This window comes from Meleagris gallopavo, chromosome 4 (genome assembly GCF_905368555.1).
Source record: "Meleagris gallopavo chromosome 4, MGAL_WU_HG_1.1, whole genome shotgun sequence".
Classification (NCBI taxonomy): domain Eukaryota; kingdom Metazoa; phylum Chordata; class Aves; order Galliformes; family Phasianidae; genus Meleagris; species Meleagris gallopavo.
The window spans coordinates 40,006,461-40,078,439 of NC_139407.1; the positions used below are offsets into that span (position 1 = coordinate 40,006,461).

Here is a 71,979-nt window from a genome sequence, read left to right on the forward strand (position 1 = left end):
TTCCAAACATTCGGTTTTGTATATGAAAAAGAGATGTAAACTTTACCGAAAAACAGTATGATTTTGGTTAATGCCCAAAGAGCCTTACATGCACATTCCTCCGCAAGTGTACGCACAGAAGTTTCCTCATGTTTGGTGCATACTACAAATCTTGCAGTTTTCAAGCTGATGTAGGAGAGCTTTGAGATCCTGTGGGGAATTAAGGAAAAAAAAAAAAAAAAAAAGAAGAGGTGAGAGATATAACTGTCCTGCAGAACAACTGAAACATTATTGCCTACAACCAGAAGGCTATTAAAATGTTTCATTTTACTTTAATTGTTCTTAAAATGAGGTGCTGGAAATTGGCCATGCATCATTAATGGATGGCAAAAGGAATAGAGAAATGAGAGATGAACAAGGCAGAATTTGACCCAAGAATGAAAAAACAAGATTATAAGGGGAGTGCTATTGTTCTGCCTATGAGCTTTCCCTCTGGGGAGGGAGCTGCCTCATCCTAGCCCCAGGAGGTATGTCTGACGCCTTCCACTATTGATGTTGTAAATCTTCCATGCATGCAGGCACATACCATTGCAATGTTATTGATGGAGATCCCCACTGCTGCAATTTCCAGCTGCTGTTATTGGGCATTTTGATTCAAAGAAGTCCTACAAGAGACACTGTGCCAAGTAATTGGAAAAAAAAAAAAAAAAAAAAGCATTCACTTAAGTTCACGTTACACAAGAGACAGCTTTTAAATATATTTGTTCATCTACTTGGATGTTTAATGAAGCTGCCCTCTTCTTAACATGGTTGCAGTGGAGACAGTTCTCCCTCTATGTGTTGCATATGATATCATGATGTCTTTTAGTATAGTCCTTTTCCATTCATTTTCTGCAGTGTGAGATACAGCATCATAAATGTAGTGCTTGGCTCCTAGTAAGACATTTTTGTCTAATTGCCTTGCAGGCAACACATATCTGAAAGTGACAACAGTTACATAAATCAGAATAAGCATGGTCAAAATGCATGAGCATCAGCTAAGCCAGTGCTGCGGAGTCTGGACTTGTGGGGGTAGAGAGCAAACAGGAGAAATGTTCCATCTGAGATGTGCCAGCTGAAGATAATTCCACATACAAAATAAGATGCATTTGGTGGAAAAGTCTCTGATTTTGTCCGTTTCCCTAAATTCTTAAAAATGTTCAAATTTTCCCAGAACATATTTTCTCTTTAAAAGTATGGGTTCTTTGGTAACTGGTTTTTTTTTAGTTTGCCTTTAGTCACCAAGAAGTCACACCATGACCAATTCTGGTAAATCCATTTGGATTTCCTCTCATCCTGAACATTTTTATTTTTCAAAAATTTTGGGCATAATGGGCAGAGGTTTAGTTAAGAAAATTCTTAAAGGAGATTTAATTTGTGATATAAAAGTGCTGAGATGCTGGAAGAAGACCAAATAGATGTTTAATATATTAATAACTAAGTACCTCATTCTCAACAGTCTCCAGGCACCGAACATGAGAAATAAAGGTATGAATGTGACAGCTAAAACATGACTTCGTTTCTGTTCCCAGACCTAGGGAAAAGAGAGAGTCAACTCCACCTGTCCTTAGATACTCAATTTGCCAGTTAACTAAGAGCAATGTTAATAATAATGGAGAAATTTGTGAGAAACTGTCCTCGCTCTGTAGAGTGGGAGCTGATAATATCCTCATGCTGAAGGCAAAGCAAGATGAATTCCCACCATCCTCCCCATATACCAATCCCCAGTGACTGCTGATTGTTCACCGGAGCTGGAAATGAGCACTAATTACAGTGAATTACATTAAAATATTTATTTATTATTATTTATATGTATTATATATTATTATTATTATAAATATTTATATATTATTATTATTAAAATATTTGATCTTTGTCATAGCGAACCAAGCCACTCTAGGTCACAAGTAGCCACATGAGGACTTTCACAATACTTCCTCCTGCCCTATACAATAACTATAACGTAACATCAGCCTGAACACACACATTCCTGGGTTGAGGGTCTTCGGTGACAATCTCTTATCCCATTTTTCTGATGTAGGGGTAAGAGTCACTTGCAGCTCTCTGGTGACAGGCTGTAGGATGGCTCATCCCCAGCACCAGCACCATTACCTACCTCTCCAGGTGAAAAAAAAAAAGGAATTATTTCCATAGCAAACAAAGAGCCAGCAGGAGCTTCGAGACCCAGGGTGCCATCGTGGTCTGGCCGCAATCTGTCCCATCAGTCACAGGAGGTACATGGGGCTTTGGGAGCAAATGCCAACTGCATTGACTGCTCCATATTTTTTGAAGGAAACGTGCTGAAAGAAGAGGTCTGATTGCCTGCAGGGCTAGGCGAGACCCACACTTTTCACAGGATCTGGTTTCACTGCCTGAGAACATCTCCATCTGCCAGCTGGCTGAGGTGCTTCATGCCTCAGGCGCTGTAGCCTCTGTATCTACTTCACGTTTTTTTTTGTTCTTCCATTAATTTTTTTCTGCTTCTTCAATAGGATTTTCATGTATTGGGGAGGTAATGGGAAAAAACAAAACAAAATAAAACATCAACAGAATGGTTCTTAGCTGTGTATTATGTGTGACTTAATACTCAAGAAATTAAGAAAATCTTTCATTAAGAAAATCTACCTGAATGAGAGTCCAGACCTGGAGAGCTGTGGGCTCACATGCAAGTTTGGGGCCAGATGCTGATGGGGAAGTGTTTTTCCCATGCAAATGTTAATAGGTCTTCCCTAAACACCACCACATTGAATACCTGGAATATCACTGACTACCTGGAATGCTCTCTCCAGTAATTACATCCATTAACTTTTCCTTATTTTGCCCTGTCAGATATATATTGTTTATAATCCTCATTAATCCCCACTACTTCCAACACACATGGGCAAAATAGCTAATTTTGTATGTCAGACACAGCTACAGATAATAATTTAAAAAACCCCATATCTGCCCAATGACTGAGGCTCAGCTACAGTTACAGTACTGCTTCAGCACTGCAGCAGAACCCTAATGACTGTATTCCTAAAACTGGCACAGGAAACCAGCTGGTTAGGTGCCCTCATTTAATTTAAAAAAATACATTTTTATCAAATATTTCTGATTCTAGAAATCACCGTCATTCTGCACTCCATGGTAAGCTTCAGAAAGTTGGAGTTTGGAGGACAATTTTTTTTGCAAGCGCAGGAAAACAGGGCCATTCCTTGCTTTCACCCCCCAGCTTGCTGTAGACTGAAGTAGCCCCCACCTGCACGGTGCCCACTTGAGATTGGCTGTAGGAGGCCCATGTGTTGCCTGTCACAATCAGCTCATCTCAGCCCACAGATTTCATGGGTGTTCCTGAGAGAGGCTGCCTTTCCCTCCTTGTGGCTCAATTCTTTTTTTCAGAAAGAGAAAGCAGACCACCAGAGGGAGCACAGGAAAACAACAGCTCTTAAAACAAGAGGAAGCAAGGACAGTGTAATAAAATCTGTTCCCTTCATTCTCTGTATTTTATGAGGTGCCCCATCAGCACGCTCCAAGTGCCAGGTGTCAGTCTGCAGCCCAGCCATGAGTGCCCAGGGCTGGCCCCAGCAGGCAAAACAGCATTAGGAACAGGTTAATTCAGACCTGCAGTGAACCTGAAGAGGATCCCTTGGAAGAGTAACAGATCCATCCACTGGCTGGAGAAACATTTCTAACCAGGGACCCCAGAGCTTTCTTTGCTCCCCTGGTCACATCCAGGCTTTGGGAGAATGGAAGAAACACCAAAATCTCCATCCTTTGTAAACAGCGGCACTTACTGCCACAAAGGAGTGTGCAAAATAACAGCAGCAAGAAACCTGCCTGGGAGTGCAGCCATGTGCCTGGTGGTGCCACCGTGGTGGCTTGTAAAGGACAGGCATGGAGTGTTGAGGGTCTGGAGTGGGGCAGCAGAACTCAGCTCTGTCTCCCATCATCTCCCAGCTAGATGGGCTGCACTCGGCACACTCCACCTCATCCTCTTCCCTTGCTTCACCAGCTGCAGCCAGACAGTGCACTTACATGAATGAAGTTCTTAGATGATCAACCTGCAGGTAGAGCAGTGAGAAGAGGCCTGAAGTGCAAAGCTGGCAGTCTTGAGGAGCCATGAGGACAATCCAGCCTTGGCGTTGCTGGGAACTGAGGCACATACAGAAGGCTCATTATTGCTCCTTAGAAAAGCTGAATTATCTCCTAGAGCTGGAGATAGACAGTTGCACGGGCTCCATGGCATTATGCATGGTTGGATTTTTGCTGGTTTGTTCTCTGCTGTGCTGCCGTGCTGCCTGTAATTATGTTTTGTTTTAGTTGTTTAACATCATCCAAACAGCAGCCCTGGGACAGCGGAGGCAGCAAAGGCTTAATGCTGCCAATGGAGCATGCAGATGGAAAGAGGAGAGGAGAAGGACAGAATGAGCCACTCTGGGGAGAAGAACGACGACTCCAGGCAGGGAGGTGTCCTGCTGGTTCATGAGGAAATCTTAAAGTTGAAAATAGTAATAAAGGGCAAAAGAATACAGCTGTTCTTCTACTGGAAAGAACCACACCTGGGGGAACTGAAAGTGCTGTGGAATAGAAGATGAAAAGCATCAGTATTCCTGTCCTCCCTCCTGGTTTTATGTAGTTATTGGGGGAGGATGTTTCTGAGTTGTCACTGCCTGGTGCTGCTCTGGTAGTGCTCTGATGAGGTCCCAGCAGTGGGTGTCTGCCCTGATGCCCGCAGTAGTGAGGAGGGCTTTGCCAGCCATGGGTTTGTTTTTGCCCTCAGCCAGCCTGAGATCTTGACCTTGAGTATGGGTGAACTTCTGCCGGTGAAAGAAATGGGATGTACTCTCTGTATGTGGCTTCTTGTCCTGAAGTGCATCTTGGTACTGTTCTGCTCTTCTTGGGGCTAATGAGCTTGCAGGGTGGGTGTGGGGGAACTCAGAGGACCTTTCAGCCATATTTCAAGAGTGCTGGTGTTTCATATCCGCTGCATTCATTGGGGTTAATTAAAGTCTATGCTTTATGGGTTGCCCTTGGCTGTAAACGGAAAAAAATCTAACTCAATTGAGAATTGACAGAGTAATCTTTAAGCTCACTTATTTTATTAGATATATCCTAATTTGAAGAAATTGAGGAGCCATAATTGATGGTGCTGGGGAGGCCCTGAGAGCTCTTTGCTCATGGCTGCAAGGTATTGGAGGGGACATGGGGCCAAACTTTGCCCGATGCTCAGCCTTCCTGGGTAGCACAGAGGTCCCTGGGTGATATTTGAGCACCTTTCTGAGTCGTGCCTAGCAGCCTGCAATTCGCTATGTCCACAGACATGGTGTGTCAAGTCCCACAGTGCAGTAAGTGGAATAGTGAGCAGAATGGCCAGCTGATGGCCAGCACACATTGTGGACATCTGCCCAATGTGCCAAAATGAGCTGCATGGGGGATTTTTAGAGTACCTAATGCCTACTGGAGCTCACAGACCTAGTGGATAGTGGTGAGGCTGGGAGCAGGAAGGCTGGAATTCTGCCTTCAAACTATTCCCACTGTTCCTATGTTCCCAGTGGAATAATCCATGATGAAACAGACAGCTCTGCTGATGTTTCACAAGGGTACTACATCCCCGTGCACATGTTTTTGGCCACATTGCTAGTGACTAGAAACTGTCGAGCAGGTGTTCTGGACAAGTACTACAGCTAATGATTTGCAGCAAGCCCTTTTCTCTCCCCTCACCATCTACAAGAAGGAGTAGTTTTCTGCACTCCTCAGCATGTCTGCAGGACCTGGTCCTCCCCTGCCTGCCATGCCTAGAGCACCTGATGCCTGAGCTCATAGCAATGTGCTCAGCTCACCCTGTGCCACAGCAGTGCACTGCAGTGGCCAACTCTGGTGCTAGGCACAGGTAATGAACTGCATTTCCGCAAAGAGAAAAAGTAGAGCCTTTTAATAAAGATAATAACTTTTAATAGGAAGTTGTTTTCTCTTCTTGACACATCATGGAGGTAATGAATAAATTTTACACATACATGTATTTTTTGTAATGTTTCTCTGGTCTTTTCTACTGTCCTCTCAGTAGAATGCAACATGCTACAAAAATATTTTAAAATCAACATGAAAATGCACAACTGACTTCTTTTTTCATTGGAAACTTCAGCAATCAGGTATCTGAGTAGGTGCAGATGCTATCTGGTATATTTTAGGCAACCTGACCTTTCTAAAGCAGGTACAAAACTTCTCTGCTCTGGAGCATCCCAAGTGACCCAGGAGCACCCAAACAGACCATAGAAGTTCAGCTGCAGCATGGAGCACCCTTGTTCATTTCTCAACTTTTACAAAACTTCATGAAAAATTTCTCTTGGTGCTGCTAAGACAGAGGGTTGGATCCATCACCAATGAAATAAGAGCAACAGTCAAAGGTAGGGAAATGAACACTTTATCTTTGTCATAAATATGAACTAACAAATCCATTTAATCTTTTGCCATACTGCTAATTAAGTTTTCTCAACTCACAGAGGGAAATTGGAGAGAGAAGTTTCCTCAAAAGCATTGTATCAATGGTATCACAACTCAAATTGCTGGCCTGGCTCTCAGCCCCACACTTACACCACCAACTGTCTCCTTTCCTTTCCCCAACACAACCATGGAGCTCCTCAGCACACTGCCAGAGCCAGTGGACTGAGGCTAAGCAGATGTTCACATTAATATAATTTTTGAATATTTACAGTTCTAGCAGAGTAGGATACGGGCAGGTAGAAGCACTACTTGATATTTTTGCAGCATCAGCTCTGTACAGATTAAGAGTCTGTAATATCACTTGAAACACTCCTTAAACTTCCAGAGTTATTCGGTAGTCAACAGGAATCTCATGCATTACTCCAAATACAGGGTTCAGCTGCACAATTGCTTTTCCTGCTGATCCCTACCGTGCACCTCAGCTCACAGAGGAGTCGTTCACAGCATGCATAATACAGCGGCTAGCCAAGGAACAGGAGAAAATTAACTGTGTTGCCTGCTACATCACAAGGACCATATTCAGCAATTTATAGAACTTCAAAAAACAAAAATGCAAACATCAGTGCAAAGCATATTCCCCCCCTTTACAGAAATAAAGCACGCACTTCAGTATTTCACCCAGGCATCCCATCCTGTAAACATTTATGACAAGTAAAGTGTGTGCTTCAGTGGGGAGTCTCCAGGAAATCACTGAATTAACTTCCATTGTGGCAGTTGGAAGTAATGTTTCAAGGGTCAGGCCATGTTTGTATTTTGCTACATACAATTAAAAGAACCCTAAATACCATAAGTTCAACAAAGTATGCTAACATATTCCTTCCTGTATGTGCAGAAGATTCTTGTAATAATGACTATGCAAACACGCTCTTCAACCTTCTTGAGAGTTTTTCTGCTTCTACTATATGAGAACATAATAAATACATACGATATACCAGTTATTAAGCCATCAAAAAAGCACGTCGTTCCAGAAAGGACAGGAGGCACTTGAGGCTTAGGAGTCAAGGGCTAGTCATTAGCACAAGTGTCCTGCCTGGCAAAAAGCTTCAGCTGCTCCACAGTTCCTGTGGCATTGCAACCTTGGTGGGATGTTCCTGCATGTTGTCTTAAACCAGGCTGCTTCACATCTGAAATAACAATGGTATCTCAAGATTATTGTTCCAGGTAAGATGGCTCAGGAATGTAATAGTAAGTGGAAGTGAGCAATACGGAGTAAATCCAACATGTAGCAGATAACAGGGACTAAGTCCTTTTCAACCCAGGCCATTCTATGATTCTGTGATTCTGTGAACCAGGAGATTGTCCTGCATCCAACAGAGTCAGCTCTGGGTTTTTAGAAATGTAGCGACATTACATTCTGATATTCTGATTCAAGGGACAGATTTCACTTATTTTATCCTTGCTGTTTGCATCAGGAAAGCTCAGTTTGGGCATTCCCTAGGGAAATGAGAACAAGCTGAAAAATTCAAAGATGTCTCTTTGAGTTTCCGATCAACACATCTGTCTCAGTGGAGGATGATAGCACATGTTCTGGGGGACTCCATCCTGCTGTGATGATGCAAGGCTGGGCTTCATCTGGACCGAGCACAGTTGCCTCTGTCCACTCCCCCCCATGATATGCTCTGACACCTATCTTCTCAGGACAACCTTCCCTTTTTCTTTCCCTTCAAGAGAAGCAACTCTTTGGGAAACAGACAGATTGTGGTGCTTGGGAAAGCTTCATGGATAAAGGAAAATGTAGGAGCCATATCTTAAACAGCAGATTTTATAGGTGCTCTAACAGTCCTTGCCCTTGTATGTGTAACAACTTTGTTCAGCACTTCCCAGTTCTGCATGTTGGCAGTCAAGAAGTTTAAGGCAATAAACTGCCTCAATAAGAGTACTTGCTTTTGCACAGTGTGGAACAGCTACAGCCTTGTCATAAAACCAAAGGTGCTGAATGTGTAAGTTCCTTTCTTGTGGGCAACAGCCTTAAAAAATCTACTTTTTTTTTTTTTTTTTTTGTAATTTCCTTTACAAAAAGGAAATTTTACTAGGAAATTACAACCAGGAAATGAGCAATTAAAGCCACATGCTAAGTCCATAAATGTCAACCTCTGTGTGATGGCAGCTTCTTCAGCTGCCATGGACTTCTGCAGCCTTGGTTTGCCCAGGACTCTTCTTCTGGGTGGACTGTGCAAACTGAGCTTTGTTTAAGTAATTGCTCACCTTGTTTTGTATTTTTAATCCTGTTTAGTTATATGGCACAATACCAAGACCAACAAGTGTTATCCAGACTAACAGGTACTAACATTACAGAACTTGAGACAAAAGTAAGAAACTTACGTATTTATTGCTGAAGTTTGAAGAGGAATCATCACACTGTCGAGCTTTATTCTTCCCCTGAGATGAATTCTCTCCTAAATAACAGAAAATATGTTTTGCATCAGTTAAACATACAGAGAGAGGACTAATGAGTCCAGCAGCAGCACATCACTGGCCACTGCACACACTAACCTGTCTCCTTGTTGTGCCTAGGCAGCAAAAATTGTCACATAGTAGATCCTCACTGCTCCCTGGGTGTCATAGAGTGTATTCTCCCTACAATTTGATCTCAATGGTGTGTTACTACCACAATAAACTTCACTGAGAAGCACTGAATATTGTTCAACAATAATGTGCTGGAATGTGCTCACTTCAATTTTGGATAAAATTATTTAAAAACACATTATAAAGTGCTGCTAAATTAGTGCTTCAGAAGTTCTGATGGTATTAAATTTCAGTTAAAAAGACCTTCAGCAATTACTTCAATAATTCATATGAAATTTTAAGAGAAATATAAATTTCCGGTAGAAAGAAAAAAGAAACGTTTCAACAAGATTGATATATTTTACCATGGGAAAGATAATATTCACTAGTTGTAGTAAATATAAATAACGTGCTATTGGTTGCACTCTCAGGTGGTTTCTTTGCTAGGCTTTGAGGCAGACTTTCATGGAAGGCACATACTTTGCACAGAGGGAAAGCAATGTGTCTAAGGACATCTCCCCGGATACATATCCCCATTGATGTCAATAGGTTTCAGATCAGAGCATAAAATGAGTGAGTCCCATGCTGCTGCAGAGTCTGTCTGGGTTTTCTGGTGCTAAACATATAAGCTCAAGGGCAGAGTGAGCTGCCATCAACTATTGCTGTGGTCAGCATTTTTCTGTACTGTCAGTGACTGTCTGATGGGAGGCTCTGGGACTAAAATGTGTCTGAAGGTATCTGCATTATAGTGTCTACAGTAATTAGTGCCAGTAAACTACCAGGTGATGAAGACAGAATTATGATGCACTGAGGAGGATATAATCACATAGACGTTCCCTGATCAGGAGTAACATGGGTAACAAACAGTTTTAGGTATGTGACTGCAGTATGCCTTGAGAACACACGGAGAGGCATCTAGGACAGGTTCGGAGTTTAATGGCTCAGTGCCTTAATGCTGTGCTAAATATCCAGCTGCGTCACAAAGAGCAAATTAAGAACAACATTCAGATTAGTTGCAAGTGGGAAGACATTTTATTGATCTCAAAATAGCTGTAAGTGACAGAAAAAAATTCCAAGACTGCTGAAAACCTAACTTGCCACCAAAACCATCACTCATTAAAGACAATGGATTACACCTTGTTTCCCATGAAGGAAATGAAAACCAAACATTTTGTTCAGTGTTTTCCTAGAACAGATGATATTTAAGGTGATCAAAGGAATAATTTCCCACTGAACTGTGTGGCCAAAGGAGAAAATATGTAGCATGATGGCAACTCTCAACAAGTGTAGCTAGATTACTTGCATGTTTTGAAGGCTGTGATGAGAAAGAAGGGAAGAAGGGGTGTACAAAAATCATCAGATACCAGAAACAGTGGAAAATTAGATTGTGTTAATTTTGGGTTATGCATCTAGTGAAGGGTGACACACACAAACTCTAGCACTGCAAACTAGATGGAAATTATGAAGAGAGACTTGAACCACCAGCTTTTCCCGGTATTGCTATACAGCATCTTGTATCTAGTGTCACTTGGTTCAATTTTATATGTATTATGGCAATAACTCATTTGTGGTAAGATACAGGAAGAACATGTTGACAAAAGAAGCTAGAGGTGTTCAGGACCAGGCTGGGTGGGGCCCTGGTCTAAGTGGGTGGTGTCCCTGCCCACAGAAGATGGGTTGGAACTCTTAGGTGGTCTACAGGGTCTCTTCCAAGCCAAACGACTCTATGATACTATGATAAGGGGTTGAAAGACCACTGCATATTTGTCTGTTCTGCTAAGTCAACAAGTAACTGGGAGATGAAGGGACCCAGCAGAGATTGGCCTGTACAGTGACCAAGCGGTGCTGGCTGGGGAGCTATGACTGCAACGCGACCCAAGTTACCTGCAGTCCTGCCTCGACTGTGGGGCTTCTCCTGCTGGAGGAGGAGCTGTGAGCTCAGAGAGGTTGGCAGAGGGCAGGGAGAAGCCAACCTCAAATATATCCCGCGCTTCTACAAAAACTGAAAGACATGATGCACAGGTTGAGAAAGAGATCTGACAGAACATTTGGAAAATGAAATTAGACTGATACCAACATGTAAGTTTTTGTGGGCAGGTAATCAATGAATCATTCTATCAAACATTTTACTCTCTCTCTCATCCTCCAGTATTGCATCTGCTTGTTGATTTTTGTCTGAAACTAGATTGTAAACACAAAGACATAGGCACTGTGCACATTAGTGTAATACAACAGACAGAACTGCAGTTAAACTGTCTAACTTATTGCCACAGGACGCTGTAGATGCCAAAGGGGATAGGACAAAGTAATGGAAGTAAAAACCACTGAGTACTATTAGACATACAACCTCTGGTTTAGAAGTGCTACAAGGATGAAACGGAGGATGCCTCTGCCCCGTTTCTCATCTTTCCTAGACATCTTGTGCCAGCTGTTGTCAAAAATGGGGATTGCATATGTACAGCCTCCTATGACAGCATCCACAGGATACTTCCCCTGGAGAGTGTAGATTCCCAAAGGAAGCTTCTGGGTTCAGCACTGGGCACAATAGGATGCACTCTGCACATGTCCTACTCCAAGAAGTCTCTCTTCAATAGAAGGAGGATGGGAAAGAGTGACTAGGGATTGTTTTGGTCTTTGTAGCTTTTGACTCTTCAATGTATTTGTTCTGGGTGCACGGGAAGTAGACAGCAAATGGATACTGAGCCTCTGTGAAGCTATAGATATTATCAGGAAAGTAAAAGCAGTCCAATGAAAATGCAAGGCTTTCTGATGGATTAAAATTTCACTTGTGCAGTATTTGGTGCTTTTTTTTTACTCTAACAAGCATACTCATTTCTGACTATGCTGCATCCTGATACTAGTATATGTGATTAATTAGCGAGCATATAGTCAGATGAAAGTACAGAGTGTATAAGATCAGTTTTGAAACTCTGAAACAAACATTTCTTTGTTTCACCTTTGCAGCAAGCTGTTATACTAGTTCCTCTATTTTTATTTTTTTTTTCTTATTCATTCATTATTTAGAATACACATACACTGTAGAACAGGGTGATGAATGAGAGTTAACAGGTCATATTGTCATGAGTATAGAAAGACTTTGACCTAGGCAAAGCCAACTCTGACTTTTGTGGGAAGGCTGGAAGAAAAAAAGGATATAAAAAATAGACTTCGATGTAAAAAATAAGTTGTACTGCATCTTAGATTACACTGTCTCTAAGAAAGGACTTGCACTGCTATTTCATTATAATATCTGCTGCGGAGAAATCTCTCATAAGTTGCAATCTGTTTCAAAGCAAAGAATTAAAGAAAGCATTCTGAAGAAAAGACAATTTAAGAGACTTTTTCATAAAATATGAAACTACTGCTGTAGATGCAGTAACAAAAATGTTTGTCTTGACCATGCAGAGACGCAACCAGTGATACAGGAGGGCAGTGTTGAATGGGACCCAGTGCTCAGCTGCACCCATGACCCCCAGCATCACCTGCAAACTCCCTCAGCAGGACTGAGGTACATCACAGAAAGCAGCGTGGAAGGCTAGCAATGCTCCACAGACACAAACATCATCAAGTCCTCAGCAGCCTCTGATTGTAAGGCTGCTTGGAAAACCCTTCCAAATTGCATAGCTCAGAAACTGAGTTAGAAGTACAACCACAGCTGGATTTCATGATATTTAATAGTTTTACTGTATTTTTTGTCCCAGATTCTCAGCTGGAATGTGTGCAACCAGAGCTTTGTAGTGCGAGTAAACATACACTGAATCAAGCCATGAGAAGTAAAAAGCTGGGAAAGTTTATTCTTCTGTTTCTATAATGAAAGATACTACAACTTCAGGTCATTATACAATACAAAGTTAAAAATGTCAAGTATGAGAAAACAAGAAAGAAGGAAAGGGAAGCAGGTACTTGCTCTAACTCTTTGATGGTGGACGACAGTTTTTCTATGAAGCAGCTTCTAGGTTTTCTACCTGCCAGAAAAAAAAAATAGGACACAGAATACCACTCACAAAAGATAAAATAAATACACAAAATAATATCCCCAAACTAGAAGGAATGTCAGCTCTTACCAATCACAAGCATGCAGCATATTGGCAGGCTGCTTTCTGCTGACCTGCTCTGCTTATCTGGCAAGGGAAAGGAGGTTGGAAAGGAAGCTTCAGTGACAGAGACGCAGCTGGATGCGTGCACCTGGACAAAATGAGAGAGACATGAAACAACCAGCAGATGTGAAGAAACCCCATGGTGGAGTCATGCTCTACACAGCCAACTCCATCTGACAGAAGCTAGCTTGCCTGGGTTGAGCCCCTAATGAGGCAAAAACAAAGATTCCTTACCTCCTTAAAAGCTGTGGTCCATGTTTGGATGTGCTCAGCGTAAGAGAAATCGAAGAGGAATAATCTGCAACAGCTCCAGATTTGTCCCATTATATAACAGTCAGATGAATTATTTGATGTATGAGACAGCATAATTAAACATTCTCAGCATTTGCAAATTTATGGAAAACAGTGATGAAGATGCCATCATTCAGCCTCATCATCTCAGAAGACCATAGGATTTTCCAGGTCCAAACCCTAACAACACAGTGGAATGTCTCATCACATGCTGAATTTCATGTGCATTTCCATGGCCAAAGCAATTTCTTGTGCTGAACAAGAAGAGGGCTTTTTAATTTGTTCTGTGATGATTTCAGCTCTCAGCCACCATCTGCTGCAATGGCAGGTTAGGAAGCAGTAGCTTTTGGAAGAGGTGCTGATCACATGGGAATGCTAGTTGATCTACATCCTCAGTTCATTCTATTTCGCACTGCACTTCCATCAGAGTGCACTTCTTCAGAATGATTGATTGCCTTCTCCAGAGTGATTACAATAAGCTAAAGGTCTTTTGCATGTGACAGGCCAGGCTTCTTTTCAAGTATCCATGGCTTCTTGGAATATTTTCTCAGCTTCGCTTATTAGCCATTCTTAAATTTTCATTTGTGTCCACAGTTGGTGTCTTGGGAAACCTTAATGCTTCTAAGTACAGTTCACCAAAATATAAGCCACATCAGCTTTGGCACACTGTTAATATCCTTCCAGAACATTCAACACAGAACAGACAACACCTCTGAAAACCAAGAAAGGCACGTCCTACCCTGCTATTGTAAACAGGCACACATGGATTAGAAACTGCCCTCGTGGATCATGTTATGCTTAGGCACCAGGACTACTCCTAACAACTTCAAAATATTGTTACCTGCCACATTCCTGTGAGACCAGATACTGAATAATGAACTTGTAAACTGCCCTTAATACATTTTAGAATGGATACTCCAAGCAAAGGCCAGAAAAGAAACTTGTCAAATCATTACTCAGGTATCAATATTTCAATCACACATCATTCATATATATGGAGTAGCCTTACTTCAATTTCTATTCCTCAGCCTTTCTGTTACTAAGGAACTTCTGTTTTTGTTTTTTTTTTTGTGATCAATATCTATGCTGGTTTTCAGTGAAATATGCAAAAACTATCACAGTGAAAGCAAGGAATGCTTTCATGATAGACATTTTATCACTAACACCATGTATGATGGTTTTGAGCTCTTAGTCATCACATAAAATCCTTCATCTTATATTCACAGCAATATTTCTACCATTTGCAGGTCTGTAGGCTATATTGAATTCCCAAATAATAAATACTTTTGCAGGTAGACTTTTTTGGAACTCTATATTGTGTAAGATCATTTATTTTCCCTAGGGAAAGCTGACCTAAATTTGCCTGTACACTCAACTAAGAATGACTATAGTAAGTCCTGTGCTTGCACATCAGTGCAAAACTTTCAAAACAATTCAGTATCCGAAGCATTTATATCCAATCTGAGTTTTCACATAAGTTGCATGTACAGTCACTTATCTTGCACCAAGTGCTACAGTTTACTGCCAAATACGCATGAAAAATTCAAAGTGTTTGATTTTGTCTCCTTGTTTTTTTTTTGCTTTAGATTGCTTCTTAATAAGTAGTACCTTAGAGCTCATAGCCATCAGGAAGTCATCTTTCTAACAGGAGTTTTTAAAAATAAGAGTGATAAAGCTCACTTTTACGTGGTGCCCCTGATGATATTGCTCCATTAAAATACATTACTTTGATCCAGTCTTAATTTAACACTGTTTTTTTCCTGTATTCTTTCACATTAATTGTAGATACTCGAAATAATATTCTTGATTAAATTTAATTTACCTACACTTCTGAAAAAGGAGCCCTTCTTTTTCTTTTAACATATGAAAAAAAGAAAATTAGGTTCTGACAGATTCCTAAGATAGGATTATTCAGTGATCAGTGGACTTCTGAAGATCAGCTAAGTCTAGAACAAGACACATGTCCAAGACAGGATAAATCGCCTTTTGGACATATATCTCTTTTAAGTGACTAGCTTTTAAGTGCAACTGGCTCAGTTGTTTAGATGTACAAAACAAGACAAGACTTAACTCATTACAAGCTTTGATCAGAACATGCCATGCACATCACCAGTACACGGTTTTTCTAGGTTACCTGTCTGAGAGGAGTTGCTGGTTGTATACTTACATGTTTTGTATATAAGATTTTTCTAAACATTTTTGTAACAATTGCACAGTCACAAAATCTTCTGTTTGGAAGAACAGAAGTAAAAATTAAAAAGTATAGATTAAAATAAAACCTCATTTGAATATATGTGAAAGCAGAACTTTGTTATATGCAAGCTCAGGTTCAGGTGACTGGACAGCCTATTGACAGCAGGAAGATGCTAAGGGCCTGATTATAAGCCTGGGGCTTTTTCTAAGAGATTTCTCCTATTAGTCAAAACATTCTATAATTTGGTTTGCACATGCAACCAGAGGCCGCTATAACATGCTTACTGAACAGTTGAATTCCCCCTTCAGTTGACCTGGCTTTTACATATCTAAAAATGAAAACGAACATGTAGAGAAGTGATTGTTTCAGAAGTTGTAAGAGAGACCAGATGAGTCAGGCATTTCCATGCTTTGTTGTGCCTGTACAAGAAGTGTTTGCCTTAACCCTGAGATTCTAACAAAGCAAGTAAGTCTTATTCATGAGGGCAGGCACCGCAAAATATTTGAAAATATCTGTTCGAGTGAGAAGTATTTCTGGAAGGAAACAGGCCTCTCTTTCTGAGTGTTTTTAAATTTAGAAGTTGAGCATTTCTCCAAAGCTGGGGAAAAACAGGACTCCAATTTCAGTGAATGCATGTTTAATTTTGAAACCTGTAAAGCTGTTAGAATTCAAGAGAAAGTGGTAGCTGTTTTAAATATGAATTGTATTAATGAGAAGAGAGCAAGAATCTTGTCTTGTAAGTGGCTATGAGTCATACCTTCCAATTATAACATGCATACATCACACTTCAGTAAAGAAGAAAATCAAGCATCCTCTGGATGGAAGAAATTCAGACGCTTGCTAAGTCAGCAGCTGATTAACAGCATCAGACCTCATCTTGTGAAGAACAGTGTGCCTGGGTCCTGCCTCATTTACACTCTGCAAAACATGATGACTGCTGCTGCTCAAGTTACTTTCTTGTTGAAAGTGGTATGAGGGCAGAATCAGTCAAAAAATATTTATGAATCCCAGTCTCAAACTTCACTCAGATTTCAGAAAGAATGTTCTGATTTTAATGTAAACATGCCCACGGCTCCATACCTCTTAAAACAGAAAAACATCAATTCTCAAAGACATATAATGTAAAAATAATTTCCTGAATCACAGGGCTGAACTGCAGTCACTTAAGTGTCAGAGCATTATTTACATTGTGTCACAGGGAATTTCCCATCAAGGATTTAGAAGAAGAGGAAAGCAGCTATTGGGCAATCTCTGAAATGTCACTGGGGGAAGCAGAAACCTTAAAAAGTTGGATAAAGTAAGAGTGTTGTTCCTGGAGGACTCCTATAGGGAGGGTGGGAAGAAAAGTAGGACTATGTAGCAGACAAAGTGAGTTACTACATGTTTAACAATAAGAAGAATAACCATGAGAAGTTAAAAAAAAAAAAAAATTAATAACTGGTAATTAGATTAGACAGAATTTTATTCCACCTCAGCTATTTTGTTCTGCTCTGCTCCTGTGGAACCTATAGTTGCCTCCATCTCTTATTTGTATTGGTGAGATTTTCATTTCTTTTTTGTACATTAACTGTAACCTTTACTCCTTTCAGCTTCTATTACACACATATTTTGCAATAAACTGGATCAGTGAAGCACAGGAGAGAGTAGGACAAGACTAGAATTTTACAACAAGAGTAGGATTTTGAATACATAGGGTGACTGGAACAAGGCTGCAGCACTTACTTCCAACCCTTTTGGCTACTGGAATATTATCAGCGGACAAACATCCTTGTCTACCCAAATCTAACTGATAAATATCACTACCTTCATTATCCCTGAACATGCCTAGCTGTACCTCACTTACCACTGAAGAGTTAAAAAATGATTTTCCCTATAGCAGTTGTATTTCTCACTCCCAGACACTGACACTGCACACAGTGCTGCTGTACTGCAGCTCTACAGGCTCCCATTTGGCTGCTTTGCAGTGTGAGGGTACCCTTGCAGTGACTTCAACCTGAGAGGAAGTGAGGATGGTTTTGATGTTGGAAATGACATCCCCAAACACAATGACACAGAAGAATCACTCACCAGTCTCAGCAGAAGTTGTCTTCACGGACAGAAGTTTGACACCTTCTTTATCTGACTGGGCCCTATTGGTGACAGAAGACATGAGGCACAGTGAGCATGCAACTCTGGCACACTGTTCAGTTTAATACTACTCTAAGATCATTGTCTGGAGGCTTGAGATGGGTTTTACAGGGCATTGTGCATGAATCTTATTGATGGCAAACACCATACACCAGTGGCTCTGAAAAGACTTCTCTCTTAAAACGTGATACATCAGCTCACACAACTCCAAGCTCAATTCAGTGCTCCACAGAAGTAGTACATCCATGGAAAGAGAGGGAGATATCTTTTCTCTTGGCCAATTCAGGGCATATAGCTGTGTTGGATTGCAAGAAGGAGCACCTTAGATTTCAGGAAAGATGGGGATAGCAAGTAAACCATCTGCCCAAATGGTTTTGGTCATACAAAACCACATCCAGATCTAACAGCCTTTGGTATGTATCTTCTAATGGATCTTTCTTCATTTCACTCTCGTACTTATGCCAATACCATTTTCACAGAATCACAGAATGTCAGGGTTTGGAAAAGACCTCAAAAGATCATCTAGTCCAATTCCCCTGCTGGAGCACAAACACCTAGATTAGGCCACTCAGGAATGCATACAGGTGGGTTTTGAAAGTCCCCAGAGAAGGAGACTCCACAAACTTTCTGGGCATTTTAACAGAGGCTGTGCAAATGGACAGGAAGAGAAGATGTGACAGAAGAATATGTAGTGATGGAGAACGGAGAGGAACAAAGGATAAAAGGAGAGAAATAAAAAGGAAAGGAAAGGGAAGGGAAGAAGGAGAAAATAAGTGGGCACAGCATAAGGCATTTATCCGTTTCAAAAGGATCTCTTGCAAGACAGTCGCACATTTCTATCCATGTTATAATGCATACAGGTGTACAATAACAGTAAGCAACTGCAATAACTTCAGCAACATTGTTCTCTTTAGGTAGCAACTACTTGTTATGTTTAAGCAGAGAAAGATGAGAGAATCACATGCAGAATTTGCTGCATGCACAAGTGTCCTCCAACAGATCTCATAGCAATGCAAAGAAAAAATTTGACTTACTGCTCAGTGCCGTTCTCTTGTCTGTCTGAAAAGAGGAACAGAGCTAGGGTCATTTGAACTCAGTCAAGCACATTTAGACACAGCTATTGATGCTGCTAGCAGAAGGCTTAGTTGTGATTTTATAGTGTTTAATTAAGTATGTTAAGACAACCAGACTGGATGGTAACTGTCAGTTCACTAGCTCATCCTCCCAAAAGATAACCATGCTGACAGTGGTTTTTGAGCATGAAACAACTCATCTAGAAGGCAGGGTGGGGGGACACAAACAGCCTGTGTGCTGCAGTGGGGTTTGCCCAAGTAGCAACATAGCCTGCATCTCAGTCAGTGAGGAAGGGAAACATCCACCAAACCCGTTTTCTCCTCACACCCAAGTGTGGGCAGATGGATGGGGTGGGACAACCTAGGATGCACAGAGCCAGCTCCCATACACAGATGGATGGCAGCTCACTGTCGCTGTCTCCTCTTGTTTTCAAGTTAATTTACCAGTACTGTGAGCACTGGCATTTGTGTGTGGGAAGGCTGGCAAGAAAACAAACTTCACCTAATGTTTTTACCCTGAAAATTCAGTAATTTCCTAAACAGGCAGCACACCTTCTGCTTTTTGTTTTGTTCTGATTGCCATGTCATTGGCCAAGTTGGTTGCAACACAGTTTGCCTTGCTCTACAGCTTCCACATCCCGCTGTGATTTCGTATACCAAGTCCCAGTGATTTCACCGCTGAGGCTCTGCACAGAGCTCCTAACACATGCCAACTCACAGTCAGGACTCAGATATGTTTGGTTGTTATTTCATTTAATGGAAAATTGCACTCTCCTGTGGCCAGCTTTGGCAACTCTCTGAAATACCTGGCAAATGAGATCTAATGGAATTACATCCTCATTACCTTAAGTATTTCATGGACAGCAGTGAAATTTATAGTGGTTTTATCTGATCTGTCAAAAGCAACTGTTTCTGGAAGTACTGTTTGCTCAGTGGTTTTGTACCCATGCATACACTGTAACCAAAAAATTTTACCCATGTATCAGGTATTTCCTAAAAGAAAGCACTGACGTTTCTTTGCTTTTATTTTGAACAGAGATAAAATGAACATCAAGAGATTGTGTTGAACAGCATCTCCAAACTTATTTTCACCCTCTTTTTCTATCCAACTGACTGATCATGTTAGTGCAGCTGTTTTTTAGCACTTTGCAACTGCAAAAGGCAAAACAAAAATCTTTATGGCATTATATACTCTCAAAAAATCACAGATATTTTTGCTCCCTCTGTTCTTCCTATTGATTTTGAAAATGAAGTTCTGCTTTCCCACTTCAGGTAAAATACTCTGAAATGCAATGTTTCCTATCAGACTACTGCAGCATCTCTAGTTACAGTAATCTCAAAAGCCTCCAGAAATGTTTTAATAATAAGCACACCAATATTTTTTCTTCCCTTTGCTCAGAGAAGATCAACCAAATACCTGGAGTTTTCTTATGGCACACTCTGTACAAGGCCACCAGAGAGAAGGCGGAGAGGGTAATGACAATCAAGGCGATGACAATGGGCAGGATAACACCTGCAAGACATGCAGAACATCATTTTAATCTCTTATTTGCCTCTGCCCAGGCACTCATATACCAGGGTGAAAGGCTCCTGGCCCCCGCTCCCTTTATCCCATGGTGATACCTTCACCCAGGCTTCAGCAGGTTCAGCACCTGCCCCAGTGGGACATGTTACTGAATCAACCTGATCAGCGGTTGGCAGCAAGGTTTGCCCCTGGTGTGGGTGGTCTTTAAGGTTTATAAAAACTGCCCCATTGCAGAAACAATTTTTTTATATTAGCAATTTTTTTTTTTTTTGAAAGAAAGACTCATCTGAAATTCAATGACTAAAGCAATTATTTCTCTTTTAGCATCGAACAGCCAGAAAGATACCAAGAATTACATAATTCAGTAACATTCCCTGCAGCACTTACAACCATAGATATAAAATGCAAGATCTTCTTTTTAAATGAGGTCCTTTCTTCCCTTTTATTATTTCCCACCATCTGCCATTTCCTGATGGGTATTTCCCAGCCAAGAAGCAAAAAGGAAAGAATTATGTCATGAAGAGAAGCTTTCCTGGGGAAACATCCAAGCCCAGCTTCTCTCCATTTATCTTTTTTTGTTGGCAGCAGTCAGCCACGTTTGGGTTTAGCCTCATGTCAATGAGGCTGCAGAGCCTCAGCATCCTCCCTCCTGCCGGCCCCATATTTTGAAACGGCATCTTCACTGATTCTTTATGCAATTAATGTTTAATATTCATATAAATGTGCATCTGCAGAACCAGAGGGAGAACTGAGAGATGAGTTCAGAGCAGAAAAACATCAAACGTATTATGCTGAGCTAGTGCTTTGGGTAGGGAATAGCAGATCCGCAGTTATACTCCTGCCCCAGAGACATGCAATTTTAGAATAAAATTAAGTAACATGCACCATGCAAACAACAACTGCTTGAGCAATTCAAAGAGGACTCTCTCCTAGTCCTTCTCTCCCCACTCACCCTCTCATGACATTATAGACAACATATCCATATAACATATTCATAACAATATATTAATATAACGAGTATTCATAATGGTATGTAAGTTATATTTTCACATTTCCATTTGTCTTCTCTTACAGAGTAAGACTCCACTCACATTTTCTTCTTTTTTTTTTACTTTGACTTCAATCCTTGGGATTAATCATTCTGCTTTTCAGTGAGAGAGGTGTCAACTTGCTGAGTTAAATTGGGTTTGCAAGAAGGTCTGTGGCCTGGTACAGACAAATAACACTCTCTAATTTGTTTCTTTGCAACTCCAAGCACTCATCTAAAGCCATGTTCATCTACTGAAAACTGAGAAGACAACAAAGTAGTAACACTCACTAGAGTAATGGTTAGTATCCTCCAATGCTTTCGTTTTTTCGGAAGCGTTTCCAGTGCTGGCAGAATCTAGATTTGCAGACGAAATACTGCTTTCAGATCAACATATAAGTACCAGAATTTCTCTAGACAACTTCCCCCACACCCCAGAAAAATTACCTTCCCCACACACCTTTGATGTCGACAGTTCTGGAGCCATGATGTGCTCCACAGCTATAAGTCTCCTAAGTAGCACCTGGATAATTTGGCATGAAGGGTGGAAAAGCCTTACACAAACTCAAACTTTCTTTGGACTGTCATACAGATGCCTTCTCTGGATCATTTGCTTGCCCACTTACAGTCATTCCTTTAGGACATTAAGGAACTGGTCAACATCAGCAACTTCTCTTGACAAGCAAGTAAATAAACAAGTGTGTGAAAATAAGACCTGCCTCCAAAAGATGAAGAACCAAAATATCTCACTGCTAATAATAAAAAACACTAATGGTAGGTGAAGAAGTCCAAAGGGGGGTAATACGAGTAGCTGAACAATTCCTTGACAGTTGAATGTGACAAAGTGATGTGTGTGCTTGCTCTCCCACATTTGGGGAAAGCAGGGACTGTCAGAGCCTCTGGAGCATTTTTAAGAGGAATGCATTTCTGCCTTTATGTGCTAATCTGAACTGGAGTTGAGTATCAGCTATCCAAGATATCCATCAAAGTTGTAATGTAAGACAGACAGCTCCTATTGCTCATGCATCGAAACCAGTGTGGTTGCATTGCTCTTCCAAAGGATAGAAGGGGCTCAGCTTGCTGGGTGGAGGCTGACATTAACCGAACCACTACAATTAGCTCTTCAGGGCCATTTTGAGGACTAAAACACAATTTTGATTTGCTAAGCTTCCAAATGACAGGTCCATTTGTTTTACAGAATCTTTCAAGTAGGCAACATTTGTAACTCTCATCTGCTGAATTAGAGTAGCCAATAGCAACTGTTGGTCCCAAATCCATAGGTCTCCTTCTTTCTCCATTGATTTGGAACTCAGGTCCAGTACATTTAAATATTTCGGTGACAATTTTTCTCCATTATTCTCCTTTTGCCCATATTCCCATGCTCATAACTTCCTGATCCACTTGTCTCCTGACGTAAGAGGAGTAAAGCAGAGAAAAGCCAGGGCCAGCTCTTTCAGTAGAGATGCTAGTATATTGGTTTTCCAAATACCTACAAGCCAGGCGATTCTAACTTAAAACACTGTGTGGATGTAGTATGGTGTCTATACAATATAGCCCCAACTGAGGCATTTAGATGCTATATGCAGGAAACCATCACTGCCTGAGACCCTTGTCTCTGAACATTCTACCATGTTTCTTTAAAGTTCTCTCTCCTCTGGTGCCTGTGTGCTGAAAGGCGATAATGTGAGGAGGGAAATGGGAGCCATCATGAAGTAACAGAAATAATTCTTATATATATCTTATATATTTGAATTCATGATTCTATGTGATTGCTTTGAATTTCCCAGGGAAATACAATTATCCTTTTCACTACCCTATCTGATAGACTGCAAGATACACAGGGCAGGCAGACAATTATCACAGCAGTGAGTTATTCTGGGTACTGACTGAAAATGTCAACAGAAACAAATTACATTGAGAAAATGTGTCCCTGAACTTGTGCAGTATCTCCTCAGGAAAAAAAATGGAGGGTTCAAAGGCATTGACTATCTTCCTACTTGTCTATTAGATGACCAAGACATGAGTAATGCAGAGAAGGCAAACCCACAGGTTAGTCTTTTAACTATATGTGGCTGTCGTTGAGGAAAAACAGTAGCTAAAAGGAAGCGCTACGGAATGAGTGAAATGGATTAAGGATTTAAAAACATTATCAACGTTATCCACTGAATTTTCCTCACAATTCCGCCCACTTTCTGGAAATGGAATCTGAAAGCTGTTTTCCAGCTAGGGAGAAATCTGGAATCTGAATAACAATCCATTACAACAACCAGGTTCACTAGCACAGGAAGACTTTGCCTTACCCTGGGACCTGTTGCTTCTAACCACAGGACATGGAAGGAGAGCCACTGACAAAATCTAGCTTCCTGGCAAACACTGTTTCTGTATTAATTCCTACTGCACTATTCAGTATTCTGCTACTGTTTGCTTTGCCTCATCTACTGGTACCACTTGACATTCACTGCAAAGTTATGCACTGCAGCAATTTGAGCATCCCTCGTCTCCTTCTATGTATCATGCTTCAGGTTCCACCTGAGGTTCCACCTCCACATACCCTCTTCTTTTCCAAATACTTCCTTTCCCTCTTACCTGTTGGTATTGGCAGGGTGCTCACAGAAAGGTCTGAAAGAAAATGGAAGGAATAGAGTTGTTATTAACTGGTTTACAGGTCCTTGAAAAAAGGAAAGCAAGGTCTTCATACAGTACAAACTGGCAGACTCCAGTGATGAGCTCAGTAACTAGACAAGAAACTCAGACAATTCTGAATTAGCTTATATACTCCCAAAAAGCATTCTTCCTGCCAAAGCCAAATAAGTGCCCTTGGGTGAAGAGCTGGTATTTAACTGAGAAATCATTTAAATCTGTAAGAAAATAAACTCAAATACATAATTGAGCCACATCTTCAACTGTTGCTATCTCTCAGTAACAAATCTTCATTGATTACCCTGGTGCTCATGGCTAGCAGACTGCTGAACAGTGGGAATGAGGCCTTAGTAGTGAAGAACTGGACCTTGCAGTGCCTTGTGCGCAAAGCCTATGGTCTTGCTGCTGGCAGCATCCTTCTTTCGATTCAGAAGATTCGGGCACAGAACATCATGTTAGCATGCTGCTTGCCTGTACCTAGGCTGAGGTGTGCGTGCTTGAATGCTACAAATGCTGTGAATATTTCACATCTGGAAGATAGAGAAACCTCATTCCCACAGTGACTTTAATGCTTTACATTAAATCTCTCCCATGATCAGTCTGAAGCCAAAAGAAGCCAGACACCTAGCTCATCCCTGTCTTTGAAAACATCCATCTGTGTGAAGTGGCAGCACAACACCTCTGTGCTTGCCTAAAGCCAGCAAAGGGCATGGCCTGGGGATGTCTCTCAGTGGGTTGTTGAAGACACCATGGAGGAACATCCCCTAGGTGCTATGTCCTCAGCAGCTCCTCCTTACTTTGAGTCATAGGTTCACAGCACCATAAAACTCCCTCCAGGCTTCTCCAGGACTAGTTCCTGGCACATCACCCATGAGGTACATGGCTCATCCTGAGAGCTCCTCAGGAGGACTTGTCCCACCATGGTGCTTCCTGTGCTTTGTAGACACAGCTCTTGCAAGAGGAGCTGCAATGTGGATTAAAGATGTCATTCTACTACTGTGAATGTTTGTTCACAGTAGTACAGCTGCTGTTGTTTCTCATCCTCTCTACACTCAATTATAAACAAAGATCACTTGACCACTGGCATGCAAACAATCATTTTCTCTAATAGTATGTGTGACAGAGCTTTAACAACACTTTAATTGCAAACATGCAAGAAAAGTTGAAAAGCCAAGTACTTCAAGTCAGCAGTGAGAGATCTCCTTGAACTTACTAAATATTGGCAATGCTAGTTTAATCCTGAGGGCACACAGTTATTGCATACTGGCTGATAAAAATTCAGGAGAGATGCTCTTCCTAAGCTATTTACCATCTTATCTATCCATCTTCACAGTGTCACCATGTTCAGGGAGGATATCTGTGATGGCCTATTAGGGGATGTTTAGTGCATGTTTGGGCAACATGAATGACAAGAGCCAAGGAAAGCCTTTCGGGAAGTTAATAGCTCTCCTATCAAACAGAAGAAGAGTACAGAAAGCTGCAGGACACCCACCTGCATGAAGGGAACATCCAAATGTGATATGATCAGTTGTTAGCTGAACCCTGCCTTTCTTACAGAGAGTGAGATCCCTTGGAAAAAAATGTGAGCACTCAACAACGTTTGAACATGCAAATATACAATGATGTGGACATTCACGGAGACAGGCAGAGGATCTTGTCAAGTCTTTCAGGTAGGTCACGTCTATAAAATGCCTAGCTTACCCTCCCCATTCTGAGGGGAGCTGAACTTTCCTAAAAAAATCTTTAAAGATTGCAACATAACATTTTTCCTTAGCTTCACTCTTGTAAACAAAGTGAACCATCTTGACTGAGAAAGCAAACTTTTCTGATGGCAGAGCTGGGCACTGCTTTTCTAGGGGAGGAGGATGGAAAGGCAGACAGCCCCCCTTTGCTTGCTCTGGTGTTTGCTGTATTGTTCTGGCCATCTGCTTGGCCCCTACCACATCCCTGAGGCTGTGAGCTGGGGGTGGGTGTTCTGCATAAAAAATCCAGGAAGATTTCCAAGACTCCTCACAAGAACTGAAGTGTACAACACTGGACGTATGGTAAGGAGTACAAAGATAAAGAGGCTGATGTATGAGAAGGTGATCTGACAATACCTGCCTGAGCAACAACAACGCTGGTGAGGAGGCTGACAGATGGAGAGGGGCACCAGCAGCTCACCTCTCCCAGAGCTTTGCTACCCGAACAGCCTGTGCGCCCTGCAGCTTGCTGCTTCTGCTTTTGGAGGGCAGCCACATGGCAAAACAAGTGAATAAATTTGGTTGATTACTCAGACGGGATACCACAAGATAATTCACAGCAAAATTAAGAATCTTAAAACACTCTCCTTGTCCTGTCTGTTCTGTAGTTCTGTAATTGTGTTAGGTGAGGCTTCGTTATGCTTTCCAGCTCTATGATGCTTCAATTTGTGCCCCTCTCTGTGTGGAAAAGCTAAAGCTACAGTGAACAGTTTTCACTTACTACCACTATCCAGCTTTCCTGTACAGTTTACGTACAGAAAGATCCAAACCCTACTTGTCTTGCTCCTAAGATTCCTTCTCAGCAAGATACCTCTGTGAATCAGCTAAGTAGGATTTATAATTTGAGGAGTGCAATAAAGGCATTGATAGATGCAGCAGGCTGATTCTCTTGACAGCTTATTATAATAGATTTTCTGATCTTACCAGCCTGCTGGATGAACTTAAACTCATCCCACTTTATTGATTTTTTGTTGTTCAGGTCACAGAATAAAAAGTCAACTTGCAGTTCCTCACAAGTATTTAGACTCTGACAGATCCATTTAATCTCTACTTCTACACAAATTAAACAAAAGGAGAAAATGAAATATTAACAAGCAATCCTTTGCGGAGGTGGAGCAGGAGTAGGAGGCATGTGATACATGACAGCCAAAGTTGAAGAAGTGTATGTGTCAATGGCACGCATGCTGGTTGCTCTCTTTGCTAAAAACAGCTCCTCCTCCCCTCCCCAACCTAGGTGAGCCCCACTCAGCCCCTCCTCCGCAGCTGCTGGCTTCAATCCTTTGTAATACAGTGATGCTGCTCTCTGATGTTTCTCCAAGCTCCTTCACAAGCTCCCCCCACTCGTTTCAGTTGCTCTCCAGCTCTCTGTGGCACTTCTCCCACACCCCAATCTTTTGATATAGCAGATTGGAAATTTCCTTTCAAAATGTCCTTTTTTTTTTTTTTTTTCCTTACAGTAAGAAAGGGGTTTTTCACAAAAATGGCATCTTTTTTTTTCTTCCCCCAGTGGAAAATAGTCTCAAAGCTGAACATATTCTTTTGGTTTGAGATTAATCAGCTGAATTATTGTTGAGAAAACCAAATAGAAATGCTGTTTTGAGCGAATTTCACATTAATTTGTTTTTCCACACAGGAGATATGTCTTAGGTGCCTTCAGCTTTTAAGCTCTGTGATCCCCTGAGGGCTGCATTGCACATACCACCCCTGTTCCACTGAACAAAAAGTACCCAGACCCTATGGAAGATGAAATTTCACAGTGCTGCAAAGAAAGAATTTCATGGCAACAATAGTCAGCATTTCTTTTAGACTCAGTACATCCTGAAACAACTGACTTTATGCTTGCATTGCCTTAAAAGTTATTAGGGTGCAGCCTATGGCTTCCCATGGCCCTGAGCAGCTGAACATATAGAGAGAAATCTGCTTGTAGGGAACCAGATTTGTTTTTTCCCTGAAGACCTTAATGTACACAGAAAATATGGAGCAAAAATAGTCTAAAGGCACACACATTTGGGCTACCTAACTCACTGGAGCGTGTAATGGGACTTCTTTAATATTTAATCTGCAAAAAAGCAACAAGGAGCTGGTCAGTCCTGTGTGGAGGCAGGAAAGGTGTGAGGATGAAATCCCAGTGAAGGAGGAAGTGATTATGAAATGGCAACATTATGGGAAGTCAGGATACTGGTTATGCCAGTGACCTAGGCTGAATCCCCCAGGACAGATGGTCCCTTACTTCCTCAGCCAGGAAATTACAGTGCTGGCTCCTTGGGTAGTCCCTGAGCTAAAGATTTATTGGCTTTACAGTAAGCTGAGTAAGATGATGACTGTCACAAGTAGATGAAGAAAAGGATTAAACATTTTTGGGTGTGTTTTAAATGTAAAGAGAAATTGTACAAATAATATTACAGATAATTCAACAGATAGAATCCACAGTCATATATGTGTTACAATTTCATTTTAACCTGGTCAATTTGTCTGCTAGAAAGAATCTTTCATTAAAAATACTGTAATTTATTGCTTTATTGCAATGTACCAATGGTAAGGTTCCCACACTCTGTGTGTGTCTGCCAAAAGACATAAAATGTAACAGGGTAGTAATAGAATCACAGAATGGTTTTGGTTGGAAGGGACATGAAAGACCATCTAGTTCCTACTCCCTACCATGGGCAGGGTTGCCACTCGCTAGATCAGGCTGCCCAGGGCCCCATCCAACTTGGCCATGAATGCTTCCAGGAATGGCACATCCACAGCTTCTCTGGGCGGCCTGTGCCAGTGCCCCACTACCCTCTGAGTGAAAAATTTCCTCCTATTATCTAATCTAAATATTCCCTCTTTTAGTTTTAAACCATTCCTTCTTGTTCTATCACTATCAGACTGTGCAGAAAGTTGTTCTTCGACTTATTTCTTAGATCCTTTTGAGCACTGGACCACAATGAGGTCTCCCCAGAGCCTTCTCCAAGCTAAACATGCTCACCTCCCTCAACTTTCCTTCATGGCAGAAGAGCTCCAGCTCTCTGATCTTATGGGCATCCTCTGGACACACCCCAACAGCTCCATGTCTTTCTTATCCCGAGGACTCCAGATCTGAACCCTGTTCTCCAGATAGGGTCTCACCAGGGCAGAGTAGAGGGAGACAATAACCACCCTCTCCCTGTTAGCCACCACTCTTTTGATGCAGCCCAGGATACTGTTGACCTTCCAGTCTGCAAGAGCACTTTGCCAGCTCAAGTCCAGCTTTTTATCTACCAGGGCCTCCACATCCTTTTCCACAGAGATGCTCTCAATTAATTCTTCTCCCATATCACTCATATCTGGGATTATCCCCACCTCAGTGCATTTGGTCTTGTTGAACTTCATTTGGTTCACATGAGCCCAATTTTCAAGTTTTCCACGTCTCTCTGGGTGGCATCTCTTCCTTCTATTACATCAACTGCACCACTCAACTTGGTGTCATCTGCAAATGCTGAGGGTGCACTCAATCCCACTATCTAGGTAATTGATAAAAATTTTGAAGAGCACCTGTCCCAAGATAGACACCTGGGGGCATACCAGAGCCATTGATTACAACTGCATGGCTGTAGCCATCCAGTCAATTCCTTATCCACTGTATAGACCGCTCTTCAAATCCACCTAATCTCTAATACAGAGATAAGGATGTCCTGTGGGCCTGGGTCAAAGATCCTACAGGTACACCTAGATGACACTGGTCTGTCATCTGTTGTTATCTGATGCATCATAGAAGGACACCAGATTGGTCAGGCACAATTTGTCCTTGGTGCTGACTGTCTCAAGTAATCTATTTGCATTGCATGAGCCTTAACATTTCTTCCATTATGAAATACAACTCAAAACATATGTATTATGGGGAATAGATTTATTAAAATAATTAATGATTCCTTTCTAAATTAATGGCCATAGCTTAAAAATGAAAAAAATCTCAATTTCCCTAGAATGCTTCTAAGTATTTTAGCATGTACTGATATTACTATACATCCATATCCAATCCCATCCTCTATGAGAAGAATCACAGTAAACACCCATTCACCATGCTAAGTTTTAGCACAACAAAACGTTATTGAGCACTCAGTTATCTCCTGCAAACACAGTCCAGGGAATTGTAAAGAGTCTCTTATCCCTCTGGAAATGTTAAACATTAATAATAATTGGGAAATGCAAAGTCAATGTCCTTATTGGGCTTATGTATGTGTAGCTCAGAGTATTGAGTAAAAGCTCGAGAGACCTTGAGAAAACCTAAGTGATTCTTCAAAATCTAGGAAAATTAAGCCTGCTAGAAATGTAATAAATGATCACTCTCATTACCTGGCATGTACATTTGCCACAGAGTTTCTTAGTGGATAAATACAACAACACACACTCAGAAAAACAATAAAGCTAGGCAGGCATTTGGAAGGACTGATATCTTTTTGACCTTGCATGTGACTGTGTTGTAGTTTGAACAATGTCATTTAATTTGGTCATATGCTTTAGCACGCCCTACAGATTTATTAACAATTGTAAAAATTATTGTTGGTTTCTCCTCTGCTTTGCAGCCAGAGAATTTATCTCAATGACCTCCTCTGGCAGTCAGTGCTACACAATGACCACATACAGCATATATAAGGTTTCTATTATCTTAATTTATATCCTTCTGTAATGACATTGAGTTTCCTATGAATCTTTTGAAGTTTGTCCATCACTCATAACTTCTTAGCAGGGTGACATCGTACCCTGTGTGAATAAAGAGGTTGCCCTCATTCTGGGACAATGCATGGCATATAAAGAAGATATTCAAAATCTTTTACATCTTTTGGACTATTTGTATAGGAAGATGAAATACACGTTTTCAGGACATACCTGAGGTTCCAGGAACAGTAGTATTTTCTTGTAAAGATGTTGTAGGAGACAAAGTCCCTGTCTTAGTAGTTGTAGCACTCAAACTCTCATTTTGTGCAGATTGTGTTCCATTCACTTGCACAGCTGGAAACAAGACAGACATTTGGGTAAGACACACCAGTAGAAGGGTTGCATTAGATTTTGAGCCATCCCCCTGTCAAACCCCCTCACCATCATAGAGGATAGTTCAGGTCAGAAAGCATTATGCCTTCAGGTAAACCTTTGTCAAACACTGACCAATCCCTATGAGGTTGTTAGGACTGACGTAGCTTAGGCATCTTTAAAGCACATCCTTAGCACCCAACAGCCTCATACCTGTGCCAGAAGACAACACTGACTTTGGAGACCAGGCTGATGGGTAGATAGCTTCCTGCTTTCTATCACTTACCTTCATTTACGAAAAATAATAAATCACATACAAGCTTTTGCCACAACTGTTACATAATGGTAATGCGATACTTTATAAAGTTCTAAGGATTGTAATTAAGTGTAGAGTTAATTACTTCATTCTGTGCTGTTAAGGTCTGAGAAATAATATATCCCTGAAAATTAGCATATGAAAAATTTAAGTGCCTTACAGTCAGTAGAGGATTGAGGCCATCTGCATCATGAGATTTACTGTCCAGGGTGAGTCCAGACACAGGCACTGTCTGGCCATGGAAACAAGGACGACAACAGCCATGCAGAAGAGTTCAAGCTGTTACAGCACAGCAGGTAATTTCTGTGTCCACACGCAGAACCCAGCATAACTACATGCGAGATGGTGACTATCAAATGCACCATGAGTAAGAGAGGCTGCAGAACAAGCTCCTGATGCAGAAGGACAGAAGCAGACATGTCTTGTGCCTAATCCAATGGCTTCTCTACCCAAAATCTATGGGGACAGCAGCATCCATAACCAACCACTGCAGTGGCAGCACTGTATCCCACTGGAAGTCAGGGTCCCACCTGCCCTGGGGGAGCACTCAAATCACCCTGCAGTATGTCTGCTATCAGTCACTGCTGATGAACAAAATGGCAACATAAGAATAAAATGGTAAAGATTGTAAAATAGCTGTCTGGACAGAATGACTGTGGCAAGGCAGAGCACCCCAGAGCTGACACGCTCTCCCCACAGAAGCTCTGATGAGAGAAATGGCAGCACACTGGCACACATTTATCAAAAGAATAATTAAGGAGGGGAACGTGAAGCTGCCCTGCAGGCCTGCTGCCCAAACCTCAGCTGTTTCCTTGCTCTTTGTGCTCCCAGGATTCTTCATTTTCTTCAACCAGCTGAAATTCAGCACACATCCTTGCTTGATCTTGTCAGGATTTTCTGCTTAACCTACATATCACCCACGCGTGTTTCAGCATTTCCCAACAGTACTCTAAATCTTCCTTGCAGCAGGTTGCAGCCTAATGAGGTCTGACATCACATGGTACTTCAAACAAGCAGCAGATGTGCAGCAGAGAGACTAGACATCTGTAACAGCATCACTTGGCCAGTCAATGAATCCAGGATACTCTTTTATAAGGAACACCGACCCTTTGAAGCCCTAGTGTGAGGACATGGTTAGGTGACATATACATTTCTCCCCTGAAATTAACAGCCTGCAAAATCACTTGCATTAAAGACTGCATTAATAAAAGCTTTGAAAAATTGGAGTGTATCAAAAGCAGTGGAAGCTGCTCCCTGCCGAGCACATCCCTGCAGCCAGCTGCTGCACAGGGCGTTCCAGAAGCATGACAGGTACCTGCAGCCTGTGACAGAAACCCAAGGACAACTGAGAAGTATGCTGTTAGCCTAACCCTCCTCCTGCCTACTTATCAGCAGTTTGGCATGAAAATTCTCTCTTCCACTCTTTCCTTTTCTCACTTTTTAATATTTAATCTTTTCATGCATCATGTTATATCATCCTCCAGGAAAGAAGCACAGGATAAATCAGAAACATCACAGCCCCAAGCCCACCAACAATTTAAAAGTTTGCAATTTAATATCCTGAGTGCTGACCTTTGATCGGCAGTTGGGGGAGGAAGAGCACCATCTTATGCTGCCTTTCATTTTGCAGACTCTGGTAACACTAAGTGTCCCAGGACATGAAATCTCATATACAGGTGTGACTTGCTGTAGCTTGACACCGTTTAAAATTATTGAAGTGTCCAAGGGAGTTCACTCTTTTGGTTAAATATGAACTCTTGGCTTTGATATCATGTACTAATAAATAAGAAAAATATGGAGGCAAGTCTAATTGTTGGCTTCCTATATAACAGTCAGGGCTAGAAAGCACGGAAGGAAAGTGGAAATTTTACTTATGGCCTGCAGAGGGAAAAATACAGAAGACTTAAGGGGAAAAAAAAAAAAAATGTCCTGTGCCTGACTTCCCAGTGTATGGAACACTGGGGGCTCTCTCTGAATTTGTAATAGGAGGTGACAGCAGCCACAGAAACTGCGATGGGGACAGGAAGCCCTGTCACATCTTTACTGTGTGGATAAGATCATTTACTGATGCTTCTAGCCTGGACTGAAAGAAGGGAAGTGATGGCTTGTGTTACAAACCAGCAGAGATGCCTGTGTTGTATTAGAAACCAGGTGTCATGAAAGAAAATTTGGAAATTTCATACAGGCACCATCAAATCCTGCCTCAGTTCTTTAAGATCAACCACAAAATGAGGGAGAAGCTGACTGCTAGAGTGGAAGAAAAAAAGAGCAGAGATAGCAGCTTTCCCGTTATATCCATTTTAATAGCAAAAATCTCACTAAGCCCACATCCGTTTCAGGGAGCATGACTGTCCCAGTCCTGCACTGAGGAAGACTTTCAGGCATTGTCTTTAATTTTCCTGTTTATGTTAGGGAAGTGAGAATCAAGTAAGCCTTGCTTTTAGGTATAAATTCATTCATCATCCATTTTCATTACATTTTTTAATATATACGTTATTATTCTTGCTTAAATTATTCCAAATACTTGATTGATGCAGGGTATTTCTGGTTTTTGTTTTTGTTTTGTTTTGTTTTTGCTTTTGTTTTTTTAATGAATTCTCATCTGATGCACTGGCCCCACATATTTTTCTGAAGACTTAAGGGAAGATTGACTCAGAGTAATTAGTATCATCTCACTGCTTTCAGTATTTTGACTCATAATAACAAAGAGAATAGTTATTTGTAATGTTGAAGATGTATGTTATTTTCTATTATATACATACACAGTATTATTTATGTAAAAAAACATATGTATAAAATAAAAAACAAAGGGGGACACCACTCAGATCTCGTACAATAATTTTTGTTGAAATACTTACCAAAACAGAAGAAAATAAAAATGAAAATTCCTCCAAATACAGATCTCCCAGTTACAGGGAGATTCAAATCCTATGTAATGGCTTCTGGTCACCTCCGCTACAAATCAAAGTTATAATATTCTGCGTGTAACATTCTGCAGAAGGATTCATTGAGATATATAGTCTGTAGAACTATGTGAAGTTTGTGAAGAAGAGCTCTGCCTTCACAAAGCTCTAAATCCATTATACAAATTACTTCTTTTTGGTCTCTTTCTATTGCTCCATACTGCTTTACAGAAATGCACTGTATGATGAATCAGAAGTGGCTCCAAGGAATTGTCACTCACCACTGGTTGTGTTGCCACTTTCAGTTCTTGCTGTAGGGGTCGCCTGTGCTGGCTGCTGCGCAGTTGTATGTTGTGTTGTACTTTCTGTGGCATTAGCTGGAGTAGTTGTGTTATCTATTAAACGAAGAATGTTGAAATTTTTTTGTCAATTTTATATACACATTTGTTCACACAAAAAAGTCTACTGCTTTGCTTGCAGTAGGACTAAAATCAGAATTTAAATTGAAGATCAACAGGAACAAGACCCTCTTCCCTGTAGGGAAACCCAGCCCCATCAGCGGGACATCCCCATGAGCACAAGTCTGCGATAGCTCAGTTATCAGACCTGGCTTGGATCTTCCTTGAGCCTGATGGCTTTGGAGGTACTACCAAGGATGTGACCATTTATAAGTGCGTTCCCAGGCCAAGGGCACTGCTGCTCAGTGTCCACTCAGTGACCACTGGACCAGCCTCAATCATTAGCACAAGAAAACATCACTTACAGCTTGTTGTAATGGACACAGTCATAGCTGAAGTTGTAGTTGCTGTCAGCTTTGTTGCTAGCAGTGTCGTTGCTCTTAAAGTGGTTGTCTTCAAAGCTTCCTCCTCTGCAAGAGAGGCATTTTTATTGATTTATTCCATGTAAACAGCCCATACTGCTAGCTGCCTTCTTTCACAAAGGCTGCTGTGTTGCTCTTTGAGGTCAGGCTCTCACGGATCTTTCTTGCCCACAAGTGTTTCTAGAGGGCTCAGAGCACGCACAGTTCGCATCGCAGGGAAGATATACATTTCTTGGAAGGTCACAGAAAGCCTGGCAGGCTCTTCTCCAAGGTGTGTAGCCAAGCTTTGGACATCTGAGTGAGAGGAATAATGGTCTCTAGCATGTGATAATCCCTGGCATGAGCTCAGTGCTCCTGTTACAGCAGTTCCTGAAGCTCCCTCCTGCAGAGGGGCAAGAGCTGGTGGTGGAAGTAAGGGCATCCTCAGGCAGCAGGGATCTGTCAGTTCCTGCTATGGGAAGAGGGCCTCAGAGCTGGCCATGTGACAAAGATGGTGGAAAGCTGCCCAGAGTTCTGTTCCATCACTTAATAGAAGCAGAAAGCACTACTGTCAGCCACAGGGGCTCATTTCTATTCCTGCCTACAACCCAAGCCCTGTCATGCTCCCTCTTCTAGTGCTGTTCAGAGATGGGAAATATGATAGAATAGGAACAAATAACGACCTGCCACTTTCTCTCATATGGATGGAGTACTTCTAAATATAATGGCCACACCAGAACATATAACTGTCTCCCTTTCCTCCTGCTTTGCTGGCTGTTCACCTAGAATAACAGTGCCTCAAAGAAAGAGTCTCCCTGGAAGCCTGTTCCACATCCACAGAGGGCTTTAACCTCACTGGGGGCTTCTGATGCTTTGCTCATAGACATAAACAACTATTCGTATTACAACAAATTACTGCTTTCTCCTCTGTGACAAAAAGCTGCAAGGGAAGTTCAGTGAAATGTCTGAAGATCTCACTCACAATGAGGCGTTGGTTCCTTATTAAATGCTTTTAGAATAGACATAAACATCAGAGTTTTTGAAATATAAAAGAACTACAGCACAATTTGAAAATGTCTCACTCTTTTCATACGAAAAACATTCAGACTTTCTCTAGCTGCATCTTATTCTCCTCCTTTAATAACACTGAATGTATCCATCTTTATTATCCCATTGCTCTCAGCTCCAAAACAGATTCTTTAATATTTTCAGTTATCAAGAAACACAGTCCCATCTCCAGTTTTTCTTCTTCAGGTGCATCACATTCAATGCAGCCATTTTCAACATTTAAACTAATAAAGGAGTTGATATTTAGCCCACACAAATACAATACAGTCAATAGCAATCTTTCATAAGATCCTCCCCTACAAGGACAGGCCAACAGAGCTGGGGCTTTTCAGCTGGAGAAGAGAGTGCTTCAGGGGACCTTATAGCAGCCTTCCACTACCTGAAAGGAGCCTACAGGAAAGCTGAGAGGGACTTATTATAAGGGCAGGTAGGATCAAGAAGAGGGAAAATGGCTTTAAACTGAAAGAGGACAGATTTAGACTAGATATTAGGAAGAAATTCTTTACTGTGAGGGTGGTGAGACATTGGAACTGGTTGCCTAGAGAGGCTGTGGGTGCCTCCTCTCTGGAGGTGTTCAAGACCAGGCTGGACGGGGCTTTGAGCAACCCAGTCTAGTGGAAGGTGTCCCTCCTATAGCAGGGGGGTTGGAACTAGATGATCTTAAAGGTCCCTTCCAACCCAAATCATTCTATGATTCTATGAATTTGAACTCTTACCAGTTTTTGGTGTAGATGTAGAAACATTTGCACTGACAGTAGCATTTAAAATTTCATCTTCTGAAACAAACACAAAAAGGAATACATTAGTCTAGCCATCTTCCAGATCTGTCTATCATTACATAGACATATAAGGCAGATAGCAGCAAGCACTTTTATAGAAAATCAAGTTTAGAAGCCTGTAAGCAGGAGCAACAACTGTGATCACAAGCTATTCAACCTTGTTGCTTGAATGGGGAGCATTAGATATGGCCCTTAAATTGCAGGTTGTTTGCTAATAGGTCTTAACAACTTTTAAGATTGGTTTGGAAAAAAATGGAGCAACGGTAGGTGTTTTTTTTTTTAATCTCCTCTCCTCAAATACAACCACAGCTGATATGAGTCTTCAGGTAGAGGTAAAATAACTGCTTGCAAGAGGAAGCACTCAATTTCCAGGTCTAGAATGGGAGAATCCCTGCTGCCAGCAACTAAAGGTAGTTAGTGGCTCCCTGGCTAGTGCAAGCACTTCAGGGGGGCTTTCCAGCATCACTGTGATTCCTGTATGTGAGAAAAGAATTCACAGAACATGGTTAAGGAAGCACTGCCTTGAGCAGTAGTTGACTTTCCACATTGCCCTTGGGACAATGCTCCAGCTCCAGGTATTTTGCTGCAATGAACAATGGCAATATTTAAAACATGAGGTCAAGTTAGCAGGTGAAAATTTCCAATATTACAAATCAAATAGACAAACAAAAAAACTCCCACAAATTATTAAATAAAGTGCTAAACAGTTTCCAGATTTTCTGGCTGTGAAAAAAATTATAACAGCATAACTCACCTAGAGTTTTGCTTTCAAGTAAGAAAATTTTCAGTCTCACTTCTGGGACATTCAAATATTTTACTAAAAAGCTAAAGGAGCGAAAAAACTACAAAGTCAAAACCAGTGGCTCTCTGCAAGCATTGCACATCACTGTATGACCTATATGGGTGTATCTGGGGAGGAAGAGCTCAGCTCAGAGTGAGATCAGAGCAGCCAGATCGTCTGGTTCAGAGTGTGACATCTTGCCACATGCCGTGAGCATGCTGTAACGCTGACATCGCAACACTGAGTCAGGGTGGCACATCGCTGTTCTTGTGTGACTCCATTCATGGTAATATCTGCTGGCATGCTCTCTGCCTTCTGGCTGCAGGGCAGAACAGTCATCTTCGTTCCCTCTGCTCAGCATGCTGTGCTCTGTTAACATTTCACAAGCTCCAGCTGAGGCTTGCCAGAGTCACAAATCTAATATAGGGAAAAATACTTAATGCACTTGCTCACTGGTTCCCTACAGGCCTGCTTCCCACTGCACGAATGCTGTCAGGCCATGCTCAGACCCTTGCACACAGCATCTAAAATACTGTTTTTCCTGCAGTTTAGTTATACAGTCAGAATTATGCTTCATAGTCCTCACGTGAAATATTTGAAAATTCTACCCAAGCAGACCAAAAAGCAGCCTTGTCTAGGGAGCTATCCCAAACACTGATTATTTCTCCTCTTTGTTATCATTAAGAGCTGGTGACAAAACTCCCCACACCACAAGGCCATAGCTCCAAACCAGAATGTTTTTACAATAGAACGAACACTTCACATGGCTCAGTAGAACATACCCCAGTAACTACATCTGTAATGTCAGCTGAAGGCACTCACTGGCTGATTAGCTCCTTCTCCAAGTCAGCAAGGCTTTGCAGAAAGATCATTGCAAGGCTTTATGTCTAAAACGTAACTCAAAACTAAACATATATATATATGTATGTATATATAAATAATAAATTATTTTGTAGCTTTGATATGAATCACAAGATGCTGATTTTGTCACAGAGATAAACTAGATTAGTAGAGTAGAAAGCAGCGAAGTTTTATGAATTAATTGCTACCTTAAAATGGTTGATAATTAAGCATACTTTACAAACAAGTTGAAAGCAATACACAGAAATGCTTAAAGTTAGCCAAGATTTGGGAGGCATCAATTGATTAAATGTAGAGATAGATGGCGAATTATTATGCTCTTATTTGCAATGTTAAGGATAAAAACAAGGGATTAAAAGTGATTGAGAGTGGAAATTTGACCTATTAGAAGCTGTTGCTTGATGAAAAGAGAGGAATATTTGTTTTTCTGCTCCTGCCAGATTGTCTGTGGCCTCATATGAAGAACCACCAACCTGAGTTATAACTGCACAGTTTTGGACAAATTTAGATGCAACTATTTGAGAGAGAAACTCTTCTATAGTCCTCACGTTGGGAATACCCCAAATATCCTTGGCAGCACTCCCTCACACAGCCCCTTCTCTTCTCTTGGCCAGAGGAGCGTGGGTGCCCTGTGAGGTTCCATTCCTGTGCTTGAAGGATGTGTGAGGAAAGGGCTAAGATGCAACATGAGGTAGATTAAAGAGTGGTGTGCTTGCTGTCAGTGGGAGATCCACACAGAAAAGGAAAAGCATGTCTAAAAGTAGAGAGCTAGGCGAGAAGAAATCAGAAGTGGAAGGAAGATAAGAAGGCAGGAAGAAGATGGGAGGTCTGGGCAGGAAGGCTCAGAGACAGTGAGACAAAAGGGCAGCAGGAAAAGATATGAAGGAATGAGAAGAGCTCAATAAACATTTGACCTTTGACCAAAAGGCCAAACTGAGGAAAGAGAAACCGTAATTTATTTTTTTTCATTCAGATTCAGAGGATGTGCCTTTATTGTCCTCTCTGGCTTGGATTTAGATGGTTCATTTGTTCTAAAATTAAAACAATAGTAAATCCATTTGTACCTGGTCTTCAGATACACTCTAAGAATGAGCCGGCTGAAACTCTGAGCTAACTTCCTTTCTTCAAAAATTCCAACAGTGTTCCTGAGCTCAGGCAGAGCTGACCAGTGGCCACAGCTGTCCTTAAGCTGTAATGTTTGATGTGGGCTTCCATCTCCAAGGTCTGAGCTTGGAGCTCTCACCAGCTCTTCCTTCTCTCTATCTCATTATTTTCAGCTCTACAAGAGGAAGACTAAGATAAGCAGGTTTCAACTTGAATTAACTAGGCACCTGCTGTTACTTCAATAAATACAGGGGAAAAAAAGCAGACAGGACTGCATGATATTTCATCAGCAGTGCTGTTAGTGAGCTACAAACTACTACCGGACACAAAGCACTAAGCTTTAAATACCTTGTCAAACAACTAATACGAAAGTGAATACAAAAAATCAAATTGTAAACACTTTTAAAGATAAATGAATTGTTCAAAATATGTCTTGATTATATTTCATTACTCAGTGCTGACTGCTTTGGCATCTAAATCTGAATTCAAAAAATGATTTTTATAGGAAAAGCCACTATCCCTACAGAAATAGTGAAATAGCCTGTCTTTAACTCCACTTTTAACTTTTTAAAACCTGGTCTTGCACTAGGCTGATAGAGGATATGTTGGTATTGAACCCCCTTAACCATTTAGATAAGCCTTGGTGTAGACACAGCTGAAGATATAGGTCCATCTTGGGAATCAGGCTGAGGAGCAAAGGGGTAATGGGATTGTAGAAACCACCAGGAGCCTAGTAAGAAAAGACCTCTCAGCAAGAATGATGAGAATTGCATTTACTTAGCGTAGAGAGGAAAAGGTTGATGGAAGGTGTGATAGCAGCACTTGTGCAGGTAAGGGGCTGCAAGAAAGGCAAAGAATTAAGCTTCTCATTGCAACTGCTGAAGATTAAACTAGAGGTAGCAGACAAGGGAAATTTGGACTAGAACATTCCAGGTTTTTCAGTGCTGTATGTACTTTTTCTCTACTTCAAGGGTATACTGTGGAATCTGCAGATGGTATTTTCCGTTTCACATATATCTATCTGACCCTAGGCCTTTGCAATTGTACACAAGACATGCAGAAGTTCAGGTTACTTTCTTGCTTTCTGTCTCACCACATTGGCAGAAATAGACTGTGGCCCTTTCACAGAGAGCACACACTACCCCCATGATCATCAAGCACTGTCTGTACAGCTGCTCCAGCCACTCCAGTTGCCTGCCTCACCTCCCTGCTCCAGGAAGGCACAGCCAGCCTGGAACAAGAACTGGTCCCAATATTCTCAGAGCTCCCCTCAAATTTCTGCTGCCTAACAGCATGTGCAACCTCCTCACTCTTACCTCTGAGCTGTGTTGTTTATTACATTTTCTCTTTGGTTCTCATTTTTTGCTGCTTTATCTCTTTATTCTCTTACCTGTTTTTTTCTCCTGACCCAGTGCAGTTCTCTTACTACTCTTATTTCTGTTTTCTCTCCTTATCCATCTCACTTTCCTACTTCACTGCCTTCTGCCCGAAATCTTGAGATAGATCTCTCTTCTTTTGTAGTGCACTTTTGTGTAGCATCCTCCAAAGAAGAAAACACTCTGTCCAGATGAATAGTCCATCTGCTGCCAACCTCCCATTGCACAAACATCACTCCCATGTGCAGGCAGCCAAAACAAGTTTTGCACCTGTTCAGACTTCGTTCAAGACCTGCAAACTGAACTCAAAAGCACTCAAATACATTAAATTTAGGGGTTGAGCTTAGGCTTTAAGTCCTGATACACAAAGAAGCCTTCCACATGGGCTTTCTACAGCCCAGCACAACCTTTGCAGTAAGGCTGTGTGGGACAATATAGTTTAATTAGTTTAGGTGAAGCTTCTGGTACTTAATCTGCCACATTCAGATGAGCTTGTGTTTTTCTGTGCATTTGCCATGCAGACACTTTCTGTGTCCCATTGTCCAGTCAGGGAAAGAGAGATATTAGCACACTCATCCTTTTTGGAGGACTACAAACCACAACACATAGTAGTACCATGTTATCATTAAAATAGTTATACAAGAAAGAGAGATCTGCTGTTCAAGGCTTCAGATGCATCTGTAGATCTGCCCATATAAAGAATAATAACATATATACAAGTTGCAAAGCTTACATTTGCAGCTTTCTCAACATTTAGCATTGTCTGGAACATGTGTTCCATGTACAATTAGCCCTCTGAAAAGGCAGCAGAAAGCTGCATCAAAGGGCAGAGTATGGAAAGGGGCTTTATTTTAGATAACTGTTGCTCAGTCTTCTCTCAGTGTTTCTGCAAACTATTTTAATTCTAATAAGATAAGTTTGTTGTTGTTGCTGTTTTTCCCTTTTGTTCTAAGTACACAAATAAGATCTACTTGGTACTAAGAGAAATGCATTGCCAAGAAAATTGCAGGTTCAAGACATGGTGGCTTTAAGAGCAGAGAATTTTATCTATGCTATTTGGCTAAATCCTAAGAAGCTTCAATTTCATCAGAAATATTCTGTTAACACAGAAATCACGAGATGAAACTTCTCCAAAACCAAACAACATTGATTTGATTCATGGATTCTGTGGTTCATATCAGGATTGAGAAGCATTTCGCCAGCCTGTTGCTTTCTGTCCCGACAAACTTACTGCGTTGACCAGAAGGATGGGTCAATGGGCTCAGAGCAATGCACCATTGGTCGTATTTGAGGTGAAGCCCTGTGAGGTGAAGCCAGATATTACAGGCAGTGCTAAAAGCAAAATGCAGGGGAGGAGACCCTGTTTCCTGCTGCTGCTCTTTCATTCATATCTCTCAGCAGCACACTGAAGGCACACACAACACATGCAGAGATCTTCTGCTAAGGTTCAGCCTTTTCCTCCTCCAGTGGGACTCCTGAGCAGGCTGCTGTCACAGAAGGGAGGAAGGAAAGGGAGGGAGCGACAGTCTTTTCTCCCAGTGGGTGCAGGATGAAGACAGGAAACAAAGCTTAGGCCCCTGCATCGCATTCATAGCTACCAAAGTCTGGTCCAGTTTCTTGGTTTTGTACGTAACAGAAACACAAACTCCCAGCCAAGCCCTCCTAACTGCAAACCTCCTCAGTGCACTTTCTGATTCTGTGTGAAGCTTGGTGGGTATCTTCAGTGCTGTGTGCTGAAGAGGGATGAGAATGTCATTTGCACTCTACAAAGTAATAACTGTACTCAGCATGCTCATCAGCACTTCAGCCTGCCTTGGACAAAGACTCCAAGCTCCGTGCTTCTCTTTATTTAAACCTGCTAAACCTATTTAAAAGGTTTTAATTAAACCCTTTAAAGCTGTTTAAAGCAGTAGATTGTCACCCTTTGATGGTGATGTATTTGCCCATCTCTGTGTAAGATAAAAGGTAGGAGTTACTGAAGGTTATGTTATAGGATGAAAAACAAACTGCCACCCCCCTGCATTAGTCATGCTAAATCAGTTTTTAAATGTCTTCAGCGAGTGCACTTTTATATCAGAAAGAGCTTTTTACATGCCGTGCGTTGCTGAATAGAGAAAGAAAAAGGATAAAAGGACAGCCTTTGCCCTGCACAGGAAAGACCAAGATGTTGATGTTCATAGTGCTGTGCTCTCACTGTGCCATTTGCAGGCCTATTTTTGCTTCCCAGGAAAGGGTGTGCTGGGGTAGGGCAGACACGAAGGAGTGTGAGGGGAAGTGGAGCCTAGGTGGACAGAGTTCTGCCCCCGATATGCAAAGTCATAATTATTGTGTTCTGTGTTTCCTCAGCCCAGTGTTGGCTACCCAAGTGCATCTCCAGCAATGTGAGTAATTTACAGATCAAGAAAGAGCCACGGCAGCCTTTGCTGCCATAAAGTCATTTTTAGCACACCCGGGACCAGCCCTGCACTGGATTCAGCCGCAGCAGCCTGTGCTCTGCTCCTGGCAGCGCTCCGAGAGCATCTGCAGCATCAGCAGCCTGAAAACTCCTGTGGAAACATTGTGCATTGCTTCCATCTCAGTGTAGTTCCATACTCACCCAGATCCGTCCTCATCTCTTTACAGTGTCCAGCACACAGCCTGAGTGGTACTGAGTGCCCCAAGGGGAATGTCCAAAACAGGTCTTAGAGTACAGTTGTAGATGCCTCTTGCACTTTTATGGGCAACTAGTGCAACTTCATTCACTATGATAATTATGACTATTGCAAATCAATTATCACTTCCTTTGCAAACCCTTCTCACTTGATCATTTTCTCCTTAAGTGATCAACCCTCATTTTCCAGTTTTAGCCCTTGAAAATAGTGTTTTGTACCAGTCTGTGGAAAGGCCAGGTGAAAGCAGTTGGGGAGGCAAAGCAGAATGGCACAGTGCAAGAATGAGTCATAAAGCCTGTAAGGTAAATAGTGTGCTAATTCACTTAAATCCAGCAGCATGGAGAGGCACTGGCTGCATGATTCTATTTGCACAGATAGCAGTGTGCAGAAGGAAATAACGGATATGCTAAAGCCATTTGAACCAGAGCAGATAAAAAAATGCTGAGAACAAAAATAAAGAAGTCCTGCACTCATCAGCTTTCACCTCTAATACCTGTGCCGTGCATTTCTCTTTCTGTCACTGGCATATCTCATGTACAGGGCTCTATGGCATTTACCTTCAGTAAGTTCTTCCTCTTGTTACACACTGGAAACTACGTTAGTGAGTTGTTCCAAGGGAAGTCCACTGTATGGTAAATGCATTTGCTGCCTTCTGAACCACAGTAAAGACATTAATAAGCTTTAACAACTTGCTGCTGTAAGAAAAGACTTATCTAAGGGAACCCACAGGTACTCAACCATAACAAGATTTCTGGGCATCCAGCTTTGCAGTGCTCAGTGTCTATCATTTCCAAGACCTATATGCTTCGTGACAAAGCAGAGTTAAATGCTGGAGAATGTCCAAAATTTCCATAATCAAAGAATTCTGTATTTTCCAGAAAGAAATTTCAACAGTCCTTTTTGAAAACATCAGCTATGAATCATGCCCAAGATCAGCCCTCAGTCCCAGGCATGGAGCAGCCCAGAATCTGTGGTGAAAATGCTTGAATTTCTCTTTCTTGCCAGATCAATCATTGACTTTTCCCCCCTTTCATCTAATAATGCGTGGTGGCATTATTATTTCCACAGTCTTCAAATGAGTTCACAAACACTGATATTTACCTCATCTATATTAGACGCCAAGATGAAGAGTAGTAGTTCATCTACCATAGAAAATTGTCCTCACACCAAAATAAATACCACCTCACACACATAGAAGGTTATCAACATTATATTTCCAGTAAAAGCCTAGGCTCAACACCGAGCATGTGAAGTGGAAAAACAAGTCAAAAATGACTCCTGTCAATTCAAACATTTTTCCTTTAATAAAAACATGCCTCAAAAAGTAGGTAGTGCATTTTACAGAGGAAAGTAATGCAAATCCTTGGCCAAGGACAGTAAGTATGCCGGCAGGTTTTCCTTACACTATCTAAAATCCAAATCTTTTGCCATTCTTATTAGTTGTTACCTCATTTGCCAAACCTGTCAAGCCCCAGTATAACACCCACCTCCTGCTGAAGATAAAGAAAGAAAAAAATCTTCAGGAAGCACAAACATCTCATTAATATAATCATGGATTTAATTAATTTAATCCTAAAGATTTGATTACATTGACTCAAAGCAAGTACTACCCTGGGAACTCAAGGCATTAAAACAAACTGATTGTGCCTTTGGAAATTGTTATGTATCTTGTAGAAATCTTCAGACAGCAAGGTGGGGGTAGTGCTCCCATACTGGCAAAACATGCAATTTCATGAGAGAGATAAGACAAGGCAGAAAGGTTACAGCAGATAAATGTGATGCACAGCCATGTGCCACCAGCTCTGCAGTTTCAATGACCTGAGACGCGTTGCTATCTAAAGTATGCAGCTAACACCCAGGTGCAGGTTAGTGCCATTGGAAAAAGAGATTAAAAGCTGCTGTGAAAATACTTTGCTACAGGGGGGATTTTCACCTGTTATATAGCATTATGCATCCAGGTTTGCAGCTGAACGCTGTGGGCAACGTGCCCTTCACTATCAGGTGCTATTTATTTTTGCTGCAAATCACCCTCTTCTTACCAAGCAGGTATTAAGCCATCTGCTCATCTCCTCAGTAAATGCAGCAAACTTGCATTCAGGTTTGGGGCTAGAACACATGGTTTTCTTTGCAGACTGCTAGAAATGATAGAAATACCTCAAAGACTTTTTTTTTCCCCACAACAGGCAAACTCTCAAGACATTCAAGTTTGGGTTCCAGCATGAAAAGGCAGCTGTCTATCTAAACCCTATTCACATTTCTCACATTTTCAGAGATAAGCGCGATCTGACTGTGACAGCCTGCACACTTTTGGTCTCCCCCAGAGCACAGCCACAAACAATAACCAGAGTGGGGACCCCTGCTCAGGAACTCTAACTGCTCAAAATTGTTAACTTAGTACAGGATTTATTTTTCTGTACTAAGAAAAGACGTGTGAGCTGAGGTGGAAAAGGAAAGGTTACCCATCTCCTCTAGTTAACACTGAGCAAAGCAGAGTTCAGGCAACTGCAAATGCATGTGCTTGCTACAGGAACCCTGCTCTGGTGGGACTTCCCTTGGGCTGTCATAACCAGAGTATGATGGGGTCAGGGTGATACCCCAGGCACTACAGCATCCCCTAACAGGAAAGGAGTTGGGAAGTGCCTAGATCAGGGTTGCTAAACTGCACAATTTAAGGAGCAGCTCCAGACTCTCCATGCCAAGTTTTGCTCCCAAAGTGAAAAATGCCTTTGTTTTATTTCATCATGCTATCAGTTTCGTAGGCAGCAAAGGTACTGCTTACCATCAACAGGGGTCACTAATCAGACATTAATAGGCTCATCCATGGCGCATCCACAATGCCAGGCAGCATATTTCAGTGTGCAGAACCTGAACACCTCCAGGCTGATGCTAAGATGAGCACTAGCCCTATATTTTCTGCTCTCATCTGTGCAGGAGAGAAACCTGGATGCCCCGGCTGGAAGGAAGCTGTGTTGTACTATGAACGCATCACAAAGGAAGATATGCTTTTATATCTGGTCACTGACCTTTGGCAATTAAGACCCATTCTGGTGCTTTGTTTTTTAAAGCTGGAAATGTCCTGAACTGATCCTGAAAGTATTTGTATTTGAGATGCATTTTGGAGCAGGGAAAAATGGAGGGCAATATGTTGGAACAGAGCATCTTGAGATGATCAGGAAAGAACTCCTGCCTACAGTGCATCATTTTGCTCTTAAAGATGGGGAAAAGCCCAGGGAGAAGGAAGAGAGTGTCAGAAAGCCCTTAGCCTCCCCATCTACACACAAACCAGCTCCAGTAACATGCTGGCAGAGGGTAGATTCCACCCTCACAGAGGGATTCTTAATATGCAACATTCCAAGGTGAGTTAGAAAATTATCAAGAAAGCCCTACCTTCACTCAGGCTGAAGGCAGGGCATAAGATTCAGAAGCCCTGCAGAAGCCTGGGCACAGCCTTTACTAACCACAATGGAAATACTCTGATCCACCTCTGCATGGCTTGCAGATGATGTGAAGATAGGCAGCTTGTGTGTTTTGTGTGAAAAGGATGCAAACACACACACTGTTCATCTTGGCAAACTTTGAGATAAACTGCTCCCAAACCTGGGAGAGAGAGTATTAAAATGCTTGAGTGTGATCTGACCTTCTCTTTTTTTTTTTTTTTTCTTTTTTTTCTTTTTTTTTTTTTCTTTTACTGAGCATAATTTTAAAATTCTAAAGGTGTTTCTAAGCAACTGGAGCAATGCCTTGCTGCTGCTCAGAACAGGGAGACTGCACACAAAGGAGGCCGATGTCAGCCTCCTTGTAAGCCATCCTTTTTCCAGATAATCAGGTCCCACAGTTGCAGCCCAGACCTACAGAATACCTTGGTGATCACAAATAGTGGAAATCTGATGATTTTGTCCTGCCTGACTGGATAAATTAGACAATAAAACTGCATAAAACTGTTTCTGCTTTACCAGGTAATAAACTGGAAAAGTCCAGGCTGCCAGCTTTCATTATTCAGTGTTAGTGACGGCACAGAAGAAAGAAGGACTTTTGATCAGATTGTATTCTTTTACTTGAATGATGCAGAAAGAGACATATAGCCAAACATGTATTTTTGATTTCCTCATGTGAGTTTACCAACAGAATTATTACTATTGTCTTGCAATAAAACTCTTAAATAAACACTTCTAGAGAATCAAAATTGAATGGAGTACAAAGTTACAGAGCAAACGTGCCCTAGGGGAAATTTGCTTATTCACCATCATCGTTTCTGCCCCACTCATACCACACAGAGTAAAACTGACAGAGTTCCTCCCACCCCTGTGTGCTGTCTTCTGATAAACTTTATGGACTCTTGTCTTATATATGTTCCTTTTGATCCAGCTCGGCTTTGCTTTTCAGAAGTTGTGAAATTAAAGGTTTAACAATGACAGGAAGACTATTTTTACTGGGAGTAGCAGACAGAGAAAATATAGTATCTCAGTGCAGACTTTCAGGCCTCATATTTACTTAACATAGTTTTAGAAGCCTTTCTTTCTCTGGCACTATGTTATTTTTAATCTCAAGCATTGATTTTTTTTTTTTTTTCCCTAACAGTGGTAAGCCTAGACAGTGACATAACCTATACCACAAAAGACATATCTAGATTTCACCACATCATCTGAGCAGAAGTTCATTAACCGAGCAGTTAATAGCAGGTGTTATTTTTACCTTCTGACTCACAAAATCATTTAGAGGCAATGTACAACTCTGGTTATGCGTGTGCACACCACAGGGTTGGCAAGTTAAAGCATGGATAGAATGCAGATTTGACTTAAAAAGCGTCTTTTGACAAAGATGATGATAGACTTTCGTCATTTTATGGTTTCTCTCACCCTTCCAGGATTTACTAGTTAAAGCTTAAAAGCAGTATCTCTCAGGCTGACCAATAGTGCAAGTAAGCAGTTCAGTGACCATGTGAACACAGACAGGCTTGGTTCAATCTGCACATCACAGAATCACTTTTAAAAGATATCACACTCGGTTACTAGTATTGCCCTCAGGCTTGCATACTTTGTTATTTGGCACATGATAAATGCCCTAAGACCCCATTTCTCCGAGAGTAAATCCGAGCCCATTCCCAAGAATAACCCCCAGCCAAAATTACTGCTAGTACAGAGCCAGGGATGTCCACCAGGATAGGCATGATCTGCAAAAGCAGCGTTCCCGAAAACCTGACAGACAACCCCTCCTCTTTAAGCCCTCTCTACAACAGATGCTTCAGTTCAGCAAAGGAAAACAGAAGAGAATACTAGTTAATACGCTGCTTTTAACTCCTCTCACATTGAGGAGCTAGCTCCATGATGCCCAGAAAGGAAGCTGTCACCAAAAGTACAATGGCAGGAAAGTTTTCTTTCACACAGCTCAGCTACCTTCTACTCCAGCACGTGGTCTTTCAGTCACTGCATTACAATTAAAAAAAAAAAAAAAAAGAAAACCCGAGCTCCCAAAAAGCTCTGAACAAAAACAACCCACAACTCCTGCCAGCTAAGCCTCTGCTTGCAAACCACTGATGAGCTGAGCTGAAAAAAGCCCAAAAACTTACGACCCAGAGCGCAGGAACAGAGTACAGCAAGGAGGAGGCAGACGGTCCTCAGGAGCTCCATGCTGGGTGGTGGCAGGCAGCTCTCCCGCACACAGCTGGGCAGGGAGTGCTCCTGTGCACTGCCGTGGGCCCTAATTACTCCATGGAGACTGTGCCTAGTCACTGCCCATTCCTGCTTATTTTGGGGACTTTGATAAAGAACAGGAGGAAACACAGCATACTCCCTCTGGGAGTTCAGCACGGAGGAGATTTATTGTTTCAGTCCTTACAGGAACTCCTTTTCTTTGGCAGCCAACTGTGTTTTTGTTAATACGTTATTTTGTTCTTCTTCGGCCAAGAGGTCAGGGAAGTTTCTGAACAGAGGCAGATCTTTCTTTAGAATAGGCTATACATCACTGCCTTTCACGCCACATCTGGGGGTACTTTAAAGGGACATCCAGTAACAGCAAGGCAGCCTGAGTATTGGGAATAAGACAGTCAGGGACGGAGGGGTGAAGTGAGCAGCAGAATCTCCCACCAGCTCCTCTTGTCTACTATCCAGTGGCTTTGGGAAAGATCATAGCCAACAGAGCACGTCTCCCTGAGAGGTGCTGCCCCCAGGGGACACCAGCATGGGTTGAGGACACAGCCCCAGCAATATGTCTGGTGTGAACAGGTTCTGCGTCTGATGTTAGGCCCCCCCACTGTCCCTGGAATAGCTTTGACTGATGGGTGTCCAAACTCTCTGGCATGAGATCTTAAGTGGATGGTAATTTGTCCTGCAAGCACACAAGGGGAAAACTCACCCACGTTCATAGCAGTCTTTCCTTAGTTCCAGCATGAGATACCCATTTGAAATTATTTGATTTATGCTTGGCTGTATCATGTCATGTTGCTGAAGTGATGGGAGCATCTTTTTCCATGAGTCTGGTCCATTAGCAAAGGAGAGAATTCGATATCCTTCTGCACAGGTACTTGCAATGCTGACTTGCTGCACTGTAGGGAGGACATGGCCTCCAGAGGAGTATCCACCTAATGGGTCAGCAGAGGTCTGGAGCCTTCATCTCAGGCCCAGCTGATCTGAAAAACAGTAGCATCCCAACTTCCCATAGCCCTTTCTCTGGAGGGTGTGGAAGGGACCCAAACAGAGCTCCAAAGTAAATGGAAGTCACAACACTGTCTTGCAATTCTCTCATGCTCTACACCCTAACTATTTTATAGAGCTGATGACAATTAATCACAAAGCTTCACGCCCAATGAGAGGGTAATGCAGTACGTTTACTCATGTCCCTCTCCCCAGTTCTCAGGAAAATTAAGAGGAAAAACTGACCTCATAAACAGCCTGACTCATTAAATAGTCAACCCTAACTACTGTAGTAATTAAGACATTATTTTTCCTCATGACTCCTGCTCACAAAAGGGGGAAGTTTTGGAAGAGATTCACATGCAGGAACTCCTAGGAGCTCAGCTAGTGCTTCCAACAGCAGTGCTGTTTGATTCACGTGATGAGAAGAACAGCAGCAGATCAGCAGTCTGTATGGAATAACTTCTGTCTAGTTAAATTCCATTTCTATATCTTAAAGCTATGACATATCCTCTGCCTATTGCAGGTGACAGAAGCTGTTGATCAGTAGAAAGCTAGCGGCAGACAGTGAATTGCTGGCACTTCACTTGGACAGGCTTATCTGTTAGCCATTATGAGAGATGCAAACCCATAAGTTCTCCTTAAGAGGGCTGTGCTTTCCCCATCGTTGGAAAGGATCTCACAGTAATACAAATTTGACTCAGAATGGAGGTGGTCCACATTATGACACTCTCATAAGTGGGTCGGAGCATACAGCAGGAAGTTCTTGCCAGCCTTCTGTTCTTACACTTGTTTTGTTCCAGCATAGGACATGAAGTTAGATTGGCCCAGAAAACAGCAGCCAGAGCAGCAGAAAGCCTTCAGCCACAAAAAAAAAAAAAAAAAAAAAGTAAATAAGACCTTGGAGAGTGAATCATCCCAGTTTAGCAATGGTTCCAGTGCAATAAGAGGAGCTCTAACCTTCCTGCATTGCCAAACTGCAACCTGGAATTTCTAAGAAACAATACATTAAGAATTATTTTATTGACTGAAACAAGACTTCCTTAGTAAAATCAAAGAAGCCTGAAGAAAGGATGCCTTCCTTGTTTTTCGAGGCCCAGAGAAACTGAGTGCCCAATAGAGTGTTGATTGGATTCAGTGCTGTTCATACTAAGAAGCAGTATCCAAAGGATTCCTCAAAGCACTGATGATGGTGGTAGTTACCTGTAACTCGGTGAAGTCAGAGAGAGTATGGTATATCACAGCTCTGCAGAAGTTGCACATACTGTGTGCACCTGAATGGATGGAAGGGAAAGAAGGAGAAAGGACCATGTCTCTCTACCTGATACCATATCTAAAAATACCATAGAGCCCTAAGGCAACTTAAGACAACTGTGATCCACTAAGAAAGCTTCTAATGTCAGTAGTAAAGGCAGCTAGCATTTGCTAGGTCAAATTTGGTAGGATGAGCAGTAGCACGAACACGAAGGAATAACTGGGATAGGAGGAGAACAGATGAAATGTTACTGAAAGAAAAACCCTAGCCAAAGCTAAGTTTAGTTTCTGAGCTTAAGAAGAGACTCTCATCCCTCTTGTCAAAGGAAACATTTGTTTTATTAAAAAGGAATCACTTAGGGTTTTGAAATCTCCAGAAATCACTGTAGCAAAAGAGTATTCCTCTATGTGTCCAATGAAAAAAACCTCTTCTCCTCTCCATCAGCCAATAAGTTTTTCTTTATTGAATAAATATTTTTCTTTCTTTCTTCAAACCAAGAAGTGCACCTTCAGTGCCAATGCGTGCTTTGTTGTATAAAGAGAGATTTGGTGATCAGTAATGCTGCCAACTGTAGTATCACTGCCAATTCTGAACTATCTGAAGTTCCACTTAGAGCTCCAGAGCAAGTGGCTGTGTGACAGTCTCAGTTTCCACACTTGTTCAAGTAAGATTTTAACCCTCATAGTTGCACAGGAATACTTGAAATGGGACCAAAGTGCACTCTAGAGAAAGAAAGGGCTCTCTGTTCCAAAGCCTCAGTATTTCGTAGCCCAATTATTGCTGGGTAGCCCAAGTTATATATTTATTTTTGCCAGTGTGGTATTTCATTATTAAAGGGAAACCATTTACTGCCACCATGTATTTGCAGTTACAGATTTATTGGTCTCAGGCTGTATTTATATATTCTTTGTTCACATTGCTTGCAGCAAAACATGACTTTCTTCTGCACAGTACGCCTTTGAGGTCCAAATAATCCCCTTCAGAGTTGGAAAGATGTAGAAGTTTCACATGTTCTTCAATATTCCTAAAGCATGGCAGCATAAAACAGGAAATGATACAGATAGCTGTGTTGCCTTGCTTTGGGCTGTGAGAAGTTTCCAGTGTGGGAACAGAGAGTATGTTAGCTTATGTTTTTAGAAAAGCAAAAATAAAATGATACATAGTCTTTAATGACTTTCTGTATTGTAAAAACAGTGACCAGATTTGCCAGCCTTTTCTGAGTGATACTCACTATTCCTTCCACTGATGATTTGTTGAAGCAGAATGATAAAAAAAAAAAAAAACAAAAAACGACAATTTCAATTTTTCTTTCCTACCTATGTGTTTCAGCAAGAGTACTTTACCAGCAAGGATACTTTACTTCTGGCTTACCTATTACTTGTTTGTTTGAAATTCCATAAGCAGAATTCATTTCCATTGAAAAATGAGGCTGCGAACAGCATAGAAATACATTGCTTAATTACGCTTTCTATTGTTTAAAAAAAAAAAAAACAACAAACAAAAAACCAGCAAAATATTGTTTCCATTTACTTCATACATTAAAATTTGAATGTAAAGTAGAATGCTAAAGAATTTGAATATAGCAGCTCTAAACCAGGACATTATAACATATAGAAGTTACTTTCAAAATTCATGCTGGGGGATGTTTTAAAATGTAGATGTTTTGTTCTGAATCATTTATGAAAGTACTGGAACTTCCCAGGGATTAGAAGAGTCAGTGCCCAACTGCCTCTGCACACAATAATATTAAGAACACTAAGGATCAGGTTTACAAATGTGCTCAAGTGCTTAGCAAGCAAGATAGCCACCTTTTCTTTGTAGCACAAAAATGCCTAAATGTCATTTATTTGATTCAGAGCCAGCTACTAATGTGAAAAATATCACTAGATCTCTAAGTGCCTGGATGCCTTTATGTAGGCATTAAAGACCAAAACACGTTTAGCCCATGTTCAGTACTCTTTTCTTGAGAGATACATTCAAGGCCAGAGCTAATGCAATTACTTCAACTCCAACTATGAGGCTTGGGTACTGATGAGGGTTTTTTGGTTTGCTTTCTGGATTTTTTTTTTTTTTTTTCCCAAAACTGTAAGGATTTTCATTACTGCAAAGCACGTTTTTCCTCTTTTTTCATACCTGAAACTCTATTGATGTACTAAGGGGAAATGAAAACATGCTTGAAGGAACTAGCTCAATGTTTATTCACTTGCATCAGATACAAGCCAGGAACATATTTGTAGGATTGTAGCTGCCACTCCGCTGGAGTGCCAGATTTCAGAAGATGTTGTTCTTGTGATTCACATGTATTCAACTGACACATGTCACTGTGTTGTAGTTTAATCCAGCATGCGGCTGAACACCACACAGTTATTCACTCAGCCCTTGTTTCCCAGTGGGATGGGGAAAGGGAATCAGGAAATAAAGTAGAACTTGCAGGTTAAGATAGAACTATTTACTAAGATTGAGAAAAGAAAAAGGATAACAGGTTATGAGTACACACATACACACACGTGTGTGTGTGTGTATATATGAGTATTGCATGTATATAACAAGAAATTGCTTACCATTCCCAATTGATGTCCAGCTAACCCCCAAGCAGTGGAAGAGAGAAATGAACACACCCTTCAAAACTCCTTCCGCATGATATTATATGGGATAGACTATCCCTTTGACCAGCTTAAATCAAACATACTAGTTCTATTTCTTCCCAGCTCCTTGGGCCCTTTTCTGAGAATGGCCTTGGTTCTATATGACTCTGCTTAGCAATAACTACAAACATCAGAGTTATCAACATTGTTTTCCTTCTAGAAACAAAACATAGCATCACACCAGATGCACTGAAGAAAATAATTTCATCTCAGCTAAAACTAAGACACACCATCAAAACACATAGCAGACCTGCATGCCTAAGCTTCCTCTGTAGCCCTTGCTGTGCACCTCCATCTCTGCTACCAGCAAAGCATAAGATAGAATGGGTGCTCTTTACTTACTCTTTTTGCCATCCTGTTCCACAAAACTGCATTTCCATCCTGAGCCACGGTTTATTTCACAGACTCCTATGCTTAGGCATCTTTCATGCACTATCCTTATTTTTCCAAGCCAGAGGACAATTTATTTTAGTGGAATGACACCAGTTTACCCTATACCTGTATAACACAATTGAAAGCACAGCAATAATAGCAGAATAGCAAGGTTCCAGGCTGCAGCAAGTGAGGGTTTGCTCAAATGCAACAGCCACAGAAATAAAGATAAAAAGCTACTTACCTTCAGAGGCCTTAGATACACAGGGATCTCCAACAAGATACTCACATCTACACTGCCAACCACCAAATGAGGTCTGGGAAGAGGTGGATCCAGGCTCCACCCCTTCTGGTCACTCAGGCACATTGCATGCACCTGAGCTCCCCTGGGTTGGCTCTGCCTTCCCACCAGATGCTCAATCACTGTTTCAGGCTGTGACTTAGCATTTCTCCTACAACCTGATTAGCTGGTTCTTGTCTTGAGCAATTACTCAGGTCTCAATAATTTATGTAAAAGCTGCTCTTGGATGTTTTTGTTGGCTGTGGTTGACTTTGTGAACTCTTCAACTCCTGATAAGGAGTTCACTGTGACAGAATTGCAGTGTGCTCCTAAACAAGGGTTCTTCTAAGGATTCAGTTTGAGATCCACATTCCTTCTCTTTTTTTGAGTTACTGACATGCAGATATTTCTATCTCACCAGTCAGATAAAATCTTACGCATAAATACAGAGATAGAAAGATAGCTGCTTATATATGGGAAGGACCACAAAGAGTCATTTTAGGGATTTGAAACAACGTGGGCTTGTAAACTTGAGCAAGGACCTTCATGTCATATAGAGACTCACACAGAATATGTTTATAAGCTTCACATCCTGTCCTCAGCTAGTGAAATAGGAAACAGTGAGTCAGTCTGAGGTTCTCATGTTATTCAAAACGCATGGAGTAATTACACTGTTGACTGTCTCAGAAAAAAAAAAAAAACAAAACAGAAGTATGCATCTGAACCAGACTTTAATTTTCCAAAAGCCTAAATAAATCTAGCCGCTATCTCCGAAGATATACCTTGTCTTTGTTGTGGTAATCCTTCTTGAGCCAGGCTAAAGAATATGCAGTGGACCTCAACACTGAGAAGCAAGAGGTGCTTTCTGTCCCAGCTGTACTCAGCCTTCCTGTGCGTGATGTTGAAGGGCATTAGTCTTCTGTCAACCTGAGTTTCTATGGCTTCTCCCTTTCCATTTGGCTTCCTTTGCACAAGCAGTAGAAAAATGCTTCAGGTTTTTTGTCAGCCTTGCATTAGTTTTGTTTTCAGACTGCTAGTACCAGAAAGAAAGTATCTTAGAGCATTGTAAACTATATGATTGTAAAGAGCCCATTGTACTAAACACAACACAGTATTTATGGCTTTGTTGGCAGACAGCATCATGCCAGTATCCCAGCATCTGCTACAAACCCATGTTTTCATCTACTCCTTAAAGGAGTTACTAGGAAAATAAAGTGCTCAGGTTCCTCATTGCCCCATTCTATTTTGGTTCACCACTGTTGTGAGATCTGGGGTTATAGTCTGCTTCTCATAGGACCCAGGGAGCTACAAAGTTGAAGATGTGGGCCTGAAGAACGGACACCACAGGATTTGATGTGGGGCAGACAAAGAGCACACAGGCTCCAGATAAGCCAGAATTCATATACAGTGAACCCAAGACCAACTCACACTCCAGGCTAACGCCTGGGAGATGCTTTGCTGCACAGAGCCACAGTCTCAGGATAGTCTCTCTCTGCTCACTGCTTGTCCTTGTGCTTCTTTCCATCCACCCATCATCTCCTGCACCTTTGGTACTTCCAGGCTTGGACTCTGCATGGCTTTCTCATCATACACAGTACAGTACTGTAGTTGCTGCACAGTGCCTGCCCCCCAGCTTTCAGTCCTTTGCTGTATTTCAGACATCCTGTTGTTGCCACTGGGGCAAGCCCTGCTGGCAGACATTTTCTGACATATGTGAAATACAATACACGTCCGGTCTGAAGTCTGATCTGAAAATAAGGAAACTGAACCACCAAGAAAAGGGGACAAAATCACTGTATGGTGTGCCAAAATATACCCCCAGCATCTCAGCTTCCTCGCAGACTGCATATCTGCCCCTCTACATAAATATTTTCTTGTTTTCTGTGCTTCCAATTTTTTATTTGTTCAGAGATACAGGAGGGATTCAGTGCTTTCCACAGCATGTAACAGTTAAGCAGCAAGTAGCCACTAGAAAATAATAGAATCTGGGCACCTGCTAAAAGCTGGTGTTGCAGATCACCCTCATGTAACTGGAAAATGCACAACATTTATATCCACCTAAATTTTTGTTTCAGACAGCTGAGATAAGATTAAAACATTTTATAAATTTGCTTAAGGAAAAAATAAGACAAAATGGACTACCAGCATTCCATGCCACTCAGCAGTGTACTTAGGACTGTTCAGAAGCAATGGAAAATGCTAACCAAAGCTTGATATTAAATTGCTGCATGTTAGGCCCATCACTTTTTGAAGTTAGCTTTATGGTCTGTTCTGTCATATATATTTATTGAGTTACAAAACTATGCTTCGGGACTGTAATTACATGGGTATTTGCAACAACACATAATCCCAGTTCAACATTTAAAAATGCAAGTTTGGAGTTAAGGTCTATGCAAACTGCTTGGGGTGTGATCAGAAAATGGCTACACAAAAATTAGTTTATAAAAAAAAAGCTTACATTCTGTGTCCCCATGCATCAGGTTAGGAGACTGCACACTGCTCATTCTCATGGTTCAGCTGAAAAGCAAAACCCCGACAACTCGACTGAGTTATGTTCTGACATTCAATGCTTTGGACACCAAAGCAACTGATTTGTTTTCATGTTCAACAAGCACTGGGAATAGCAGATGGATGCTGGTTGTGCCTATGGACCAGTTGTTCTTGTTTCTTGATGGGTGAAGAAAGGAGGAATAATGGAAGAGCTGGGACAATGCAGTGCACAAGCTGCAGTGCCAGGCTGAGTGGTCTAATCACATTCATGAAGGAAGTAAGCATTCAATAAAACAATGGCATGTTGTCTTCATCTAACTTTTTTCTGTTGGAATAGCCTGGCTAGAGGCAAGGAGCATCACTGTCCTTGGAAGCATCTAAAAGCAATGGTTAAAATCCCTTTTCTGTCACCTTCATTGCACAACAGAGCTTTACAGGAGGCTGTTTGAACATAGCTTACAACTGCTGGGAACAGTGAATATAACAACATGCTTAGGCCTGATGTGTAACCAGGACTGCTTGAATTAAATTGGTAATTGAAAGGAGGAAGCACTGAAAAGGAGGCAGGTGCTTCAGGATGTAATATCTAGACTTAGCACCAGGGGCAAGAGGAGCAACCTGACTGATGGATCCACAGCCAACCCCTGTGTGGCATCCTTCCATTGAATGAGCACTCTGTGGACATTGCCCTTTGTATCATCCTTTGGGGCTCCTGGATGTTGGTTCTTTGGTAGTGATCTGCGTTTAAAAGCCTTTTGTTTCCCTGAGATCCTGCTCTTGGCTGGGAGATCCTAGGGTGAGTCACAAAGCCACCTGCCGCAGATCAACAGGAAGAGCCACGAAATCCTTCAGGAATAACAAAGGCTGGGAGGTGTCTTTATCCAGTCCGGGCTGCTGGCTATGAGCAGCATTTGCAACCACACTGGAAATATGCTTCATTCAGATCATATTTTTTATTTTATACTCTCTTCTAAAATGGACTTTTTTCCCTCTGATCCTTCAAACACTGAGTCATAGAAGGGCTGATGGAAGACTATTTGTCAAGTTGACTGTTTTAGGAGTTTTGCTGCTTTTTGTTGGCAAGATTTATTTGATAGAGGATTTTTTAGCATTTGATCAGCTTCAGAGCTGACTATATATATTCTTTCAGTATATATTTTGGAGAGTAAGCAGAATTTGCTACGGAATTTAGCTGAAAATTATGCTTTCAGCCAGGCCAGGTCTGCTCTCATGCCAAACTTACAGGGCAGATTATTCAAACCCATTCAGAATGGCCTAACTCTGTGCCCAGTGCAGTCAATTAAAACAAACAAACAAACAAAACACAAATACCAAAACCAAAAGTCTTCCACCAATTTCAGTGAGAAGCATTACAGCTGATCACTGTGGAAAATTCTGCTCACACCTATTCTACACTTATTTTAGTGATAGGCTAACAAATCTATACTTGAGTGTGTAATGATTATTCTTATTAGATTTGGCTGTATTTCAACATATAAAGTGGTTAAGTGTGAATATTTACAGAATCAGACCCATGTAAGTAGGAGTCCTGTATTTCTATTTTCTTTGAATCTCCTTCATCCTACTCTGGCCTCATATTACATTCCCATACCTATCAGTATCTCTCAGAATGGGAACAACATGGAATAGGGGTTATCTTTATTTTCGTTGGGCATTAGCCCAATTTATGGTGCCGAATGGAACTCACAGTTGGAAACAATAGCAACAACAACAGAAAGTTTCTGTCACATCTGATCTAAACTTGAATTAGGTGTCAGCTTGCTGAGCCTTTTGCCTGTGACTTTCACATTTCATGAAAATGAGTGAGGCAGCAGGGCATGGAATGAGGAGGATACTTCACATTTGCTGTAACAGGTAAGACAGATGTGATCTACATACCAACCGAAGCACCCAACATTGCCCTCCTGTGGTTCAGCTGCTCCTCATACAGTCATCAGCTGTCAGTCACAGCCACACATGACCTTGCTTTCAATGATGCAAGACATTTAACATTTTGTTTCCCAAGTCCCAACAGTTTTGACTGTTTTGTGACTTTCATTTCCTTGCAAAAAGCATTGCTAGTTCAGTTGTTTGTTCCTCCCCCACCTCTGCTGCATCTTTATACATTCAAAATTAATTTCTCCCCTTTGTACCTGCACTATTAACAAGTATGTTTTTCCTCAATTCTGGTACATGCAATACATGCCTACCTGGAGCACGCTCCAACCATATCTGGCAAACCTATGCAATCAAGGTCTCACAGGCTACTTTACTCTCTCAGAGACCATAAAAACAACAAGAGAATAGTTGGCTGGGAATGAAAAATGAAGATGGTTCTCACACTTCTGTAGCTGGCTGATGTTCTTTCTCCAATTACCATGGAAAATTACTTCAGTTGTGGAAAACCTGGGGCTAAATTTCCCAGGTAAAGCCCTCCTTCAGTTTGATTCGTCACCTTTTTTTTTCTTTTTTCTTTTTTTTTTTCTTTTTTTGCCAGATACATTTGCTTGGTCAATGGAAGCAGGGAGAGCTGCTGGTAGCCCCCCGCCTACACATTCCAAATACTGCAGTGTAACTTTGCAGCTTGGGCTGTAGTCAAGCAGTTTCCCATAATACAGGACATCAGGAAAACCATGGAGTCCAGTGCTTGCACTTGGAAAAAAATCCGCAAAAATAAAAACATACAAATCAGGAATGGGCTAAAACTCAATGTCAGCTTGCTTCAAATGTCTAATGTTAGGCTCCTAAATCCGTTTTAGCTACCAAGATTAGTAGCTTGATCTTTGCTACTGGTAATCATCCAGCAGGTTCTAGGAAAGCAGCTTATTTCAGCACCTAAATGGGGGGTTTAGAACCTAAATTTAGTCTTTCTACTCTCAAATCTTGCCCTCAGCCAAGGACAAATAAGGGCACCTGGACTTTAAATCACAGTTAGTTTTACTTCTAAGTCAAATACAATCATCAGGAAGGGTCTGATTTTCCATCTCACCTCCAGATCTCACTGTTGCTGCTTTGCTCTACAGCTGAAGCCTCCCGGCACTATCTGCCCTTTGCTAATGGAGATGTGGATTCCTCTTTGCCATCTAACTGGTAAGCATGATGCCCTGTGGGAAGTTGGAAGATAAAAGTAACAACAAGCAATTCAAATTGGTTAGTTCTACAGAGGCTTTGTTTTTCCTCATCAAGGCCCTCCAGGGTCCAGAAAGGATAACTCCAAGGTATGACTACACTTGAAATCAAAACCTAAGCTGAATCTTCAGCAGAAGCTAGAGCCAGACCAGCAGCACAAATCAAAACCAAATATGTAATTGTATTCCTAGAAAGTCCTCTTTTCAAATAGGAATGTAATTATGATTCATTTTCTCAAGCCTCCCCTACACATTAAGACTGTAGCCATTTTGCTGGTCCCTTTAAGAAGCTGATTTTTATTTTAATTAGGACAGCCTTTTAATGTCCTTTTAGGTTATTCTCAAATCACCTAACATAGATTTATCTTAATTCTTTTCCTACAGACAGAGCAGCTTTAGTCTCCGGAGTCTTCAGAGTGAACTCACTACATATTTTCTATCCGGATTTATTTTAGTGACCTTTTTTGAATAATTTTACAAAGAGTAAGAATCTTCCTGAAATCCATAATTGAATTTAATATAAGACTTGTATGCTTAAGGGAATGCACGTAGGTCACTCTCTGTGGCATCGCAGCGTGAACTGCGGGAAAACATAGTTGGCTGGTTGTAGAGAGGTAGGGAACTGATCCAAAGGGACACTGAAACTACACAAGGAAGAAGCTCACAGCCACCCTATGCAGCACATTCAGAGGGGAAGAGTACAATGCAAGACAATGTAATCTAAGTGAATTAATGCTTTGCACTGTTCAAAGCTGTATTTTCAAGAGCTTTTCCATACACAGGACAGCTGCTCCATAGATTTTAGTGCACACTTGTGGCCAAGTGCAAAGCTCAGCCACTTTGCAGACCACTTTTCAAGGGCTTCCCCTGGGAGATTGGTGTATAGCCACGTACACAAGTGTCAGGGCACAAATTCAGTGACAGTCACATCCTGGCTTTGGTTTCATCATCCTTGATGATAAAGCAAAGTTAGCAAACTGACAATAAAAACTTAGCGAGAAATCACTGCAGTAGGTGAGATGCAGGATGAGGTTTTTTTCTTAGTTAAAATGGCTAATTTTGTGAAGGCTAAAGAATGGTTTGATATGGTACCAAAGGAAGATATATAAGCAAACCTGATTAGATCTGTGGAAACACCCTACCTATGATGGGCAAAAAGCAGAGCTTCACAGCAATTATCAGGGCCTTATGTTTTTAATTTCTACATTACTCAGAGACTTAAAGAAACCTCTCAAAAAAAAGCAGGAAGGGCTGTGCATATTCCTGGTGATTCATTGATTTCCTTCCTCCCATCCCCAGCTAGAGCTTTATGGGACAAGCCAGCACGAAAGCGCATGGTGTTCTGCAGCCATGTAGTCCCAGCACAGGACAGATCTCCCAGCTCATTGCCCACCAGTGGTGACATAAGCACTGTCCTCCATAGGCACCCCAGGCCTCCTGGCAAGCTTCAGGGCTCTCTGTAAGGAATTCTTCTCATTTAAAACCACGCTCTACATTCCTCTGCAACAGACAGGCATACTGCTGTCATGTGGCTGCCAGCTTTGACGTCCTTCCATGGCCTATCTGACAGAAGTCTCTATCATGATTCTGAGAAACAAGGTGATTGAAGACTAGCTCAGAAACCCTACTATAAAAGCAAGATGCAAAATAAGAAAACATAAGTTTAAAATACATCTGAAGCTATTCTGTTCTCTGGGCTGTCACACAAGATTTCCCCAAGATGTCTCTAATCTACTAGTGCAGATAAATCCAGCAACAGCCTCCCACTTAGCCCTGGCTTCCCAAGAGATTTCCCCTATTCCAGTTAGACCCAAGGCACCTGTTAGGGTGTTGCTGTGTGAAAGCTAATATTCCAAGCAGCTATAGAATCCTGATCTCTCCTTTTATCTTTCCTTCTTTTGTACTTAAATCATTCTGGGGTAAATCAAACCTGTACATAGCTTAAATGAGCTTGCGATGTTTACAAAGTTGTAAATTAAACAGCATTAGAAACTGCCCTGAACAGTTTTCAATCTGATTTGTCCAACTAGACCCCAATACCTGCTTAAGAAAAACAAGGCAAGGTTGTGTTCAGAAGGCACTGGGCGACCATGAACCACACCAGGATCCTTGAGTTCCAGCTGACAGGCTGCTGCATAATCTGGCTCTGCGCCTCTATCCTTGAATCTCCTGTACACTGGAACTGGGTTGTTTTGGCCCATGTATTTAGAAGCCCTAGACTGTTTGTGTGATGTGATGATTTTGGCAAGACCAGAAACAATCTGAGGTGGCTGGACTAACTTTTTAAGCTTCTTGTGCAGGAGAATTTAACTACCAATGTTTTTTTTATTACTGGTCAGAATAGTATAGGTAATTAGAAGTATCACTACAGTCAGAGAAAGGAAATGACAGAGCTGGTGACCTGCTTTAAATTTCTTGCCTACAGTAATTGGCACTGGGGAAGAAATCTCTCTCGGCTGAGGGCTTCAAGTGTGCTTTTGTTTACATTATGCTCTGTCTATATGATACTATCCTGCCCTGTCAGTGTAAAATCCAACTAACTGACTTGGGGAAGAGCACAGGTAAGCAAGACCCTGCTGAAAATGTCACCTTTGGTCTTCTTTTTTATCTTCAAGACATTCACATAATCTCAGGGAGACAATTTCAAAATGGAAGTTTTAACATATGAATGCTAAAAACAGCTCCACAGTTTCAGTGTGTTGTCTTTTCACCTCATTGTTCCTTTTATGTCTTGGCTCTTCAATTTTAGTTGTTTTTGCACAAACCAAATCCACTAGACAAATCGACAAATCATTCTGTGTTACAGAATGAGAGGCATCGCTTATGTAAAGCCAGTGGGATATTCTCAATCATGTTGAAAAGGCAAAATCTGACCTTTAGTGTCTTTAGTGCTTGCCCTGTTAAGAACCATAGCAAAACAGCTTCTGGGTTTAATGGAACCTAGATCTGCCCTTAGCTTCCTACACACTTCACTTGCTCTCAAGAATGATCTAACAGCTCTGTTACATTCGTCCTCTCTTGAATGTGATCCCTCACGTGTTCTTGTATCCATATTTAATTTCAGAGCCTTATCTCTGGGTATGCAGTGGCATAATGCCACCCTGCCTAGTAGAAGGACATGGCTCAGCTCTCAGCAGAATCAGCGAACTTTTTTCCTTTGAGATCCAGTGATGTGAACCAGACACTGATCTATAACTGTGAGGCTTTCTCCCTGATTCCTCTACTCCTCAGCCTTGAATTCCTACAGCCTCACAGGAATCCTGTGCTTTTTCTTCCAAAGCTTTCAAAACAAAACTGATAAAATGAATTTTCTCCCTGCAGCTCTTCAAAGCTTTTTTTAGACAGAGCAATCAAACAGCAAAGGAAAAAACAAAACATTTGGCATAATGTTCTGCAAACAGAGGTGTTGGGAGCAATATTGTGAATAAGATAGCAATTGCCAAGCCAGAATAGGTGAATGGTGCCTCTGGTCCTCTGCAATTCTGTGCATTTATGACTACATCTCCTTTTCAAGTATTATTTCCACATATTTTCCTCCAAATAACTACCCGAGTTACTGGAACCAGCTATATATCAAGTTTGTCTTTATGCTTATAGAAGTAAAGGATAGCTACAGCTCTGGCCTCAGCAAAAGGGAACATCTGAAATTCACAATCAATTTGCTGTCCATCACAGGATCTGCAGAGTGGCAGGGATCAAGGTGATGCCGCTGGAGGTCTGGAAGAGGACATACAGATGCACCTGCACTCTGTAACCATATGGCTTTTTGCATTTTGCAGCTCCCAGCTCCTGATCAGGAACTTATTCCAGACTGAAACAACTTGAAATAAATTACTCAATAAAATTTCTGTCTGCTCCAATTCCATCACTTACATATTTTATAAGGTGAGATTCCTTATCTCTCTCATTTCCAAATCCCACTGACTTTCCTCATTACAAGTGGATCAGAGGGAATGTGCATTATCGTTGTGTTAATGTGTACATTAGCATATTGATAACTTTTTAATAAAGAAATGTTTCGTATGGAAATACTGCCATATCTCCATTTGAAAGTCATATTTTTTAAGTTAAAATGGTGGTTAAGCTTCATTCTTTCCTTTTTATTTTCTTTTTGCAACCCTTCCATTCTGAAATCAAAGATGCCAAACCTTCTCAAGGAATTTTCCTAACAGAATTGAGTCTCAATAGCATTAGTATTGTCCAAGTTAGATAATTGGCAATCCCAAAAGTACTGATAGTATCTGTTGCCTATATATTACCAGCTCAGGGCTATGTAATAGCCAGAACTAATTGATTTTCTTTCTTTCCAGCCATACAAGCATAAATCATAGTTAATAATTATCTCAAGTCATTTCTACAATAATAAGTGCCCACAGTACGCATGCTTCCACCACAGGTAATACATTTGATATTCCTTCTTCCTAGGACAGACGAAAAAACATTATTCTTCATCCTGCCATTAAGCAGGAGATTTAAGCATGTTAAACCAAAGCTCAGACTATGGCGGTACATGATGTATAGCAGAAAGGACTGTGTATACGTGAGTTCCATAGAAAAAGCAGACATTTTTAAAATATAATGACTAAAATGCAGCCTCTCTGGCTCCCACTGCACTTATTAGGTTGTACAGAGTTGTAACAGCTACCTCGTGAGTCTCTGTCTAGAAACTGCGGCGTAACTGAGCTGTGAAGTGTCAGGGCATCTAGAGCTGGTTAATTGGACCTTTGAAATGGATTGAATGCCTACTGTAGTGCAGGCTATAACTGCCACCAAAGGAGCAGGGCTTTGATAGTTTTATGTTTTTATGGATATAAGCATATGTATATATATTATATATATAAAATAAACTGCTATAAAAATACATTATGTAGATATATGATGAAAAACATGTTTTACAAAAGCATGAATGAGTACATGAAAACAAGAGCAGCATGGCTGAACACAAGATATGAACGCTTGACAGGTTATTTTGCGCAGAGACTTTCAGTAAGAAAAGGTTAAAGTCTTTTGTTTGAAGAATGGTCTGCAACATCCCCAGATGGGATGTAAACAGCACAGTAGCCACAATGAGACACTACTTCCTCGAGGAAAAAAATGATGTTAGCAAACGATGAAAGAGCCTGATACAAACTGAAACAATATCCCACATCTCCGAGATCAGCTGGGGTGTACCCACCGCCCATCATGGCAGGAAAAACAAGGAAATGTGGCACCAGTCCCATTCTCCTTCCTGGGAGATGCTTGTGGTAACTTGGGCAGTTCTGACATTGCTCTGCTCTGTGCCTTGAGCCTACTGGGCTCTCTCCCATCATCAGATGCTGACATGGGACATCGTGGTTGTCACAGCCAATGTTGGGTCCATTTAGATAAATGAAATGAATGCATCAAATAGCACCCCTGTGGGTGTAATTACCTTTCCACATGCAACCAGCACATTTCTCTGTACTGAGATCCTTGTGTATGTAAATGGAAGTGCCTCTGGCAACAGAGGCAGGTGTACCAGAGCTTGAATAAACATAGAATATGTAGACTCAGATGGGAAATGTGTCCAGTAAAGCTGTTATTTGAATAATTACAGAGGTATACTGTCTTCTGCAACATATTTTGGTCTTTGCTCTGCTCATTCTTTACTCGGGAAAAGTTGCTGGGAGCTTCTTGAAGGGCAAGAAATGAGCCACTGCTAGATAAGTTAAGCATGTTTGTTTCAAGTAATGCTCATTTTAAGATATACTCCATGTCAAATTATGTTGGGTTTGTATTAACAAAGCACTACATTGCATACACACACAAAAAAATTTTAAGTGAAGTTCATAGTGCAGAAAGTCAGGAAGATGACTGTTACTAATATGTAAGCAGTGTGTAGGTTGCAGCATCAGTCCCCATTCCCATAAACCCAGAACCTTTCATAAACATTCTGGTAACCCTTCACAAATCCCATGGCAGAGAGTACTTGCAGGTGGTCAGCCCTGGCCTGCCCCAATTCAAAATCACCCTGAGATGGCTGCTAAGTTGCTTCATTCTTCCAAATGCGAACAGAAGTCCCTAGGAGGGCTTCCCACTGCAGAGGGGTACATTCTCTCTGCTCGCAGCCTTCAAGAGGAGTCTGTCAGGCCACAAGTCAACTGAGGGAAGAAGTGGTTTTGTGTACTTTTAACCCTGAACCTCCTTTTTGCTTTTGGACACCAGGGTACAACGGTTCAGCTAGGTGAAGAAGTGGACCATAAACAATGGTCTCTGCTTCCATATTTACTCAGGAATGCTATACTTGACAGCACATGTTTCCAGTAGCGGAAGGCTGACTTCCTGATGTCAATATGGTATTTGGCAGCTAACACATACTCCCCAGAGTAAAATGTGGCACAGCTTGACTACAGTTTGTGAGGGTCTACAACATTCAGAAGCACTGGCTAAACTCTTGTTTTTTGACAAATAGTGCACCAAATTGTTCAATACAAAAGAAGGAAGGCTTAGCCACAACCCAAGCAAACGGTGGACTGTTGTTCCAAAAATACTGACAGCAAGTACAGGAATATTTCCTTTGCATACAAAGGAATTCTAATAATCTCTGAATGAAGACAGGCTTTTGACTGTTTTGTGAAATAAATATTTTCCTTGTGTAATATTGCCCAGCAGATTAAAAAGCAACTAAAGTACAAAGTTGTGTCTAAATTATCTAAAGCTGCAGAATTCCAGGAACTCATGTTTTGTGAAGCTTCATATGTACATAGCATCATTAAGAAATGTCAAGGCCATATTTTACTCTACTCCCTTTAAACACATAATAGAAGAAAAATTTTATTTGCAAAAATATCTCCCTGTTACACAAAAGATGCTGTTTCCCTGGGAAAAGTTGTGAATTCTGATTTGTTTTTGAAGGAAGTGATATTTTTTTTCCTGGCAGATCTGATAAAAACAACAGCCAGTGATTATCTAATCTGAAGGTCATGTCACACTCAAACAACTGGAGTATCTACACAGTAGATGGAAATTCTGCTGTCACCACCCATCACGACAACCGTCGGCAAAATAAAAGTAATGCTACTGCCTGTCTTCCTGGTACATCCCAAATTGTCTGGACAGTAAAAATAATTCTCAAGAACAAACAAATAAAAATCTGTAAAGTGTGGATAGGCCAGTAAATTTTCAGACAAGTAACAGAGGTCAAAAGGAAAAGGAGCTACAGCAGTAAGTAAATTTTTTTAATTGTAGAATTTCAGCTATGTTCCATTTAAGAAAGCAAGAAATAAAGGCGGCCTAGCTCTATGGAACAAATAACCCATTGTGCCAGCAAATGTGTTAATGAAGCCTGGTGTTCCAAGGGTTTGGGTCTTTCCCCTCTCTACTCTTCCATTTCCTGTGATCCTACCCTACCCATCCAACACTTTCATTTTCTCCAACACAAACTCTCCCTTATGCACTTCCACTGTGCCCCATCCCTCTTACTGTCATGACCCACTGCCTAGGCTCCCCTTTGCCCAGCTCTAGAGTACGTGCTGGCTGGGCACCAGAGAAGGTAAGGTACAGGGTCCACAGTGTTGATTTCCCCTCAAAGGGACGTTATTTGGAGGTCTCTGCCCTCTGCTGAACCATCTATTTTCATGTCATTTTTCATCTTTGAGGTCTTTGCCTCTCTGTCAGGTATGGTTGATGTGGCACCAAGAATTCAGAGGGACAAAGAATGAAGAAGGACATGAGCAAGTGTGAAGCAGGGAGGTGTAAAACCTGCTTTCCTGAGAAAACTGAGAAGCCACCTATGCCCATGGTGCCAAGAATGGAAATTATAGCCAGCATTTCCCAAGAAACCCCATAAGGCCTGCTGCAGCCTCTCCACAGCTGGCTGGCCAGGGACCAGGGGTGGAAGGAAGGGGGATGGCTAGGAGGGGTCTTGGGTCCATCTACCTTGGCCCTGCCCATGTTATGCATGTATCCACATCTTGTGGGAGTTTTTGTGCCATGGCCAGGAGGGATAGGAGACAGAGCAGTGACATGTCACCACTGTGTATGGGGTCACTGATAGAGAAGAAGTGGACTGAGCCTTTCTCCTATGTGGTTCGGGACTAACCAGACACCTCGGCAGCAGGAAGCACAGCAGGGCAAGCAAGCGCTGTGACCTACATGGTCCCAGGGATGCCTGCCTCAGAGGGAAGTAGCACGCTGTCATCATGCTCCTTCCTGTTCTACTTTCCACACAGCTAGAGTGCAGAAAGGGTGGCTTGAAAAACCCAGCTGGAGCTCAGTGCACAGACAGATGTAACCCTGCTGAGAGTAATAGGCATTAAATCATAATGAAGCACAACGGTTATCAAAATGCAGGGTATGATTTCTTTAAAAAAAAAAAAAAAAAAAAAAAGTGTTGGGCAAGAGAAGAAGTTGCTCATTCCTTCAGCCCACACCAGATGGCACCAGCATTTAGTGAAGGCCGCAGTATGTTGCTGCTGCTTTTTGGCAAAAGTGAACGTATCACTTAAGAAATGAAAGCATGGTCACTGTTGGCAAGGCGTTATGCTGCCTTCTCCATTGCAGCATGCAGGAAGCCAGAACCAAGAGCTAGCTATGGCTACCGCTCTGATTTCAGGTTTCATTTTCTCTTCATCTGCTTCTGAGAGTAATTAGCTCCCTTTTACTTAACGAACAGTCCTGACATTACTAATTCACTGTAGAAGGAAGGGGAAGACTCAATTCACTCAAATTTCTTCAGAGTAAACTTAAGCAGTGTAATTGTTAATTAAACTACCTCATTGAATTTAATGATTTGGAAAAAAATCAAGAAAACAAAATTACATGGGAGAAAACTTCTCCATTTGGGTTGCTCTGCTGCTCTGATCAGAACCTCTACACCTGATATCAAAAATGCATCTTCATCTTTCACATTTTTGCTTATTTAAACACAGTATTTCCCTAGACCTTTTGTGTTTGTTCTGTTGCAAACCTGGCAAGGAAATGGCAAATGAGAAGGAAAAGTTTTCATAATTAATGATTAAGAGAGCAGCTAATGAATGCCACACATCAGTGCTGGTATTGTTTTCATACAAGGGCTCAGCATGTACTAGATCTGGTGGTGGGCTTTGGGGTGTGCTAGAAGGCCAGTTTCTCATTTGTTGTTGTTTTCTTTTTTTGTATTACAGTAAACCGGAGTGGAAAGGAAAGAGAGGCAGAAAATTCTATGCAGGTAGAAAATTCATTAAATAATGACTGGGTTCCCACTTACATCCAGCCCTCAGGAAATGATCTGCACAAGAGACCTGCTGAGAAGAGGGGAAGGAATGCTCACTCCTCAGTGAGGACTCAAATGACACTGTCACACCTTAACGCCATCATTTTTCCCAAGAACATGCCATTGGTCAGGCCTTGTGTACTTAATATCAAAGAGTGGTGATTTACATTTCAGCCGTGTGTCTAAAAACAGAGGATTCCCTATTTCTTTATGGTGCCTGCATCTAAATTACATCGCCTCCTGCTGAAATTCAAACGGATATACTTGATACGCAAAACAGCTCCAGTCTAATTAAAAGCACTGCAGATAGATTACTCTGCATGCCGCATTTGGTATCCAAAGATGATTTAACCCTGCATGTTATTATGACTTAGAAAGCAGTTGTATGGGAAGACAATAGCATCACTGGGACTCAGATACAAGGCAGAAAGAAAGATCACAATCTGATAATAATAAGCAATACAGTCTACTAATAATAAATAATATAGTTTTAGTGAATTCCGACTTAACTGTAAAATCCCTTTTGGATTCAGACCACAACAGTGATATCAAAGAGTTGTTCCATTCAGAATAGAAAACTCTGCTAAAGATCATAGAATCTTAGAATCCCCAAGGTTGGAAAAGACTTCCAAGATCACATAGTCCAACCATTCACCTATCATGAATATCTCCCACTAAACCACATCTAAACAATTTTAGAACATCTCTAGGGACCATGACTCTACCACCTCCCTGGGAAGCCTGTTCCAGTACCTGACCACTCTCCTGGAGAACTATTTCCTAATTTCCAACCTGAACATCCTCTGGCATAACTTAAGGCCATTCCCTTTAGTCCTATTGCTAGTTAAATGGGAGAAGAGGCTGACCTTCACCTCACCACAGTCTCCTTTCAAGTAGTTGTAGAGAGCAATAAAGTCTCCCTGAGCCTCCTCTTCTCCAGACTAAACAGACCCAGTTCCCTCAGCTGCTCCTCATAAGACTTGTGCTCCAGACCCCTCACTAGCTTTGCTGCCCATCTCTGGACATGCTCCAGGGCCTCGATGTCTTTTTTGTAGTGAGGGGCTCAAAACTGAACACAGTTCTCAAGGTGCTCAGCAGTGCTGAGTGCAGAGAGACAATCACCTCCCTGCTCCCACTGGCAACACTATTTCTGATATAAGCCAGGATGTCATTGGCCTTCTTGACCACCTGGGCACACTGCTGGCTCATGTTTAGCTGAGCATCAACCAACACCTCCAGGTCTTCCACACAGTCTTCCAGCTACTCTTCCCCAAACCTGCAGTGTTGCCTAGGAGATGGGAGTTTGGAACTTGATGATCCTTGAGGTTCCTTCCAACCCAAGCCATTCCATGACTCTGTGATATTAAACAGGACTGGCCCTAGTATTTATCCCTGGGGAACACTGCTTGTGACCAGTTGCCAGCTGGATTTAACTCCATTCATCACCACTCTCTGGGCCCTGCCATCCAGTCAGTTCTTTACCCAGCAAAGAGCATACCTGTACAGACCAGAGGCTGCCAGCTTCTCAATGAGAAAAGATGATAACATTTTGTCTTTTCTGAAATGAGCAAGAGGTGATTTTGCACAGAACCACACAGTACATGAACAATTGCCAGAGATTTACTGTAGTCACTGTAGAAACTTCTCCATTGCTCATGATAACACTGTCAGATATAAGAAAGCACATAAATGGAGAGGACCAAAGAAGTGATTTAAATATTGTATCACAGAACAAAACCCTAGGAAAAATGATGAAAAAAGAAAGCAGAAAATACCAACACAACTGCTTCAGACCTAATAGAGAGTTCCTAGTCCCGCTCATAATTTCAATTGTTTGTAGCAAATTAAATGATATTTTCCAAGGACTCGCCTACAGCTGAAGTGATACCCCTAGTACAAGAAGGAATGTACAGTTCAGTAATATGGTTGATCTCCCCTTAATGTAAAGACTTTCCTACATGTGCACTAATGCTTGAATTAGATTTTATTTTTTTTTAATTAGTGCATGACATATACTAGTTTTGTTAATATATAACTGAGAGGGGAAAAAATCCCTTGGTTACTTGATTATTTTGAAAAAATGAAATCCCATTTAAATACTGGAAATGTTTAAAGCACAATGCAACAAAAGGGCTTTAACTTTACCAATGTATAATCAGTTGCAGATAATAATGAATGCTAACTTTAGTAGGTGTCGGCAGGTCTCCACAGGAATGATAAACAAGAACATGTATGTGCCACCAGCCAATTCTTAGTTCCTACCCAGTGATATAGATAGTTGGTCACAGATCAATCGTTATTTGATCATGAATTCTGTAAGAAAATATTGCAAACTTTTTTCCTTACTCCTCAAATTTTGGAACATTTGACATCCCATTCTGTCTGATTCACATGCATGTTCCCACAACCTTGTTAACTCTGCACCCTTATCTTGGACAGCCTTCATTATATGTTCCTGCTATTAGATATTACATTTTACACAAGATAAAGATTGTGCAATTGCAGTTTCTAAGTAATTCAAAATGAAGAAGAGGAAATAATAAAAAGCTTTTTAGTGACTGAGCACAACTCAATTTTCTTTTGAAATGTGCTTTAAAGATTTTGTAGTGTGGCT

At 41.4% G+C, this 71,979-nt stretch overlaps 1 protein-coding gene across 1 annotated transcript; it reads right to left on the reverse strand.

Moving 5' to 3' along the window:
• Positions 1-5,929: 5,929 nt before the first annotated feature.
• EMCN (endomucin) lies at positions 5,930-49,103 on the reverse strand. Its single transcript, XM_085222967.1, is given in 14 exon segments — positions 5,930-7,625; positions 8,824-8,897; positions 10,891-10,909; positions 10,911-11,008; positions 17,656-17,717; positions 18,750-18,774; positions 20,206-20,301; positions 21,632-21,697; positions 23,927-23,959; positions 30,574-30,696; positions 34,215-34,328; positions 34,697-34,801; positions 36,517-36,576; positions 48,919-49,103. Coding segments are annotated over 14 exon segments (942 nt in total). The 5' UTR covers positions 48,980-49,103; the 3' UTR covers positions 5,930-7,619.
• Positions 49,104-71,979: the final 22,876 nt, after the last annotated feature.